At 46.0% G+C, this 71306-nt stretch overlaps 2 protein-coding genes and 1 long non-coding RNA gene across 17 annotated transcripts in view; all 3 read left to right on the forward strand.

Annotated features, from left to right (window-relative positions):
- The first annotated feature begins 899 nt into the window (after positions 1-899).
- Positions 900-9337, forward strand: prdm2b (PR domain containing 2, with ZNF domain b). Of its 3 annotated transcripts, none has more exons than XM_027003123.3 (4): positions 900-999; positions 2937-3050; positions 3206-7776; positions 7886-9337. In XM_027003123.3, exons 2-3 carry the CDS (start codon positions 3032-3034, stop codon positions 7771-7773), a joined length of 4587 nt encoding a protein of 1528 aa, XP_026858924.3. In that variant the 5' UTR covers positions 900-999; positions 2937-3031; the 3' UTR covers positions 7774-7776; positions 7886-9337. The 3 variants fall into 3 exon arrangements, with proteins under 3 accessions (XP_026858924.3, XP_081561754.1, XP_081561755.1); XM_081705628.1 differs by lacking the exon at positions 900-999 and adding an exon at positions 1006-2111; XM_081705629.1 differs by lacking the exon at positions 900-999 and adding an exon at positions 2154-2364.
- An 8991-nt stretch (positions 9338-18328) lies between these two features.
- LOC145643370 (uncharacterized) lies at positions 18329-60217 on the forward strand. 4 transcript variants are annotated; one of them, XR_014119471.1, is made up of 5 exons: positions 18329-18593; positions 18787-19084; positions 45959-46116; positions 59423-59510; positions 59713-60217. It is a non-coding gene; the product is annotated as an uncharacterized LOC145643370 (long non-coding RNA). The 4 variants fall into 4 exon arrangements; XR_014119470.1 differs by having other exon boundaries at positions 59423-60217; XR_014119472.1 differs by lacking the exons at positions 59423-59510; positions 59713-60217 and adding an exon at positions 50720-51086.
- Positions 60218-66875: 6658 nt separating this feature from the next.
- Positions 66876-71306, forward strand: part of kaznb (kazrin, periplakin interacting protein b) — a 72247-nt gene continuing 67816 nt past the window's right edge. For 6 of the 10 annotated variants that reach the window (XR_014119468.1, XR_014119469.1, XM_035520312.2 and 3 more), the window contains exon 1: positions 70306-70489. Coding sequence is in view for 8 of the 10 variants with exons in the window: in XM_035520312.2 (XP_035376205.2) it covers positions 70321-70489 (169 nt within the window). In the remaining 2 variants the exon portion in view is untranslated. Of the gene's footprint in view, positions 67576-67595; positions 67876-67901; positions 68237-68298; positions 70084-70305; positions 70490-71306 lie in introns of those variants that run through there. The other 4 variants (XM_035520316.2, XM_035520314.2, XM_035520317.2 and 1 more) reach the window with 4 other exon arrangements.

The following is a 71306-nucleotide window of genomic DNA, read 5'->3' on the forward strand; positions in this document are numbered from 1 at the left end:
TGATGTTAAGACTTTACCTGTGGCCTGGGATAATAAAACATATAAAAGAAGACTCTCCCCTTATCAACCATCACCACCAAAGGATACAACATCCAACTAGTGTTCTAGAGATATGCAATATCTATTTCATGGCAATAATAATAATAATCTGTTCTTGTAGTTTTTGCCTACCAACCATTTAATACATTTCTTGTTGGTGTTTCCTTTATTTAGTAATCTGCACCAGTGTGTACATATTCCAGCTGCAAAGCCCACTGCCTTGTAACTGTTCAAAAAATGTGATTACCTTTAAGGTATATTTCCCAACCAGAGGATGGATGTGTGTGGATGCCACAGACCCCATGAAGGGAAACTGGTTACGTTATGTGAACTGGGCACGATCTTCCCAAGAGCAGAACCTGTTTCCCTTGGAAATCAACAGAGCTATTTACTACAAAGTGTTGAGGGTAGGATCCCTTAGACTACCTTTATATATTTACTAATACTCTGCATTTTATTTAATGACACATAATGTAATATAGACTGCATTTTAGGAAGTTTAAGAACTAATGAGGGCGTGCTCAGTAAAACTGCAGATATTCATTAAGTTTATACTCGTTGCCTGAAGTTGGTTTATTATAATCTCCAACATGTATTTTACTTTTAAATCTAATTTAGTCACTGCAACTGAAGATGATTGTTTAAAATGTTCAGACGTCTCATAATGTAAAAAGTCAGTAGTGTGTGTGTGTGTGTGTGTGCGCGCGAGGCGGCTAACACAAGCCTTGAATAGTAAATGCATGTCAGTGCGTCAAGGCCTATATAGTATTTCCCTTCACTGACCAATGAGCTGACCTGCGATTGGTCCTTCTCGCAAACGTCGCTCCCCTCAGCCAATCAGGCCCGACGATGAATTGCTGGTGTGGTACAATGGGGAAGACAGCCCCGAGATAGCAGCTGCCTTGGAGGAAGAAAGGACCAGTAACCTGAACAAGAAACATCCACCGAGAGCGAAGCGAGGTAAGCTCTGGTTTACCGCCGACGAAATGAGCCTTTCTGCGCGCCACAGCGCCAACAACACGCCGAAACGGACACGGATCTGTGCACTTGTGCTCCCTTCGCAGCTGAGAAGGCGCTAGCGTCAATAGCCTGGCTAGCCTTGCTAGCCTTGAGCTAACCTGGCGAGCTGGACGAGGAGCTGGACGCGTCCGACGAGGCTCCTGGAGCGAAATTAACTTGTATTTTCTTATGAAAACACAAATTCACAGATTTTTCTGTAAAACAGTTTCGTGCCGACAGGCTAGTCCCTACACGGTTAGCTTATCTTAGTTTAGCTTAGCTGAGATCCTGTCAGAACAGTGACCTTTCTTCGGCAGTCCGGATGAGAAAATAAATCATAAACAAATGATCCCAGTAGCCAGCTAGAGAAATGAGTTACGATGTGCGACAGTCTCTCTCCCTCTCGTCCTTCATTTCGCTCTGTTAAATATGAAAAGGCAGGTGTGGCTGTACTTTTCTCCGCCGTCTGTCCGTTGATGTGATCGTTCGGCTCAAATTTACTTCGGGGGGCTTGAAATCCACAGCTGATTAAATAAATACGCCGAGAATAAGCCCCTGGTTGAGGTACTCTGACAAACGCCACACAAACCCTGGTCTAGTCATGAGGCCCATCTGGACGACCAAAGTCGGCTTTGGTCAAGTTTACAAAGTTGGATACGTGTGTCAAAACGGCGATGGCTAACCGTCAACATGCCAGGAAAAGGACACCCGGTTTACTTTTTATTCCTGGCCATGCACAGTTGAGCATTGGTTGTGGTAATGCCATTCGGTGAGCTAGGTTGGCTGGTTCTCAAAAAGGAGGGCATTTGTAGGCCAGCCGCCACCAGTTGCGTCGTCCTTGCTAAGCGGCTGTGCGCTAAAAGTCACTGAAACGGCTCACATTTGCAGCGTAAGTCGCGCGCGGTGGTCCCAGGGCCGCCCGGGCTGTAAAGGTGGTCGTTCACGTGCCTTATACAGAACAAGACAGGAATATCCTACATCCACGTGTGACTATGCGGATTGCGTCAGGAATGAGAGATTTGGGAGCTATTCACTATTGGCTTTGAATGCCTTTGCTTCAACCCAGGTTGAAGGTTAGTATGATATTGGAGTGTTTTTAAATATGAAAGATTTCTTGTTAATCATATAATGTAACCCTTCATTAGTATAAGTGAATTAAGAGGAGCTGAGAGCTGCAAGCCTGCACCAAATGCATGTTGTATCTAACTGGGTGAATTTTTTCTTCAAGTGGCTACAAAAAAGTATGGCCTAAAGAGAGGCTCATGATCTTCTTACTTGAAGATATAGACAGCACAGTGGATATTTCACAACTGTAGTCAGACTGAGGTGGGAGCTTGCTTCTCTTTTATTAATCAGGCTTTGTATAGGATGCTGACAAATGACCTTGTCATAGTGGCACCAGCTGATAGCAGCAGGCTCTGTTTTCTTGACACATTTTATGAGTGAAAACCTTGAGGCTTATGCCTATATTAAAATGTCCTTGAGCTAGATTATTTTTACAAATGGATCCTTATAGTTAAACAAGTTAAATTTTGAATGGCTAACTCTACTACAAACAAAACAAAACAACTCTATAGGAAGCAAAGATCAGATGTTCATTTCACACTACTGTCACAGCAGTCAGGCGGGTTTTGTTGCCTTGAGGATTTAAAAAAGCAACAGCTTTAAAAAAAAAAAAAAACAAAAAAAAAAAACAGGTTGAAATTCTTTTGTCTGAAGTCTTGCAGGTGTCACAATGCCAGTAACGTGCATCAGTATTCGGGCAGGAGCCTGCTTTGTTTTACCGCCTGTGTTTATTGGTTCAGACGCAGAGTTGGAGGTTTGCTTGGCCTCACAGTGCATAGTGAAAAGAAATAGTTGTTCTTTATTGAAAGTGATTCTAAGTGTTTCCTGTACAGCAAGAAAGAAGCTGTTGGAAAAAGCTCGACGGGCTGGTTTGGGAAGATTATCTGGGCATAAGCCATCGAGTGCAGCTAAACCTACAGTCACTGAGATGAGTGACATAAAGGAAGGTTGGTTAATTTGCAGTCAATTTCTGAAGATGTTTTATTCTTTCTGGACCTTCATTTAGCAAACAAATGCATATTAAAACTGGTGATTTCAGGCACATGCCCTTTGTCATTACAGAGTAAAAGTAAAACTTTTTTTTTCTCTTTCATTCTATAAGGCGCGAGCATAGAGGAAGAGAGACCCTCTGCATCCACACAGCCGGCCCAGGAGAAGTGTGCTTCCTACTCAACCTCCAAAGAGACCAAGGACTCCTCTCCGGTGCCGACAGCAGTGAAGGAGCAGAAGGGTGCAGAGGAGGCAGATCAAGGTGAACTACAGCTGCTCTGCCCACATGACAGCCCAGTACGCCCTGATGAGGCGGAGCTTGAGAACAGCAGTGAACAGCCTCACCCACAGTTGGCTCCCAACAGCCCCGTCAAGGAAAGCTCGGAGAGTATTTTTTGCGAACGCGAGTCCTCGCTAGTGTTTCGTGAGTTAGATGCTGAAGGCGACCCCGATCTTGATGACGATGCCCAGGGTGAAACCCACCCTTGTCAGCACTGTGAACGCCATTTCTCCACCAAACAAGGCTTGGAGCGCCACACTCACATTCACACCATGGCAAACCACCAGACCAACACCTTCAAATGCAGGTACTGCTCCAAGCCCTTTGGCTCTCAGGTAGGCAGGCGAAGGCACGAAAGACGTCACGAGAGTGGGAGCAAAGGCCTGAAAAGGCTGGGGGCGCTGTCAGGAACGGTGCTTCTCCTCAGTCCCTCTGGGTTCAGCAACTCTCCTACCTCTGATGTTGTGACCTCTCCGTGTCCCACCATTATGAGTTCACGCAACGGTCCCCCTCAGCCAGGCTCTGGCGCGTCGACTAAAGATATGGGGGCGGAGTCTGACCCACCTTTTGTTTTAGACGAGATTGAGGAGTCGAAAGAAGTGCACCCTTGCAAATACTGCAACAAGGCCTTCGGCACACATACCAACATGCGCCGGCACCAGCGCAGAATTCACGAGCGCCATCTCATGCCAAAAGGTGTTCGGAGGAAAGGCATTCTCCTGCAGGACGGATCGGCCCAGCAGCTGGAGCAGGGCCGTGCTGGAGCACTTGGGACTACATCTCCGACCTCCAGCCCACCACCCACCTACGTGCCCAGCGTGGACACGGAGGATGAGGGCGAACGAGAGGAAGGCATGGTCGACATCTCCAGGAACATCTCGGAGAACCTCAGCCTTTACATTGATGGGAAGATCCTGTCCACGAGCTCAGACAGCGGCTGTGAAGTGATAGAGGTCGACTCGAACGCTGCCGCACTTTTCGGACTCGATGCAGTCATCTTGAATCCTAACCAAATAAATCAGGTCCTTAAAGTTGAAACACGGCCTAGCCCCGTGAAAGAGCTTTCACTGCCCACTCAGTCAACTTCCAAAAGGAGAACTTCTACCCCACCACTTCTTCCTGCAGTGAAAATGGAATCTGAAACTGTATCATCTACTGCTGCTACCTCCTCTTCCCCTTCACCTTTATTGGGTAGCAGCGTCTTCCCCCAATCCACAGAGACGTTGGCCTTTCAGAAAGAGAAAGCCATTTATCTTTCTCCTAAATTGAAACAGCTTCTGCAGGCCCAGGACAGTCAAAAGTCTTCACTGGCCCTAATAGCAGATAGCCGTAGATTGACTACCCCACTTTCCATAACCTCTTTGCCTGCTGCTCAAGGGAGATTTAAAAGAAGGACTGGCTCTCCTCTCACACCCGTGCAAAGCAGCCCCTCCGAGAGCTCCAACTCTGAAACTGGAGATTCGCTACTTCTCAAGGTGCCGAAGGTTGAAAGCCATAGTGTGATCCAGTCCTGGAGCATATCCAGCAAAGATCAGAGAGACTCCATGAGTCCCCCTGGAAAGGACTGGTCAGCTTCGATAAGTGGAGGCAATTCTTGCAATCAGCAGCCCCTTGACCTTTCCAGCGCTGTTGCTAAAAAAGACAGCGACGTAAGCAAAGGGCCTGGAGAGTCGGTGCTGGATTTGAGCGTGCATCGTAAAGGTGCAGCTGACCATGAGACGAAAGCGAGCATATTGGTACAGGCGCATGTCAAGAGAAAGAAACCCAATACCAGCATGCTGGAGAAAGTCTTAATGAACGAATACACTGGATTGAGTGCCTCTGCAGAGGAGGGCTGTCCTAGCCTCGGAAGCCCAGACGCCTCCTTGTCTCCGGCCAGCGCTGCGAGTGTCTCCCCATCCAGTCCGTGTTCTAATTCAGAGCCGCCTCCCTGTGAATCTGCCTCCCCACCTTCCCTGACCCCTGTGATCATGAATCCTTCCTCCCCGTCCATCTCCAGCCAGGCCTCTTCCACACCCCCACCCCCTGTTCTGCCCTCTGTCCCTTCACCTCCGCCTCTTGCTCCATCTTCAGACTGTTCTTTTCCTAAATTGTCTCCCAAACCTGTCGACCATGTGATGGAGGAAACACCAGGGCCCCCTATTGTAACAGAAACATGCAGTGATTCTTTATCTTTGAATGATGATGACTTGGACCAAACTGCTGAACAGTTAAACCCTACAACCGATGCACTGCCTTCGAGTCCTCAGGATGTAAAAATACGTTGTAAAGCAGATTCCATTTCAGACACCGAAACTGAAACACTACTTAAGGGCTCCACCTCTGATTCTAAGCTTAATATACTAAAAAATGCAAACAATGTGGTTTCTTCCTATGAAAGGAGAATTGACTCCAACACCAGCCAGTTTGATGTAACTTTGCCTCAAGACCTCAATATTAAAGCTGAGGTGGGACAAAACCCACAGTCCTCTCGCTCTCCGGTACATTTGTGTCCTAATGCAAAAACACTCTCTCCCTCTTCTCACAATTTAGTGACAGATTGTCAAACTTCTTATATAGGGCCGTTAGCTGGGAAGGGCACAGGTGTTGATGAACCTGTAACAGTTAAAAAGACGGTTGAAATTCTGCCTAGCGCCAATGGCATATCATCAGCAGCAGCCTTGGCCAGATCTCCAGCAAAGACTCCTGATGTGGCAGACACTTTGGAGCAGGACACCTTTGTCAAGAGCTTTGTGTGTAACGTCTGCGAGGAGCCTTTTAACTCCATTAAGGAACTTAGCAGCCATATTATAGATCATGCAACCGAACGACCTTTCAAGTGCGAGTTCTGCGTGCAGTTATTTGGAAACGCAGCAGCCCTGTTGGAGCACCGTTCCTCTCTCCATGGTGTGGGGAGGATCTATGTTTGCTCTGTCTGTTCCAAAGAGTTTGCTTTCCTCTGCAACCTCCAGCAACACCAGAGCGACCTGCACCCCGGCCAGAGCTGCGATCACACTTCAGTTGAAAATGGCAAACTCCGGCCTCAGAATTACACGGATCCAGCTCAGGCGGAGGTGGAGAAGAGTTCCACGCTTTCAGCTCCTGACATGACTGCCGACCATGCCTCTCTGGATTATTCTGGAGTATGCGATGGCATCGAAGTTAAAAAGGAAGCCGGTGATGATGTCACTGGGCAAGAGGACCCCACGGAAGAGCTGTACACTACAATAAAGATTATGGCCTCTGAGGCTGGAAAACCCAAAGGGCCGGACGTCCGCCTTGGCATCAATCAGCACTACCCCAGCTTCAAGCCTCCCCCCTTCCCTTACCATAACCGAACGCCTGCTGGAGAGATAGTCTCTGCAACTAACTTCACCACCCACAACATCCCTCAGACGTTCAGCACAGCAATCAGGTGCACCAAGTGTGGCAACAGCTTCGACAACATGCCTGAGCTCCACAAACACATTCTGGCCTGTGCCAACGCAAGTGATAAGAGGCGGTACACTCCCAAGAAGAACCCCATTCCTCTCAGGCAGATAGTTAAACCGCCTTTGAATGGCGCCATGCGGCATGCAGCAGTATCGGCTGCTGGCGTAGGACAGAACACCTTCCGTAGGATGGGTCAACCCAAGAGGCTCAACTTCATCCAGGAGATGCCATCCAAGATGAAAATGACTGCCCTGAACAAGAAGAAGAACCAACTTGTGCAGAAGGCAATATCCCAGAAGAACAAGGCCATTGCTGCTTCGGTAAGGAAAACCCCCGCCCAGGTGAAAGACGAGGTGCCGGATGTCCACGTCTGTCCCTACTGTAGTCGAGAATTTACGTACCCGGCCAGCCTCACAAAGCACATCGCATGCAGTTGTCCTCAGAAACCTGTTGCTAAGAAAAAGAAAGGAGTGCTTTCGCCTCAAGACAAAAACATGAAACTCCGTAGTCGAGCCACAGACTCTGAAATCAAACAGGAGCCTGGAACAGGCCAGCCAACGAGGCCACTGGGGAAAACTAGGGCCCGTAGCTCGGAGCCGCTAGAAAGTGATGTCTCGGCAAGCCGGGGTAAAGTGGGGGCTTCTCAGGTGCGCGCCAAGAGACCTGCTTCCAGCGTGGACAGCCCAGTCCACAAAAGCAAGAAAGGCAGAAAGAGCAGCAGGCAATCTCCGGTGCCTTTGGCACCGGTACTCGCGGAGGAGCCGGCAGCAAAGCCTGCTCAGAAACCCCCACGTGCCGGGAAAGATGCAGCTCCAAAGAAGGAGGTGGAGATGAAACCACAGGTGCAGTCCAAGAAGGAGGAACGCTTTTCTGTGAGGGTGCGGGAGAGGGTGGGCGGGCCAGTAACGCGTAGCCTACAAATGGCCAGTTCCATGGGTCCTGGTGGGACTGACGACCCTGCAAACGGTGTTCCTGGACCTGGGGAGTAAACGGTAGGACATCTTACCCAATAGGAGTTGGACAATGCCAATCCCTTTTTAATGCATGTGGTTTAACCTTTTGTGTGCACTTTGTCTGTCTTTTTTTTTTTTTTCCTTCCAGGAATCCCTGTTGAAGCTCACCGGAAGTAGAAAACTCCAAGCCGGAGACCTGGTGAACTTGGTGGATTTATTGGACTAATTAGATACATGTAATAAGATATCAGGAGCTTTACTTCTCCATGTGTGCTTCAGTTTGGCTGACAGAAGCATGTTCTTAATGCACTTTCAGAAATGAGCCTTAGTTGGATGTGCGACCCTCCCAAATGAAAAAAGAAAAGGGGGAAAAAAAAGAAATGTAGATTGATGCCTGTAAATGTATATTAAAACTAATATTACTTGATTTATCAATAATGGCCCTGCAGTTCCGTTAAGAATGATGGCCGATCGTATTGCAAAAAGGCAATCATTTATCAGTTGTTATCGCAACTTTTTTTTTTTCTTTTTTTCTTGCCTTTGCGTTCTGTGAAATCTTTAGAATTCAAGTCTCTTCCTGCATGTGCTATGAATACGGTATGGCAAGACTGACCCTTTTGTGTCAGTCCTCTTGCTGTCTTTCCCCTCTTCTTCATGTAAATGGAGGCGGGGGGGTGTATGGATATTTAATGTGATGCTCCATACGGAATGCGATATTTGTTCAAATGAAGCTCTTGCATTCAGAGGTTTGTGTTGTTTTTTTACTTTTCTTTTGAGCACAGTAATGAAACGAGCTGTTTGATACAGTCATGAGTGGGCAGTAACAGTGTTCTGTGTGAATGTGATCTATCCCTGCCTGACCCAGCCATCCATTAAGCCATTTGTGGTTTTCTCAGTACTTTTTATAATCCATAGCATTTACAGCAGGAATGCTGACCATTAAAACACTAAATATGAATGAGTGAAAACACTGCGCTGGGAATAAGTCTTCTGATACCCTTCATATGTGAGGATAAGCAGTGCCATGATTAAACTCAAGTTATGTAATTGTCTGCTTGACTCATTCTGACCATTTCCCCACATCTGAAAATCTCGGTTTAGCTAATTTTGCATTTAACAAATCCATGAGTAGTTTTGGTTGCAAAAATGGTTTCTGTTCTGTTTTGACAGCTTTTGTAAATGTTTTTTGTTTGTTTGTTTGTTTTTCCCTTCTACCTTTTATCATTTATAGTTGCGCAGCCACAGTGGGGTTTTTTGCTTTTTTTATATTAAGGGTAGATCAATTGCTATAGTGATGCATAAGACCAGTGTGGATACTTTGTTTGTTTCTGAGATGTGAAGACAAATTCCACTGAACATGAGGGGGGTGGTGTCTATATTTACACATTTCTGGGTATGTATGTTCATTTATTCATATTTACATATGCCTGGCCTACAATGGGAAGTGGCATGGTTTTCCAAATATTCAAACTGACCTTGGTATTTAGTTCTTTATCTGCTCATGGGTATTAAATAAGTCATGTATCAACATGGCTTTTGTACATATTTTATATGTACATATGTAAATTTGTCACCAAATAAAATGGTTAAAAGTAACAAATGAGTATTAAGATGTACTGTGTGTGTGAGACAGATAAGGCAGAGGTTGCTCATTGATTGTGCATTGTTCAGAGTTATGGCTGCAATGCTACTTGCTGAAGGCCATAAAGTGGAGTGGATTTTCTCATTTGGTTCTTTATAAGTGCTTTTCTGATACTTGAACACTACTACTTTAATAAAGAAATGTGTGTAGGCTATTCAAATTGCAAAAGCAGTACAAGAGATTGCATCCCCCATGCACAGGTGGTTTTTAGGTGTATATATATTTGTTGTGTGGAAGTTTTTATATGCTGTTCAATAGCTGTTGACTTTGCACCAAAGCAAAATTTACACTACCCTTTGGTTTCAAGATGGATTATATATAACTAGTGTACAGCTTCAGGTTTAAAGTAGTTTCAAATACATAAAATACAGCATTGCTCTCAGTGTACTAGGCAACTAAAATTAATTTAGGTTTCGTTTAAGTAAAAATGATTTAATGTTACTTGGATAAAACATTGTTCAAAATTTGAAAAATGCACTTGATGTAGTTAAAGTTTTTCTTGGTGGGTGAATTTCCATGTCATAGTGTAATCCGGGGGATGGATTTGTCTAAAACAACTGCATTATACTTTCTTATGAAAAGTGTCATTTGAATCATTGGTACGTTCCAGCCCATTTAATTGTAGTGGAGTCAAGGTTCAAATTCTCTATAGCAGTGAAGTACAAATACTCAGAAATGGTACTTCAGTACTGGAGTAATTACACTGTTACTGCTCCCCCCTGAAGTTAATGAGAGCAACAAGGATATGGTTTTAGATATCTCTAGTAAAGGAGTAGTGCTTTCTGTTTTGACATCCAAAAATGTAACCATAAGTGTTGCACAGAGAGCTAGATTTGTTATTGTACTTATAAAATGTGTCCATGTTTCTCAGTTTCAAGTTAATGAAGGGGAAAAATATAATCACGTTTGAAGGAAATTCTGTATTTCCGTGGAAGATCACACATACATGACTTGTTATTGTATCTACCAGGCGAGAAAAGTCAAGGGCGAAATGTCCAGTGTTTTCGTTTGCATGGAGAACATCTAACCTGTTTAGATCTGTGTCCAGCAAATATTTAATCTGACCTCCGTTAACCTTTATTAGAGCTCAGTGGTTCTCCAGCATTTGGATTAAAAATCCCACTCCACACTTGGCAGGCTGTGTCCGACACTGACCCAGACTGTCTATTTGCACACTCATCGCTTTTCGATACGAAGATATTTTCGATATTCCTGCAACTATCGCAATCCTGACGGTCTTGCCGACAGCACTGCCTCACGACTTTGGTAGGACATACGAAGCTGACTGACAGCTGGGTTGTTACTTTAAATAAAAATAAATTTGGTGAGACACGTTAAATATGAAATCAGTTACATTTAACGAGTGATACATTAAATTAGAATACCGTCTGACTCCACGACTGAGTTTGGATAACTTAGCTAGACGCATGTAAGCCTGTTGGCATACAGTAACCGGCAAAAAAATTCAAAATCTGATTCAGAATCAACATTTCAGTTGACTAACTAAAATTAAGCACTAACTGAAATGTAAGACTAACTGAAATGAATGACTAACTGAAATTTACCTTGAAATGTACCCCGAGTTAACACGAAGCTCATCCGTCGTCCACAAGATAACGCTAGCTAGCTAATTGGCTAGGTAGGAAGGTTACGTTATGTATTTAAATTATAGCTATAGATTTTGCGTGAACTAATTAACATTTTAACTACCCTAGCTAATGCTTGACCATATGTGCTTAGCTAATTATAAGCCTATACCACGTCTCTGGGCAAATAATGTGGTAACTAGTTAGCTAGGTAACTAACGACCAAGGGCGTTTTATCTAGTATGCTAACGAGCATTAGCGAAATTAGCTAGCTGTGTCTTAGGCTGGCGATCTTAAACTTTCAGCTATCAAAATTCAGCATTATTAGAATAATTCAGAATATTCGGGTATTAGGTGGGAATCCAGTCAAAAAGTGAATTCCAAGCATAATGAAAATTTATACTTACTCTAGATTAAAACATACAGAGTAAACCCACTGACCACAGTGTACTGGTTGCCAGTGCATAAGGCTTAAGCAAGTATTTCTTTGATTCAGTTGTCACTTGCCAGTGTAGACATGCTCATAATGTAGAATTTCTTTTCTTTTCTCACATAAAAAAATGTAAGTGTAACCCCCCCCCCCTCCCCCCCTCCCTGGAACCACACAACCGCCACCCAGTTTGGTTGAAGAGGCTGCCAGTGCTATTTATAGAAGTACACTCCAAAGAGGACCTCTGACCAAGATGCGATCAAAGACAGAGCATACTTGAATAGGCTTGTTTGTTAAAGGAAAGGAAAAAAGAAAGGTGATACTTGTGTTTACAACTGGTGTTGGTTTACAGTAGCGGTCTTTCACAATGCCTCAAACAATGCTGAACACTATTAATCCCTAAAACCGAAGACCTTGAGGTGATTTAGGATATTAGCATTTGTTTCAGTCGTTGAGAGGCTCTTTCCTAAGGTGTTGAATGTACTGATACCTTGCACATCTATGTTTCTCTACGAGAAACAGGCTTGATGATCGGACACCTCAGTGAGCACAGTATAATTGCACTAGTGTACACAAACATGGCCAGTCAGTTTGATTCTTGCGTGATCCTGTTGGGCATGTTCCTAGGCCTAGTGGGTACGCATGGAATAAGACTGGGCGCCTTCGTGTGATACTGACCGAGATCGTGGTGCAGGCAGGCGGATCAGAGCTGGAACTTGTCCTTTTTCTCTCTTTCCATGTTTTGCAGTTGCGTAGTGGATCGCTGTGATGATTAGAAAGGGTTTGTTCCCAGAGCACCTCCCGGTAGCTCTTACATACACATGCTCTATTTTCTCTGTCTTCACAGACTGTCATTTATGTTTACAACCTGTTGTTAATGATGGTGGATTTGGGTGTGAGGGGGGTGATTTTAAGTCATGTTCATTTCTGATTACCGGTACGGTGCACAAGAAGCGTCAGCCTGCAGTATTGACGTCCCACCACTTGGAGCAAGTTTCCCTCCTTTGGCCCAGCCGGTTTTGCTCACAGAGGGCGTGATAATCCTCCAATGGCTTGATCGAGTGTCCTGAAACATGGGAAAGTGTCCAGTGCTCTGCCGCTGCACCCCTAGAGCACGACAGGCTTGCTGTAAACACTTCACAAGCACCCTGGAGAATGATCAGCAAATAAGCCCCTACAGTAACTCAGACGCACTCAGGCCTGCCTCCGCAAACCACGCAGCACTGTGTGTGTGTGTGTGTGCCTTAACCTACTTCGCTTCTGTCTTGCGCCATAGGGATGTTTCTGACATCAAGAGGAATAAAGCAAAAGCTCATTACATGCCCCCCCTGCCTCATCGATAAGAGTCTCTGTCTGTAGCTGCTAGAAAAACACTCTGCCTGTGGACCTGATTTGTTTGCCATTAATGTTATGGTTTCACGACTTGTGAGAGGGATTAGATCAGCTTTGTGATTTATTAGGGGCTTACTCATGTTTGGATTGCATTCAGTGTTAATTGCCTTTTCAATGTGACCCCAAATCAGGTATAAACACTTTATATTGTTTATGCCAGAGAGTGCTTTAGTAAGAAATGGTGTGCTGCTCTTATAAGAAGATTTAAAGTTACATTTAGGCTGCGTGGTACTGCTGGAACCACTGAGTGATATTTCACTCAGCAATTCGAGCTGAGTGAAAAAATGGAAGAAAAAAAGCATGAAATTGGCAAATTGACTAAAGTGTGTTTGTTTTTTATGATATCATACAGTATAATGATAATACTGTGGATGTGAACTGTGTGCAAACTAGGCCAGCGTGCTTCATAAAGCATGCAGCCGCTGATCTGAAAGGCCATTGCCTGCAGATGGATAGCACTGTACGCAGTTATGGTTATTAATCTGAGACACAAGATGCCATCGTGTTCAGCCTTCTCCCGTTCAGCTGGGACCCTGAAATCCCACTCCTCAGATGAAGCTGAAGCTCGTGTAAGAGAAGATGAGAAATCAAACACCCTGGGTATTCTGAGTGGGCTTCTGTGGCAGTTAGTATCATTTAACTTGAGTATCAGCTTTATGGACTATTATTTTGTTTGAAATTGATTAAATTCCTGATTGCATTTTTTGTTGTTATAGTATCCTCGAGCCATTATTGTTAACGTCTGTCATCAAAGAAATAATGAAAGAAGTTGTGGACCCACTGAGACCTCCATCAGAGTAGAGCAGCCTTTGTGCGAGGCTAGCCAATGGAGATTTCTTTCACTCTCTCCCTCTCTCTCTCTCTGTTATGCCCCAAAACCCAGGTACAAAATCATCATTTAAAGCGTCGTCTTCCTCAGGTAGCGTACTGTATTTGCTGTCTTGCTGTCACATTTCTACCTCAGTAAACTCAAAACCTTTTCCCAGGTGGCCATCCTAAAGTAGACTAACTAGATTTTGTGATTCCTGTGATCAGTATTATCAATGTCATAGGCAGTGAAACAAATGATGTGTGAAAAACAAACTGTATACATAAAAGGATAGATAGATAGATAGATAGATAGATAGATAGATAGATAGATAGATAGATAGATAGATAGATAGATAGATAGATAGATAGATAGATAGATAGATAGATAGATAGATAGATAGATAGATAGATAGATAGATAATTGACATCTGGCATATTGATTTTAGAACGGCATATTGATCACCTCAGGTGTTATTGTTTTATTAAGTGTTATTTCAAGTGTGACTACTGCTGATTCCCTACATGTGTCATAAACTTTGCACTTTCTCAAAACCCCGTGACCCGGCTGAGTTCAGTGGCTGTGCGGCTGCAGGTCCCAGTAGACTGGTGCCTCCTAGTCTGTCCTGAGGAGCCATCACAGAACCCGACATGGAGCTCCTTCACCTCCTCTCAGAAGGAAGCATACAAAGTGAGTTTCTGCCAGCTGTATTGTAGACCTGCAGTCTGATGGCTGTGGCCGTCTGGCAGAGCTGGAGTTTGTGTGACCAAGGTATGAAAAACCCTGGTATGCTCTCTCTCTCTCTCTCTCTCTCTCTCTCGGCAGACCAGTGTTTTACAGAGCCTGTCACAATCTCTCATATAGACATCCAGCAAAATTCCCTCAATATGAATGAATGAATACTGCAGCTCTCAAACCTCTGCCTGCTGTATCTGGAGACAGTATGTAAGCACTGCAGTGATTTGGACTGTCCTGACAACATTCAAATAAAGAATAGAATATTGACATTGGGGGCCGTTGGGATAAGGGAGGTATGTGAGTGAGTGTGTGTGTGTGTGGGGGGGGGGGGGTGTTTGTTGCAGCAGACTGGTCTTTATGCAGAGGGTGTTGTGCGCCGTGTTTATTCCTCCCCCGTGCCATGGTCCTGTTGTTTATGAAGCCTGGGTGGGTCAGTGGCGGTCTTTATGGTTCCTCTGGGCTGTGTGTATGAGCAGGAGGTGTGCGATGCCAGGCCCTGCCTGTCAGTGTGAAATATTACCACATTTAATCCCGACTGTCGTGCAAGGTGCCCCGTTCCTATTAATAAGAATACAATCCCATGGCCCTCAGCTCAGCAATAAATTAGCTTGAAGCACGCAGAAGCACGACCAGAATTTTGCTGACATATGCACAGCACGTACATGTAATCTAGTGCCACAGTTTTTGATAATCTTCCATCTCATATCTGTGTTGATTACGCAGTCAAGTGCTACTAGAAGTTGTGGCTTTACCTGTAGTGTGTTTCTGTTTTGATACAATGTGATGCCCCAGCCATAGTGTCCCGTGCTGATACACCAGTCATATGTATCCGTCAGCATGTCACTGTACAATGGATCGTATGTCTCCAGAAATGTTTCTTGCTTCTGCTATGAATAACTTTAGGGGTCACGGAAATGTTGCTGTTGAGATGCTCGTTATACAGCAGCCCTCAGCTTCTCCGTGGGGGGAAAAAGAGAAAAGGAGAAGAAAAAACCATGAGGACGGCAACACAAGAATCTCTCTTCATCTGAATAGAGAAGGTTCCTCGCTGAATGGGAGGAGTGGCTCTCGCCTGAACAGATGACAGCCTGCTCTCTTCACGTCTCCCTGCTTCATGTTCAAAGAGAATTTGGTTCGCGTGAACTCTCAGCTACAGAGAGGGGAATTAATTCCTGTGGGCTCCAGGTGTCTGACGCTCGTTTTCGCCTGTCAGTTGAAAAGCTGCTAAACTCGCTGTGCTTCATGTCACCACTCCTGACTTGTCAAGAGACTTTTGCTGATACAGAGGGTGAAACAGGAAAAAATAAAGTTGAACCACTTCTGTAACCTTTGAGTGATGATAGATGGCTGTCCTGAGGTGAACCAAAGCCGCTTACTGCCTGCTTCAAAACTCCAGGTGAAGTCAGCGAGAGAGCTTGACATATACTGCAGTTTTGAGCATCAAGTCTTGTGTTCTTCCAGACAGGAGGATGTGGTGTGGACATTCAGGGCCTCCGTAGTCTAGCAGTCACACTGGAGAGGTCAGAAGATTGGTGCAGAGCTGAGAAAGTGCATCCGTTGGAAAGTTCTGATGATGCGGAGGTTGATTGGTAACTGGATTTATATCCCATCCAGGGTCATGGGAGGAATGCAGTAAAGCCTGCTCAGGAAAACAACAAACACCTCTTAATTTACTTAATTTAACAAACACCCATTAATTTACTAAACACCTCTTAATTTACTTAATTTAACAAACACCCATTAATTTACTAAACGCCTCTTAATTTACTTAATTTAACAAACACCCATTGATTTACTAAACACCCCTTAATTTTCCAAGCACCTCTTAATTTACCAAGCACCCTTTAATTTACCAAACAACCCTTCATTTAGCAAGTACCCCTTAATTTACCAAACCCCTCTTAATTTACCAAACACCCTTTAATTTACCAAGCACCTCTTAATTTACCAAACACCCCTTAATTTACCAAGCACCTCTTAATTTACCAAATACCCCTTAATTTACTAAATACCCCTTAATTTACCAAGCACCTCTTTATTTACTAAACACCCCTTAATTTAGTAAACACCCCTTAATTTACCAAGCACCTCTTAATTTACCAAACACCCCTTAATTTACTAAACACCCCTTAATTTACAAAGCACCTCTAAATTTACCAAGCACCCTTTAATTTACCAAACACCCCTCAATTTTCCAAGCACCCCTTAATTTACCAAACCCCTCTTAATTTACCAAACACCCCTTAATTTATCAAGCACCTCAATTTACCAAACACCCCTTAATTTTCCAAACACCCTTTAATTTACCAGACACCTCTTAATTTACCAAGCACCCCTTAATTTAACAAACACCCCTTAATTTACTGAACACCCCTTAATTTTCCAAGCACCTTTTAATTTACCAAGCACCCTTTAATTTACCAAACAACCCTTCATTTAGCAAGCACCCCTTAATTTACCAAACCCCTCTTAATTTACCAAACACCCTTTAATTTACCAAGCACCTCTTAATTTACCAAACACCCCTTAATTTACCAAGCACCCTTTAATTTACCAAACACCCCTCAATTTTCCAAGCACCCCTTAATTTACCAAGCACCTCAATTTACCAAACACCCTTTAATTTACCAGACACCTCTTAATGTACCAAACACCCCTTAATTTACTGAACACCCCTTAATTTTCCAAGCACCTTTTAATTTACCAAGCACCCTTTAATTTACCAAACAACCCTTCATTTAGCAAGTACCCCTTAATTTACCAAACCCCTCTTAATTTACCAAACACCCTTTAATTTACCAAGCACCTCTTAATTTACCAAACACCCCTTAATTTACTAAACACCTCTTAATTTACCAAACACCCCTTAATTTACCAAACACCCTTTAATTTACCAAGCACCTCTTAATTTACCAAACACCCCTTAATTTACCAAGCACCTCTTAATTTACTAAACACCCCTTAATTTACCTAACACCCTTTAATTTACAAAGCACCTCTTAATTTACCAAGCACCCTTTAATTTATCAGACACCCCTTAATTTACCAAACACCCTTTAATTTACCAAGCACCTCTTAATATAACAAACACCCCTTAATTTTCCAAACACCCTTTAATTTACCAGACACCTCTTAATTTAACAAACACCCCTTAATTTACCAAACTTTCTTTAATTTACCAAGCACCTCTTAATTTACTAAACACCCCTTAATTTACCTAACACCCTTTAATTTACAAAGCACCTCTTAATTTACCAAGCACCCTTTAATTTATCAGACACCCCTTAATTTACCAAACACCCTTTAATTTACCAAGCACCTCTTAATATAACAAACACCCCTTAATTTTCCAAACACCCTTTAATTTACCAGACACCTCTTAATTTAACAAACACCCTTTAATTTACCAAACTTTCTTTAATTTACCAAGCACCTCTTAATTTACCAAGCACCCCTTAATTTACCAAACACCCTTTAACTTACCTTCACAAAGTGTAACCACATGTAGGCTCTTCACCCATACGGTCTACCTTGTCTTAAGCATGTCAACATGTAGGTGAAAACACCCTGAGTGCATTATTCTCTAAATTAACAACTAGAAGTTGCTCTGTGATTAGTTCTGGATTAGGCATGGAGTGTTTCTTCATTATTAAGTATAGAATTGAAAATGAGTTTAAAGTATATTGCATTTCAAATGTGCACCCTTTTTGAGCCTGTTCTGGTTAGAGCCTTTGGGTGAGTTTTAGAACTGGCATTTATTTTTTCCCCCACCTCAGCCTCTGCAGGGGAGAAATGGCAGAAGAGCTAGAGTTGCAAAAAATGTTTCCCTGCAGCGATCTCTCCTTTGAGATGGATCATGGAGTTGCTGAGAGAGAGAGAGAGAGAGAGAGAGAGAGAGAGGGAGGGAGGGAGGGGGCTTACTGTTTAACCACAGCAGGGGAAGAGCGAGAGAGAGAGAGAGAGAGAGGGGGGGAAGGGAGGGGTGAGGCAGAGCAGAGGGAGGAGAGAGGAGAGCACTCTTACCAGATCAGAGCATAACAAACGGTGCAGCAGTGTATGAGCACAGCAGCCTGAGCCTGTGGGACTGGAGCTGGCTCTCTCTCAGTGGCAGGACAGCACACTCCACACTGACACCTGCGTGGAGCTCCTGCAACCTCGCGCCCACTTCTGGGAGCCTGGGTGAGACTGCAAAGAGACGAGCCGGCGGTGAGACAGAGCGCTGGATAGAGATGAGCATCTGAAGAGCAGCGGATTTAACAGGCAAGGCGTGTGCACTCGCTCCCTCCATTTCTCTTGCTCTCTCTCCCAAACAAACACACACATATTCTCACATCTGTTATGGCACACACACACACACACACACACACACACACACACACACACCCTCACTATGTTGTGCATGCATGCCTCTGTGTGTGTGTGTGTGTGTGTGTCCTCATGTTCTGATCAGCAGACGCTGGGTGGCTCTTCCTCGACAGCTGCAGAGGTGGACGCAGCAGCTGTAACGTCCCCGTGGTGGGCAGCTATCAGGCTGTCAGAGGACCCGCCTCCTTCATCCGCTGCACCTCGTGTTCTCAGCTCAGCGGAGGTTTAAGGGCAGCGCCCCTCTCCGTCCACCCCCCACCAGGCTGAGCTCCGGCAGCTGCTCGCTCTCTCCCTGTGGGACAGCCCTGCCATGGAAGACACACTCACCTGCAGCCCCGCCACCTTCTCGCAGGTGTTCGGCCGCCAGGGACAGCTGATGCAAGCCAGTGAGTACCTCCGACCCACGGCGCTGACACCCGCAGACATAACGCCACACACTGCTGTAAGTTGCTGGGTAATCTGGCTGCGCTCATTTGACATTTCCTCTTATCAACGCTACCCGGTGAGTCCTGGCAGCATTTGCGAGGTTGATTAAGCAGGTTGTCAGAGCCTTGTCCTCTTGGCTGTGGGAGATCAATGCATTTCCATTTACATCGATAGCTCAATCTGAATCTGTGCCTCAAAACTGTGTTCTGGCGAGAGGTATGCTGATGAGCCTCCGGTCTAGTGTGAACGCTGACCTCAACGCAGCCTGGCAGAACTGCCGCTCCTCACATGCTCAGGCGGGCTGATGGGTCTCCCTCGTTCCCCATGCAGGCGAGAGCTAGCCCTCGTGGGTACGCCGTTGCATGACTGAAGACTGTAACTGGGAGATGACTGGGGCAGTTGCCTTGCAAACACTATAACCGCCTCTCTCACACCCCAGCCAGCGGGGCAAGGGCATGAATCTACAGACGCAAACAAGCACCTCACTGCTTGCGTTTAATTAAAGTTTCAAAGATTCCCTACGAGATTAACAAGGCCCTACTGACCTCTTAAGCACTGTCTGATTATACATACATTAGACAGAGATGGTCTATTGTAGTCCAGCGAGATGTATTAGCAAATCACCCCCAACTTCATCTGGCAGATGGCGTTTTCGCTTGTGCTGTCTGTCGTACATGCTATGCACAGGGGAGCCGTTCTTGAAAACGATCTGAAATAGTCCTGCAGTTTTGCTCTCCTAAGCCGGAGTCCCGGCCGAGGCAAACCCGAACACCTCCACGCGGAGCAATTAGAGCTTATATCAGCATGACCACAACTTGATCTGAAATGACGCAGTGCACAAACAATGAGCGGGATTATGTCTCCCATAAAGCACAAACACCCCATCAGTATTTTAATTTGCTACTTTAGCGATGAATTCTAGTCGGGATAGTTTGCTAATGGAGCAGGAACTAATCTGATGGCCTCTCCATTCATTTTTATTTATTACAGTAATTCATTATCATAACAGAAAATGCCAAGATTTTTTCCCAGTTATCTACTGGAATGAGTCTCTCTCACATCCACCATTTTCAGCTGCAGTCACCTGCTTGAAGACGTATAGCTGAGGTAGAAGTAAAGCCACTCCAGAAATAACCAGCAACTGCTGAACGTGGATGGGTCGTGAGGGAGGCTTTGGTGCGGTTCTGGGGCGGGCCGGGTCTGGGAGATTCCAGCCTATTCTCTTTTAAATCTAAACACCACCAGAGTGCAACTCCTCTGAAATCAAGCAGCACGCTAAAGAGCTTATCTGTACAAAGAGAGTCCCATTTACTACACGGCACACCAGCTCTCGACTCACACACACTCTTCTCACACACACTCGTCTCACACACACTGTCCCCCATAGTCCTGACTGCGGCATTTGGCTTGTTTTGTCAGCAAAACCAGCCGGCGGTGTTTATTAGAGCATCTTGGACGTTCAAGTTTTTCTCTTCTGTATCTCAGTATTTGACTTCTGCCAAAGGAACTCCTGTATCCAAGTGCAGAGATGCATTTCTGGAGAGGCCGGGTCTGGGATCGATGAAAACGGCTCTGCCCTCTGCCTCCACTGGCAGGGGCAGCGGGGGCTTTTATAAATGACTCCCTGTGCTTTGCCCATATCTCTGAACTCATTATCTTAGCCCCACTGCTCGGAATGCAGGAATGTTTTAGCGTGTGTGCGTTGTGCTTAATATTCGGCACGTGGCTTTGGAGTGCCGAAAGCCTCTTTACTAAAAGCAAGTGTGTTTTGAAGTGAAGGAGACGCGACGTCTCCGCAGCGGCAGAGCCCGCGTACTTCTCTGTCTCGGCTGTGCTGAAATATGCATTAGCGGGAGAAGAGCCACACTGCCACGACTTCCTGCCATGCACAGCCATTATGAATCATCCGTAATGATGTTATATTATGGAAACGTTTTGATCTGTCATTCACTCCGAACACTGACATTTTTTAACCCTGAAACGTACTGTTCTACTGTTACAAAGACACAAGTCATCTAGCCACCCTCCCCATTTTTCATTTATGCATTTGTTTACTGATTTTCTACATTTCTGTCCTAAAATAAGAGCTCTTCTCTTCTCTAATGTGTATGCAAGACGTCCAGTGGTTTACTGTTTAACCTGTAAATTTTTGCCGTCCTTGATTTTCATGTTCAATACTAATCAAAGCTTCCAGCAAGGGCTGCCAGCGAGCCTTTAAAAATGTTTCAAAAAATCATGCTCCAGAACCATCAAGTAAACCGATAAACAAATAAACAGACGGCCACAGAGAGATATTAGTGTGTTTCGGAGGTGATGCTTTTATGTCTCTCGATCTTGTGCTTATATGCATGAGAGTGGATTAGATCCATAGGGCCGCATTTCTGCAACTGGCGTACTCTCACTGTTTATGTTTGTTTGTGGTGCTTATCAATGTGCGTGTGTGCGTGTGTGTGTTTGTGCATGCAGCTACAGATGTCGCTGATAACACAGGACACTGTCTGCACTGTCGGTTCTGATTGGGGCCCGCGGGTTCTGACTCCGTTGTGCGCCCCACATCTGTGATGCCCTCTTTTGCTCACTGCGTGAGCCAAGTTGCCTGACTGAGCAGAACTGTGAAAATAAGGGGCTCTCTGGAAATAAGTTTGGGAACTTCTGCAGGCACACAGGCACACTTACATCTGCATATGCATGTCAAATATTAACACTCCCATTCAACAAACCAAAATTGTATCACGCTGATGCTAGCACCTTGGCCTTTTTTCATTTAACAACTTCAACTAGTATTACTGAAAAAATGAGATGAGTGTTAGGATATATTTGTTTTCCCAACATTGCCACTCAGTGTGTACCACATCATCCCCAACACTCCACCTCCATGCACATCTCTTCCTAAGAGAGCTTGCAAATTAAACCACAAACACTTTTCGAGGATTAGAGTGTATCTTCCTAATTTGTCTAACCCTTCTTACAGATACCAGTGACCTATTCTAACTTAAATATTTTTGAATGGCTTCTGGTAAGGTTGGGGGATCTCTGTAAACTGTGTAGTTTTGCTCCCTGAGTGATTTCTTTTAGTGATGGTAGTCTCTGCCACAAACGACCTGATGGTAACATGCATTTAAGGAATTTTAGAAGCCTGAAGCATCTTGGGTGGTAGTGTATGGGTAAAATGCCTTAGGTCGTCGTCAAGAAGGTCAGAAGGCTTCTGTTAATGATCACAGGCCTACATGTGTCCTTCTTAGCTGTTCTGCAACGTGATTGAGTGTTTCTAATTTAAGCTGTAGAGGCAGGTAGAGCATTTGGTCACAGAACCTCTTTGAAAGTATGCTGCATTATTCCCTCAGCTCTCAATCCTTGCCTCATTAATACCGGGGAGTCGGAACTGTGTCAGCACCGTAGCCCTCGGGAGTCTGACCAACCTGCTACACCAACACCAAATATTCTACAGCCAACACCAAAACTGGAATGTTTCTAAACTCGACTGCCAGTGCAGTGGCACACAGACAAACACAAATGGACAAAACTGGAGACCTGCGTCTAGAAGACATGGGGAATGATGATAACTGGTACGCTGTGTTAAGGTCAGAGCACGTTTGGTTGAATATCTTGAGCTGTGCCCTTAGCAATACCATTTTCTTCTTCACATCAGTATTTATAAACATCCACATCTTAGTTAGACCTAACAACCTAAATGACCTAGACAAAGATAGGATACAGAAAATCAAGCAGCATGCAATTTTACATTTCCATAAAAACTGAATATGCAAATGGGATTATATTGAGGCAACAGGTTCGCTAATAACTCTGACTGATAGACGCTGCCCAGTTTCCAAGCTGGTAATAGTCAATTTCTGAGCGACCATTTCCATTGCATTCGTTAGCTGTTCTGATTAGAAAACTGCTGACATGAAACATCACTTCGCTCTCTACTTCCTTTCCACATATAAGTCAAGAGGTCCTCACTTTCCATGATCCAAAAGATGCCGGTTAGCTGGCTGGCCATATTAATCGGATGTCAGCAGAGTTTCTGTACATACCCTGCTGCTCTGGGGAATGGGCTGTATTCGAAGTGGCATACCATTTGTGTACTGACTCTCTCTCTCTCTCTCTCTATATATATATATATATATATATATATATATATATATATATATATATATATATATATATATAAAATAAAACCAAAGGGAATTTCTCCAATATGCTAAAGATTCTAGACTGGCCAAATTTCCAATGTGCGGGCATGGTTTACTGCATCCCTCACTTCAACATGGCGAGTTCCCAAATCCCTTCTAACAACCACAAAAGGTGGATAAACTAGCAGCCTGTGCTACTGACTCCACATACAAATGCTGCACGAACATTACAGACTTAAATATAGCTGGAATTATTGCTACCGCGACAGTCAAGACAAAACAAGCTAAATAGCTGCGACTAACAAGCAATTAATAAGATAAAACCCAGTCAGGTCAATCATGGCGGGTTATAGCAACTTTGAACGACTGGAGAAGTCAGTACATTTTCTGTATACCGAGAATTATTGTTATTGGTTTTCAAAAAAAGCTCAGTATAAACCAAGCAGTCTACTTCTGGCTCCCTCAGCCAGAACTGGCTGTATCTAACATAGGTTTACACAAGTGCTTGTCAGTTTGCTTTCAGATCCTTATTGAGTGTATTTGCTGAGTTTCCCTCTATGGGACCTCTGATCACGCTATCGGGATGAGTGGGAGACCGATGTTACAGCTTTGCTGTGCTGCAGCACCCGCTGTTGGATTTCATCACCATCAGATCGTCGGCTTTGTTTTCTAACAGAGATTATTAAGCCTGTTTTCTCTGTCACTTCATTCTTAGAGCCCAGGGCTTCGGTTGTTATTTACAGCATGTTGGAAAGCAGTCGATCTGTCCACTGAGGACTGACTGACCGTAGATGTCTGATATTAGTGCCACTACTGTCGCTAGTGTTCCGTGCCGAAAAGAATTAAAGACGTCTAATCCTAATCGGTAGAAACTCCACTTCAGTGGCTAAGCAGTCGTATATGCTGACATACTCTGGCTTAAGGGCAGAATATCTGGATTGGACAATTTCAATGAATTTTAAGGGGTTGTGGAGGATTGCGTTTAAATTTCTGTTTTGCATTGGAGTACGTGTCAGACCCGAAGTGCTCTGTTGGTAATGCATGATGGAGTAGATGATGTAAGGTCCTCTTCATGAACCAGGGACAGCACACACACACACACACACCACTCCCCACTGCAGAGCCACACTGGGGATTTTATTCAAGCAGGATTTGCAGTTCATCCCCTCTGTAAAATACGCTACCCTGAGAGTATTTGCCAAATGATGTTTACCCTGAGCAGAACTGCCCATGTTTCTGATAAGAGCGGAGTGAAACTCCCTACATTGCTTATGTCGAGGTAGACAGTTACTTTATTAAGTTGGAAATTAGTTTTGGATATCTGCGCTCACGTACCCGTGTTGCGCGCGCACTCTTCCTTCCTAATGCTGACACGTGCGACAGCTGGCAGCATTGTGGCGGGGCACGGACGAGGGCTTCCTTCCTGCAAGTTTGTTGGCATCAAAAACAACCAACCAAAAAAACCCAGACAAACCTGCGTTTTTGCAAACTTCGTCTTCACCTTCACTACCTTTGAAATAATTACATTGGATCACTCTTTGGAATGTTGCTTAGATATAAAAATATCTATAGATATTTTTAAATTCCAAGGCTTATTAATATTTAATTAAGGCTAATCCAGAATTAGCTTTGGAGGTCTGTTGCATGGCCTTGGTGCACGGTCAAACTTGTTATCCCGGCACTTCAGAGGAAGAGAGAGTTCATTTCTGTTACCACAGTGTAATGTTCTTGTTGCAAAGTGCACCATAACACACACGATGGGCCTTTGATCGCCGCCATGTAGTCCTGGCGTAAGAATTTACTTCCTAAAACAACCCAGACTGAAATAGCACTGGATCAGAACGCCACTGTGGTTGGATCCCTGAAAGTGAGAGATTCACAATCAGTGAAGCAAATTTGCACTTTATTTATCAAAGCTCTTCTTTTTGCACATACACACACACACACACACACACACACACACACACTCTAAATCTCTCTTAAAACTTGTTACAACAGCACCAATTTCACACCCCTCTGAATTTCTGCAAATGAATGTGATTGCAATTTGTTACTCTTCTTACTACAAAACATCTCGCAGTGTATTGTTATTATGGAGAGCTTGCAGTCAGACAGCCTGTGCGTTTCCAGATTAGGTTTCGCTCATGCTTTGGCTCCCGAGCAAGCCTCCGTAACATCTGATCTGGGTGCCTGCGCTGATCTCTCCCCGTACAGAGTATTTTTACACTTTTTTACTCAGTACACTTCTAGGCTCTGCACCTTTAGAACTCACCCGTCAAGATACATCTGCCATCATCTTCATCATACAGTCAGTGTTATGTACCTGATATAATCAATGCTATATATAGGCCTACTTAATATGCTCAATAATATATGTGCTCCGTCTGTATATGGGATGTGGATAAAGCACTGCTGATGCAGTGGATGGGAAATCTGTATTTAACGACTTTCCATGTTGAATTATATATGGGCCTACCTCAGGCTTGCATCATAAAACTGTAACACCACAGCAACTCTATAGTTATGCTATATTTGGAGTTAACCTTCTAAAACGGCGCGCTAGCTGACTCTTTCTGCCGTGGCTTGGGCTGTTTGTTGGTTAAGAGAACCATACGCCTCAGCTAAATAAACATGCGTTACCATTGTTTCTAAATTCTTCTGTTTCCACGCAAAGACAATTCTCGATTGAGACAACCATCAGAATCCGTCATTGTGAGTCGTGCATTGCAATCCCATCTGGGCTCTGTGTCTGTGGCATGAATATTAAAAACGCTGCACGTTTGTAGAGCCGTAATGGCATGTTGCCAGCCGCCGTCTAGAGTCAGAGGCGCCTTTGTGTTCAGCACAAACAGCTCACATACCCTGGAAGAACCCGGGTGAATTGGGGACGTGAGGTTAAGTTAAGATAACTTTTTTTTGTCCCCGGTGGGGACATTGGCTTGTGCTTCCAACTAATAAACTCTGGAATGAAGTAGTTCATTAATGTTTCAAGTGAGTGTTTTGTCAGTCTAAGCTCCAAGGTACTTATAGGAAGTTATGGATTTATTAAAATTACCACAGGCCTTCGATCACTAATCGTACTGGGATTAAAAATCATCTCATTCTTTGCCAAATTCATAAGAAGATGGATTCTGTCCATTCCACAAACAGCTCTAGTTCTCAGTAATTAGTGATGATTTTCTAGTCCTAAGAAGTGGGCTTATAACCACAGTGCCATGAGAAAATCTAAGGCTGTAATGATCAGGGATTAATCACAGGAATGTGAATATAATACTCCTAATTTTGGATACCTCTGTGTATGGAGCTGTTGTTTGCATGCGTTGTGTGTGGTTCGTTAGGAAGGAATAGCACCACTTAATAAAAGACTTGCGTTCATTTCAGTTAACCTCATACTCTACGGATGAGGCTGTTATGTGTTGGAAGCTGTTGAATATGTGCATATGACTCAGAATCCTCCAGATGTTTAAGACGCACCAGGACCAGGAATGGCATCGTTTGTGCCTCATTTGAACCTGCATATGCACACTGAACAGGATCTGACAGGATCTTACAGGATCTGATAGGGTCTGATATGTACCTGGTCCTCCTAAGACATTTGATCACAAATGGAGTCAGAGCAGTCAGTGTATTAGTGCTATTTTCTCTGGAGTCAAAGCAGTCATTGGGTTAGTGCTGTTTTCAATGGATTCAAAACATTCGGCGTATTAGTGCTGTTTTTTCTGGATTTAATGCAGTCAGTGTGTTAGTGCTGTTTTCTCCGGGGTCAAAGCAGTCATGTGTTAGTGCTTTTTTATCTGGAGTCAAAGCAGTCAGTGTGTTAGTGCTGTTTTCTCTGGAGTCAATGCAGTCAGTGCGTTAGTGCCCTTTTATCTGGAGTCAAAACAGTCAGTGTGTTAGTGCCGTTTTCCTTGGAGTCAAAGCAGTCAGTGTGCTCGTGCTGTTTTCTCTGGAGTCAAAGCAGTCCGTGTGTTAGTGCTGTTTTTTTCTGCAGCAGGAATGTTTAGGAATTGGTATTAGAACGGCTCTTTTCCAAATAGCCTGACAAATATGTGAATTCCGAGACTTCTGGAAAAACAGATGCCAGACTGCTGCTCGCTCCTCATACGTTTTAAAAGAAAGCACAAACGTTATATAACCTCCCCGTCTCCCCTAGCCTCCGTCCTCTGCTTTAGGTGGAGACTTTGTCTTCTGCCAGCGCAATGGCAGAGATCAGCAAACAGTTCTGGCACGGCTGTTGCGGGATTGGCTGCGGTGACAAAAGACAAGTTTATTTTAGGTAAGATTAAGCAGAACGAGGACACCGCTAGGCGTGAGCGCAGATGCGTGATGTCAGGCGGACACTTATCGGGCATAGCTTGATGGAGAGACTTGGTGGCACGGCGCAGAGCAAAGCTGATTAGTGATCAGTCACACTTTGGAGCGCTTCCAGGCGGCGCTGCGCTTGGAAACGGAAGGCAAGGCCCGAGCCAACTTTTCCCGCCGATTTGAAGGGGGTTTTGCTGCCAAGGCAGGTAGCTCGGAGAGCAGAGGATTACACGCAGCAGTCTCGCGCCGCTGCGAGTCTTTACCACGCACTTACGGCACGGGTTTTCCCACGTTAAAGCGCAGTGCGCTCCTCACAGGCCGTGAAGGAGTCTCTGGTATTCCTCCGTCCTTTACTGACTGTAGTTAATGCCACGGCGCCCCTGGAGAAGAGATGGCCATGTCAGTAGATGAGAGGCAATCAAACTGTCAGCGAGTTTGTCACCGTGTTTTTAATTAATCACGTCACGACATGGTTGAGGGCAAATGCAGTATGACTCCACTGTCGTTTCATAGCTTGTCACAGCATTGTTTACGTTACAAGGGTACTGGAGGAAAACAACACTTTCCCCGCAGTGTCGGTGTGTGTCGACGATTACTACGCTTAACTGATGACACGACCTAGCAGATGCTTGGGGCCACTTTTTAAATTCAATTATCACTTAAAATGTTGTGATGTAGTGACTCAACAACACTGATACCACTGTGTCATCAAAGACAAAGTAATGAAACAATTTTCAATTTTTATTATTAATAGCACTGACGCAGAATGCATAACAATTGGCCAGGTGAGTCCTATATAGCAGAGAAGATTACAAACGAACTGATTCAAGTTAATCCATGACCGTCTCCGGCTTTGTTTGACGAGTCTGATATTGAGTTAACTGCCCTTGAGTTATAGCTTCGCTGTCCGCCACACCATCCCCTTCATCACCCTGAGAGACAGACGAAGAGTCACGCTGAGCGCAGGATGATGTAGAGAGAATGAGCGAGAGGTGAAGAGATGAATGATGTCTGCGCTGGCTCTGTGTGTGCTGATGAGTGATGCATCGCGCGGCGGAGAGGCAGTCCCTCAGCACTGCTGCGGTGGCGGGCGTCTGAAGGTCTGGCGCACATGACAGTACTGATTCTGCTGGCACACAGAGGAAACTTTGACACAAGCGTATCAACATATCGCTCCATTCTTATTCCCAGTCTCTCGCTCTCTGTTTCAAAACAACGATGAGGACGCCAGAGAACGGGCGGCACCCCCAGGCTGGTTACGAGACTGCGCCCATCGTGCGGGACTGCGCAACAGTTATGCGGTTTTGACGTTGCGGGACTGTAACGGTTACAGAACTGTGCGATAATTGCAGTAATTGCGGGACTTTGAAGGAATTGCTTTAGTAATTACAGGACTGTGCAAAAATAATAGATCTGTGCAATAAGTTGGATGATAGATATTATGCAAATGTGCAGTAGTTGTTGGACTGTGCAGTAATTATGAGGGTGTTATAAATGTGGAGATGACTCTTTTTGTACACTGGTAGGCTGTGGAACATTGTTGTTTTTAACTAAACGATGCCATTTTTAAGTAAATGATGACACTTTACTGTATATGGGAAGTATGTAAATTAATTTTCGATTGAGTATATTCTGCATCTTAAGTCATAGAAAAATTCCCCCGAGTAGGACAATATCGTTACGTCACATTATACGGAGGTTAGACTCCTCACATTCACTCATGCTAAATCACATGGACCCTGTACTTGCTACCTTATCTTTACTGGTGTTAGGGTTTTATTTTCTTGCTCCATCTTTTGGTGTTTGTTTTTGGTAACATTTGAATTTTCCAGGTGTGAACTGTTTCGAGGTGTGAACAGTCCTTCGTGGAATGACATCATTTGTTTTGACAGGTCCGTTTTGCCGCAAAATGCTTTTTAGCATAACAACGTGCAGCCTGAACCGCCAATTAGGAGTTCGATTTCAGCCCCAAAGTGAACACCGGTTCCATCCTCCCCTCGCTCTCATTTGTCAGCGGCACAAAGTCGGGAAGCCGTCTTCTCTTTATGGAGGCGTTAGAATCGCTGACCCACTTTCGTCCGCTGAATGTGACAGGCACTGCTGTCTGCACACAAACAACTCTAATTGCCTCAAACCTCGTCAAGGTTCTCCCTGTTGTGCGGCTTCTCCAAAGGCACATCATCGAAGCATTAAAAACCAGCGCACGCTGTGTCAGTCGCGAAGAGCCCCCGGGACGTCTCTAACGAGCCGTGCGTACGCTCGGCCCCTGCGTGGAAAAAGACCTCTCCTGTCCTGGCTGTCTCTCGTCAGGCAGACGGCCTCTGGTGGATGTGCGGCTTTCCGAACACAGGCGAAGCCCACGCCTTCGTAAAATGAGGGTGCATTGTCGCAAAGCGTGGGTCACTCCAAAATCTTGGACTGGGGGAACCGAACCTTGGGGCTTCATAATCAAGATCGCCGTTACACTCGGCGAGAAGGCTTGCCTTCCCCAGCGCAATATTAAAAATAACAGAATATTCTGTGAAATATTCTCAGTTGTTGAACAATGGAGAAGCGCACATTAAATGAGTGAGTTTGCAAGGATCGTTAGGTTGTGCTGACATAAAGAAGCTTTAGTCTGCATAATGAAGTCATTAATCACGTGCACTGGGTCGGGGAGTTATACTCCATTAAGATGAAGCCGTGAACACTGTAAAACGATCAGACACCAGCCAGACACTAGCTGCGTGCTCCTCTGTCTAGTCTACTTTTTCCACGTCGGTCAAGCTTTGCTGGTGGTGCACAGTGACGAGTCGGTGAGCTGCAACGGGCGTTAGAGCTGGTAAACCACTGATCCGTGCGGCGGCGAGTCTCCTTCGGAACAGCATACGTCTCCGGGCGGTCCGAAACAGCGGCTCACGGAACCGCGGCCACTTCAGACGCCAACCGCTCGGCGTTTAGCTGTGGGGGCGGCCGCACGTGCTTGGGAAAGGCTCGGCCCGCAGGTGTCAGGCGTCCGCGAGCAGCGTGGATCATTACGCCCGCCGCCTGTACAAGATGCCTGCCCGCGTCCTCATTACATGCCTCACGGCGCACGCCGCACCGATCCCCTCCACTGCACACTGTTTAATGTCAATTATCTAGACACTCCCGAGGCCCCCGACTGCTGGTGCCTGCGAGGGGCGGGTCTGCGAACGACACAGTTCAAAGCCTTTCAGGCAATCTGCTGCAATGCCCGGGGCGGCGTACCCCCGAATCTGAAGAGACGTTCGACTTGAAATCTGTTCTCCCCCCCCCCGCCACAAAAAAAAAAAAAAGAGTATGAGGGCGCTGGGAGTTGCAGGGCGTGACGTCTCACTCAGTGGCAGAGCGATCGGTGAGCTTACCTGTAGAGGGAGCTGTTTTGAAACGCCCGCGGTCTCCACAGCGCGCCGGTTCTTAACTCTGTCTCCGTGTGCTAAAGAACCAGCAAGAACCAGATCGCGCCAAGTACACGACGCTAAATGAAATCTGTACGGTGTAATACAGCATGAACTGACCAAGTTGTTGTCTGTGGGTCAACTTAAAGATGTGTGCATAATCAGTATGTATATACGTACAATATGTCTGTGTTCCATATTGGAACTTGTGCTTGTTTTACTTGTCAAGTGCTCATGCAAGTGAGTGGCTTCTTGCATATTATTACAGCATGCAGTTTGCTAAGGTCAAATTTTCAATATTCTAACTGTGGATTAACACAACTTCACTCACTCATGTGCAATACTATGCAATAAGCTGCAGGAACGGAGCCACCGAGAGCCACAGACAAATGCCTTGTGTGTATTTACATAGGCAGCCAGTAAAACGGATTCGGATTCTGATTCTGAAACGTTTGTGTGCTGCAGAAGCAGCAGGGGGCAGTGTTGGTTCTTTGGAAAAGCCTGGCCGAATTCTTGCACAGTAATTCTGCGCCTTTTAACCACATGCTTTTGGCTCTGTTAGTATTATTCATGTTGAATACTCGAGTGCTTAATATGGGAAAGTGCAGGGGCAAAAAAAAAAAAAAAAAAACCTGGAAAAATCATGCAGTTTTTACAGAGAATTTATCTGCCGTGTTCTCTCCCCTGCCATGGTTTGCTCAGTTGGTCGTGTTAATGCTATTAGCACTCATCTCCTCTGATGAGTGTGGAGTGGAAGTGATGAAACGGGGGGAACTATCTGAGCTTGAAGGAAAAATATTGATTAGGGTGTAAAGCCAGGAGACAAGAAGTCCAAAACCGTTTTTATTGGGGATTATGTGTTTAAACTGAGCACTGTGTCTTGGGCTATGTGTGCGTATGCCGTGCAGATCTGCAACTCTGAGCAGTGCTGTACAAAAGGCACTGTTTCCTCAGTGCAGGGTTCCTCCCATTCCTCTCATTCTTTCTTTGAAGTTCGCACACGAGGTGCGGAGAGGTGATCCAGAACATTCTCCAGGATACTGTTACTAACCAGTCTCAAAGTCTCCAGCAGAAGGCGACTATCATCGTGTCCTGCCAAAACCAACTAACTGAAAGACTCTTCGCTCATTCCTGCACGTCCGTTGTTTGGGCTCAGTTACATATTAGATGATATCCCTTTCAGGATAAATATTGCACGTCAAATTTCCCCTGAACAGTCGAGCCAATCTGAGCCCAACGCCTTGTATTACATGTAAGAGTAAACTCAGAAAAGACTAATTCAGATTGTTCAGTGGGGTTAATCTACTTTAAAGAGCAGGTCAATGAAAAAAAAACAAACAAACTTCTAGCAAAATTTGCTATATACTCGTCCAAACCTTAAGACTGGATTTGACATGTTAGATGTTATTTTTTGCGGTCCTGATTCTCCTGTTTCACGACGACTTGACCTGCTTGAATTCCAGGTCTGCTGAGGTGAATGGCTGACATTTGCTAAATGTTACTTCATTAGTGCAACTCTGTCTGACTCATACCTCATTAGCGCACCTCTTCCTCCTCATTTTCCCTACCATATAATGTCATTTTTTCCACCACATTAAAAACATTATTAATGTGTAGACGAGACCAATTTGAATATTTGATGGTGGTCAGAATGTGTTCGTAGTGTTACACAGGAACCTTGTTGGAAGTGTAAGCCTGGTTACCTGAGATCCCCTGTTTCACCTGTCGTTGTGTACGATGTTAGAAATGTTTGGGGCCACGGATGCTTTGGTCTCTGGTCGATGCTTTTAACAGCCACCTGCCCCAATTACTCCACCTGGGTGAGATATAACAAGGCAGAAACGTTAAAGCATTTCATCACTGTTTACAGCTGCCGGCTGTACAGTAGGAAAAACTCTTGTAGTAATAAGAAGAAAGCCTTCTCTGACACAATCCCAGATCACGGAGCAAAGGAGCCCTCGTTCATTGCCATGGAAACTGGCTCCGAGCTGTTCTTGGGTAAAAACTTTTCATTTCTTGATGTAGGGACTTTCCCCCCTTCTCCCCTCATTTGAATTTTGATTAAGCCTGTCGAAATACTTTGAATTCTGCAGGGGAGACGAAACGAACTTGCCTCCATATCTCTCTTTCATTGTTGATAGCAGGGGGGGCGGCCAGGTCCTCAGAAGCCTTATCAAAAATGGATGTTGTTATAACTGAATAATTATCAATGCAATTACGAGCAGCCACGAGGGAGGGTGGAGAGGCATTCTGAGTAGAGATGGAACTGTAAAGCCCAGACACTTACCACAGCAGGGCCTTGCCGAAATCTAAAAAAGCAGTGCTGTGTGACATCGCTAGCTTGGGCTTGTAGCGTGTTCGTACCAGGGTTTTTTCAATCACAGTGGCTTTTGTGGCAGTTAATTATGGCCTAATTTAAAGACAGATCCAAAATAAAATGCAGTTGTGTAAAAAGGTTGATGAACCCTTTGGAATTATGAGATGATATGATGCGATACGATATGATATGATATTATAAGGTGCGACCTTTATTGTCAGGTTCCTTTGAAATTTCTCTTGTGTCCTACAACAGCTTCTTATATTAATTTACACACTCCACAAAACACTGTTACACATAATTAAAAGATCACTTACACAACCACTCTACTCCACAGAGCACTGTTACACATAAACACAACAGCACACGTACACACTCCTATAACACCTTTACACATAATTACATCACACATACACACTCCTATAACACCTTTACATATAAATGCATCACACGTACACACACCTATAACACCTTTACACATAAATACATCACACGTACACACTCCTAGAACACTTTTACACATAATTACATCACACGTACACACTCCTAGAACACCTTTACACATAATTACATCACACATACACACTCCTGGAACACCTTTACACATAATTACATCACACGTACACACTCCTAGAACACCTTTACACATAATTACATCACACATACACACTCCTGGAACACCTTTAAACATAATTACATCACACGTACACACTCCCAGAACTCCTTTACCCACACTTATATGATCTTTCTACCCCAAAATTCATAAAATTGCATTTCTTCCAGTGTTTCATATTAGAAATATTACTGCCTACTGTCTAAAGTCCTACTTTTATTAAGTAAAATAATTAATTGAGGTATAAAAGAGTTCTTAAATCTATTTAGTACTATCTATCTGAAGGCAGAACTCTGTATTCACTACATAATATGTGATGGATCTGACTTTTACTTGTCTAAACATTTTTCTTCTTAACTTCTCTGAAAAACACTTATACCATGATGTAACACAGTATACAATAACACTCTATTTTACAGAAGAGTAAACTAATTAGAACTATTATGCATGAATAGATTAAAAATGTGATCAGCTCTTTGTTTAAGTCATAATAAATAAAGACAGGCTTTTTCAGCAAAAACACATTTTAAATGTGCCATGTGGTTTTTGGACAAATGGCAACAAATTTGTTCTGGGAAAAAACCTACACACTTTAGCAGTCATTGATGTAGAAATCCGTATAATTTAATAATATAATAAAGCCATATAACGTTGATAGGACTAACAAACATATTCCCCACAGTTGTGTTCCATCTGTGTTTGGATGCTGAGCAAATCAGTGGTCGGTATGAGTGAAAGGAGAAGCTTATCTGTTTTTACTTTCTGGAAAGAGCAAATTCTGTTTCAAAGGAGGCACCCAAGCTTAGGCAGAAATCATTTAATGAGCTTATGTAAATACAGAATTAGGATGTGGTCAGTGAGACAGGACTGGCAGTCTATGGATGACCGAGGTAGTGCTTTTAATAGCACTGAGTTAACGGACGGGTGACACCACCTGATCGATATATCTGGTGGTGATTATAAAAACAAGGCAAACTCATTTTTAAGTTATTGGTGTACATCTTCAGGACACAATTCAAAAGCTCCAGGATAAGGTCAGAATTTATGCTCTGTGGCATTTTTTTTAAACATTTGCTCTGTTGAAGTTTTGGATTTGTCTTCGCGTGTCACTGGATCACTCATCTGTTGGAATTGGTGTCAAGTGAATTTTGGATCTTGACACTGATGGGTTTTGAGTTCTTACTGCACCGTTTTGCTGAGCTTGGCTTTCCTGTTCATACCACATCATGCAAAACACTGAAACCTATGTTTGAGTCAGTCAGTCCACGTCTGCAGACTTGAGCCGAGTCTCACCTGTCTCACCCTCCAGTTTGTCTCACCCTCCAGTCCAGCAGTGCCATTATGTCCGGCCTGGAGACACTTCAAGTTATGGATTGGCATCTGCCTTCCTCTTACATCATTTCTAAGGATTCAGAACCATATGATCAGATTAGACTTACTGTAGGTCCATGGGTTCGTATTTTGCATTCTGGTTTAGTCTGACCTCACTCGGCCCTTGTTTGACTAGCCTCCATCAAGGCCACTTGGCTAGTGACCAAAGGTTCACACTCGTAAAACTGTTGACAAAAAACCAAATGTTCGTAATGCGATGGACAGGTTTCTAGTTACAGTGATCCCGCGTAAACTTTAAAGAACAGGCAAATGCCTTCTGGACAAAGGGATTCATCACCTTTACATTACACCTCCCAAACACGTTTTGGATATTAGAACTGAGCCTTGCAATTGTTTGCGACGTGAAAGCGTGACGCATGCGTCAACAGTCCCAGGGAAAGGAGCACATTTCTCTGTCCCGGGGTCTCATCAAGACAACCCGCCTTCCAAGAGTGCATGCAATCACCAACACTCTCAAGGAATGAATCGGGCACTGTGGCAGATAGCCTTATATTATTGTAATATAAACAACAAAATTGCAGGCTTCACAATGAAAGAACAGAGTGGAATTTTATTTTTGTTTTATATATATATATTAAGAAGAAAATAGAATAAAGAAAACAACGTGATTATCTTTACTGTTCCTCTCAGGTCAGCAAGTTTGTTTGTGAAAGCTACGTCGTTTCACGGCTGAAAGAGAAAAGATCAGGTTGCACCCTTGAAGGGGTTCCAGGCAGCCTTTCTGTGTTTCCACCGCGATTTGGTTACATCCGTGGTCGCCGTAATGGGGTGAAGCTGAAAGCTTCCTCACACCCCAAGGAGCACAGCGGCGTTCATCCTCCCTGAATGGGCTTGAAGTGTGAGGGCCTCAGTCACACCTTTCGCTCACCCAGCAGCTCCACTGGAGTCGAAGTGTTTGTCAGATCCGCCCCGCTCATGTAACAGCCTGACACCCAGAGAAGGGGCTCAGATAAGCTGGCAAAATCATTTCAGACATGGACTTGAATTTGCAAGTAATTAAAATTACGTTTGACTACGACGCTGCATAAAATTAGTCTTAGGAACTAATGAATACTAGTGGATTTTAAGAATTAGAATGAATTTGGCCTGTTTGGGATAACTGTCAAAACGCACTTTTTGCAAATGGCCCTAAAATGTCTACAGTCATTATACTTTATGGTTTCTTTCTTTTGTCTGGTGTACTGTTATTACGCTACTCAGCAGCGCAAGTCTATAAAATGCAGAATAAGCTAGAATTGCACTTTTAATTAATTAAATAAACATATTTAATCAAATGGCATTTCATTTCCTATTAAGTAGTTTCAGGAATTTAAATGTTTTCTGTATTGTTCAGTAGTTTTAAGGATGTTGTGTTGTGTTATTTGGTTCTTCTTATACTAAACTGAAAAAAACGACCACAGAAATATCATTTTTTTCATCTGGATCACTTAAAGTGAACTTCTTACTGAGAAAGGCACTATGGAAATGTTTACAAGCGCCAAACTTGTGAAATCTGAAACAGGTCAAAACTCTGATCAGAACTATGCCTGATCAGAACTTTACTGTGTCGTCCTTTTCATCTGAGCTTCAAAGTCTTTCAGCTGCTTGTCACTCACGAAGGCTTCCAAAACTTTTTTGCATTTCCTCTTACATAGGAGTGTTTCATCCAGGGCTTGGCTGTGTGTGAAAGAGGGGAGGCTGTGTAGTCATTTGCATGGTAATGTGTTCCAGGAGCCTTGTCAGGAACAGGGGACACGTGGGCGGTCCTTCCTTCAGCATCCTCTTCCTCTCATCAGACAGACAGCGATAGACAGAGGGAGAGACACATCAGACAGCGATAGACAGAGGGAGAGACACATCAGACAGACAGTTAGACACAGAGCAAGAGACGCATCAGGCAGCGATAGACAGAGGGAGAGATGCATCAGACAGACAGCGATAGACGGGGGAGAGACGCATCAGACAGACAGTTAGAGACAGAGCGAGAGACGCATCAGACAGACAGTTAGAGACAGAGCAAGAGACGCATCAGGCAGCGATAGACAGAGGGAGAGATGCATCAGACAGACAGCGATAGACGGGGGAGAGACGCATCAGACAGACAGTTAGAGACAGCAAGAAACGCATCAGGCAGCGATAGACAGAGGGAGAGATGCATCAGACAGACAGCGATAGACGGGGAGAGATGCATCAGACAGACAGTTAGAGACAGAGCGAGAGACACATCAGACAGCGATAGACAGGGAGAGACAGAGCGAGAGACGCATCAGACAGCGATAGACAGAGGGAGAGACACATCAGACAGACAGTTAGAGACAGAGCGAGAGACGCATCAGACAGCGATAGACAGAGGGAGAGATGCATCAGACAGACAGTTAGAGACAGAGCAAGAGACGCATCAGGCAGCGATAGACAGAGGGAGAGATGCATCAGACAGACAGCGATAGATGGGGGAGAGACGCATCAGACAGACAGTTAGAGACAGAGCGAGAGACGCATCAGACAGCGATAGACAGTGGGAGAGACACATCAGACAGACAGTTAGAGACAGAGCGAGAGACGCATCAGACAGCGATAGACAGAGGGAGAGACATCAGACAGACAGTTAGAGACAGAGCGAGAGATGCATCAGACAGCGATAGACAGAGGGAGAGATGCATCAGACAGACAGCGATAGATGGGGGAGAGACGCATCAGACAGACAGTTAGAGACAGAGCAAGAGACGCATCAGGCAGCGATAGACAGAGGGAGAGATGCATCAGACAGACAGCGATAGACGGGGGAGAGACGCATCAGACAGACAGTTAGAGACAGAGCAAGAAACGCATCAGGCAGCGATAGACAGAGGGAGAGATGCATCAGACAGACAGCGATAGACGGGGAGAGATGCATCAGACAGACAGTTAGAGACAGAGCGAGAGACACATCAGACAGCGATAGACAGGGAGAGACAGAGCGAGAGACGCATCAGACAGCGATAGACAGAGGGAGAGACACATCAGACAGACAGTTAGAGACAGAGCGAGAGACGCATCAGACAGCGATAGACAGAGGGAGAGATGCATCAGACAGACAGTTAGAGACAGAGCAAGAGACGCATCAGGCAGCGATAGACAGAGGGAGAGATGCATCAGACAGACAGCGATAGATGGGGGAGAGACGCATCAGACAGACAGTTAGAGACAGAGCGAGAGACGCATCAGACAGCGATAGACAGTGGGAGAGACACATCAGACAGACAGTTAGAGACAGAGCGAGAGACGCATCAGACAGCGATAGACAGAGGGAGAGACATCAGACAGACAGTTAGAGACAGAGCAAGAGATGCATCAGACAGCGATAGACAGAGGGAGAGACGCATCAGACAGATAGTTAGAGACAGAGCGAGAGACGCATCAGACAGCGATAGACAGAGGGAGAGATGCATCAGACAGAGCGATAGACGGGGGAGAGACGCATCAGACAGACAGACGGAGAGACGCATGAGACAGACAGCAATAGACAAATGGAGAGTCGCATCAGACAGACAGTTAGAGACAGGGAGAGACGCCTCAGACAGACAGCGATAGACAGAGAGAGAGAGAGAGAGAGAGACGCATCAGACAGACAACGATAGACAGAGAGAGAGACGCATCAGGCGTCACCTGAGAGTCAAATTAGAGAGATGGCATTGCTTCTATCACTACTGTTTTCTCATTCTCTCAATCTCTCATTCTCTCAAGCTTTGTTCCCACCATTTCACCCTCTCTCTCTCTCTCACTCAGTCTGTCTGTCTCTCGCTCTCTCTCTCTCACCTTCTCTTTGATGGAATGTGCAGACAGATCAAGCTGTTTGAGGGGAGACTACAGTATGATGCAATTATGGCCCTCTCTGAATAAACAGTATGAACTCCCCTTCCCCATTGATCTCACTAGAAAAGAAATATGCACAGTAACAAAGCCATAATATGCTCTGACAAATCCACATTATTTTTGTATCATTTCTCTGTCACATATTGGCAAAAATTGGCTTGGCGGTACATTTTCTAAAATGTGTTAGACCCAAATCAGTTACTTCCAACGAAAACCTCTGCACGCTATGCGAGCAGATTTGTTTCCCACTGGCTCATTTACCAAACCTTGTGTCGCGGCACTTAAACCACCCATCACCAGACCTGTCGCGCTTGACGTGTGTGTGACTGTGGGCTGACTGAATAACCACCGTGGAATAGAGCTGTGCTGTTTGTTTGTTTTTTTAACATAGCCATTGCCCCACAGCAGCAGTGCCCTGCATGGGCACGTGGAGTCCGGGCTGTTATTGGACCATGCGCAGACGCTTGTATGGCTAAGGAGCGTCATCTATGACAAAACCTGTGTGAGGAAGTGTGAGCAAATGAAAATGCGTGCGAGTGAGTGAAAGTATAACTGAGCATGTGCATTTCAGTGTCTGAATATGTAAGTAATCTTGGTTTTGGACTTCTGTAATGGTGAGCGGTAAGGAGGCGGACGCATGTGCGGAGAAGAGCGAGATTTATTAAGGGCGAATCCAGAGTCGCAGTCTTAAGGGTAGTCCAGGGTCATAGAGCCAACACAGAGAGCACGAGGGTACATGATAAACAAAACAAGGGCTGGGATAACGAAGGCTAGGAAACACAAACCAAATCAACATGAAGGCAAACAGGGGAAGCAAACTGTAAGAAAGACACCAAGAAGAACTCAGAGAAACATACATACATACATACATACATACATACATACATACATACATACATACACACACACATACATACACACATACACACATACACACATACATACATACACACATACACACATACACACATACACACATACACACATACATGCAGATACAGGTTTACAGGGAGTCGGAGATACGTTCAACGAACGGCCAAGACACAGGGCACCAGACAGGGTTTAAATGTCTGAACTAATTAACACAAAACCAGACACAGCTGAAAGGAATAACAGGCGTGGAAAAACAGACGAGGGGGCGGAGAAAACCAAACCAAGGAACGGAACAACCAGGAAGCAGAGGAAAACGACACGACAGGGAAACCACGGAAACAATCGTGGCCAATCGTGACATCGTTATTTAAGTCTGAAATTTTAAAAGTTAATGTTGTGTTCCGCTCACATGAACAGGGGTTACCGACATTAGCATTTTTTGCTAGCGGAAAATATGCTTTACATCCATCTGAGATTTGGCAATCAAATGAAACTTAGTAAAATTTACTTACTAAAAGATGGCTCAATTTTCGAGGGAAATTTAAGAATTTTTAAAAAAATATTTAAAAAATCTATTATACTAAATTAGCATGTTTTTATTTGGCCGTTTAGCATCAGCATACTGTAACAGCTGAGGTAATAGATGTAATTTTTCTAAAAGGTCATTGGTATTTCATGCTGCATTAACACTATTAGTTTGTTAACTAATGTCTGTAAGGTGAACTTCATCTTATCAACACATGAATAACGTGAAAGTAAAAGTTACAGTCAGAGTTACAGTGTGAGTTTAGCGACATTACTGCGTTGTGTTTGGGGTAAATGTGCCTTATGTCCACCTGTAATTGCTTTGTAGTGTGTAGATATCTATCTATATATATATATATATATATATATATATATATATATATATATATATATATATATGTAACAGCTACAGTGAGCAGAGAGCTGACCACAGGACCTGACATTGTTCAAACATATATGGTTGCACAGCTATGTTTGTTTGCAGCGCTCATATTTCTCCCAGGGCTGATAATCAACAGTTGCCATGGGAGCTCGGAGCAGAACTCATGTCAGTGCGCCTTGCGGAAGAAGGGGGTGGGGTTAGGAGCGATCATTATCATTTAAAGGAGCAGGCACTCAAAGTGGCTAATCGGAAAGCTGGGTACTTGATCCTTGAGGTATTCTGACGAACGTATTCCAAAGGCATTTCATTAATGACCCAGGGAACTGTGTTAACTTGTCTGAAGGGGGTATAATAGGTCCCGTTTAACCTTACACAACTGTGCTAGAGTTATTTGTGCATAATTTGGGTCAATAGATCAACACTAGTCAACATACATTGTCAAATTGTTACTTCATATTCTGGTATGTAGTTGCCAACCACCAGAATAACAGCTAACTTTTACCACGTTTACATTTACTCATTCCCAGTATGGGTAATGTTACAAATCATGTGAGTAGACATTCATAGATTTATTGTTTAACAGTATAAAACAATAATACAGCAAAGAATCTATGTACAAAACTAATAACAAATAATAATGTAAATAAACAATAATGTAAATAATAATAATAATATAAATAAAATAACAAATGAAAAAAATGCCATAAACATGTCTGTCTGAAATATGGGGGAAATGTGTTGACATTTGCATTGAACATGGACTGGGAATTTATAGTACTAATCTGCTTACATTCTTTGCTTTGGGGTTCATTTTGCTGTTTGTGCTGGTAACGCCAGAGCTACAAGTGTGGTTTTTGTGACCACGTGATTGTAAGGGTATGTTTCTGATTACTCGCTCCTCTGCACATTCACTCTCACGCGCATTTTCATCCCACAGCTTTTGTCATATTTGGTGCTCCATATGGCGATGGCGCGCGCTGGCGTGTCTAGCCCCGTGCATGACAGCCGGGTCCCTTTCAGCGCAGCCGCTCTGTTGTCCTCTGCGCCGTGTCCCCTGGTGTCCTCTTCGGGGCGATAGCTCATAAATGCCGACTGTGAAATTAGAAACCGTTTGTCAAAGCGCCGTCGTAAACGTTTTATTTGGCGACAGATTTCATCGCAAGATGCGGTGCAGCGTCTCCGGGGACGGCGCTGTTGTAAATCTCACACACGTAGAAATGTCTTCGCTCGTAAAGAAGCACAGCGGTTTCCCTGAGAGTGACCTTGGTGTTCTCAGCAGAGGACACCACTTGGGGTACGACCTTTGTCCCGATGCGCTCTCCATGGGTCTGTAACGGAGCTGCTGTCTGCCCCTCGGGCCACCGTGAATCTGGGGCCTCCGGTAATGTTGGCATGTGTGGGTCACATTTACCGTTTGTAGTGTTACAGCAACTAAACTTTGACTGTGTGGAGATGGGCGGACCGGCACAAGGGCCTTCTGCGCTCTTCCCTGCTATGTGATATCATACCGAGCATGTGCTGAATTTTTCACAGATAAAGCCACGTTTTAACCTTCACTTCTGGGTGAATTTTTGTAACACCACGACCTCAACTTACCTCGTGATGGTGAGACAAACTTCACACCCACATCGGTATTTTATGGACAGAAACAGGATTCCCAGAGCAAGCACTCCGAGGTCGGAGGATAATAAGGAAGTGATTCCGTTCCAGAATTGTTTTATGCTTCTGTCAGCACCGGCCTCCAGATTCTGCTATTTCCTGTAAAGTGATATTCCAGTATCTCCTCTCATATGACTGGCGAAAAAAACCCCTGTTTCTCCTTGGAAAATTTAAAGGAAAAAAACCCTCAAAAGAAACAGCCTTGCTTATTAGAGCATGCCTTGTTTTTACTTAACTTTACTGCCTTTATTTATGGACACATCTCGGAATCATAAATGACCCCTGCAATAGTGTAACCGACTGCCACAGATCTTTGCGCCGTGTCTAAGTGTGGGTGGAGAACGGGAAGGCTTCTGAACGCCTTGGTGCTGTTGTCTTCCTGTTTGGGAGCTTGCAGAGTTAACGAACGTTTCGTTAAAACAGTGTTATGTGAAACGGCTGTCACATCATCCCTCAAAATACCGTTCTCTTGAATACCGCTGCGCGTCAGGCCGGTCTGAAGCACACCGAGCTGACTCTAATCCCAGATATCTGCAATGCAGAAGGGTGGATGGCACCTAGAGAGCACTCCCTCATGGACCCCTGCCACCTCTGTGAGCGGCAGCTGCGGGCACGTGGCGGCTCGTTAAGTGGACTGGTTACCGGACCTGATAGACCGAACCTGTACAACCGCAGAGAGAGGCACACTCTTCTCCCCTATAGCCCCTTCCTCCCAGTCTCGTTCTTTCTGCCTCGTTTTCTTAGCTTTCTGTCATTCCCTGTTTCTCTCTCTCCCTCCATCTCCTTCCGTCGTATCCCCCCCTCCACTCCCCCTTTCCCACCGCCACGCAGCACAGCCGGCCTGCTCGTGGCCTGCCGAGCGAAGCAAAAAACTGTAATTATCGAACGTGTATTTCAGCATTAGTTTTCCTCTCGACTGCTCTCGGCTGAAGGAGCTGAGTGTTGATGCGGAGGAGCGGGGGGTGGGCCCCGGGGGAGGGGGCGGGACCCGGGAAAGGGGCGGGGCGGAGGGTTCCTCGTCTTTTGGTGCCCTGGACCCGCTGATGCACTGATTGATAGAGGCAAACAAGGCTCAGCCCTGATTGCTGTGACTTATGAATAAATGCATTCAAATCGGGATGAATGCGAGATTTCTACCGTGGCAGCGCTCTCACGCTAATTCCAGCAGCCTCGGCTAAGTGAGGAGGATTAATGATAAATGGGGGCTAGTGGAGGGAGCAGCTCGGAGCCCGCGGGAGCCGGATCAGAGCCGGGCCCAATCGTCTGGAGGGAAGGGACAGCGGCACAGTGCAAGGCTGACCGCACACGCCCTGACCACACACGCCGCTACACACACCCACGCCCTGACCGCACATGCCCTGACTGCACACTCCCTGACCACACACGCACACACTGACCGCACACACACACTCTGACCACACACGCCCTGACCGCACACACCCTGACCGCACACGCCGATACATACACGCCCTGACCGCACACTCCCTGACTGCACACGCCCTGACCACATACGCTCTGCACACACACGCCCTGACCGCACACTCCCTGACCACACACGCCCTGACCGCACACGCCGCTACACACACACATGCCCTGACCGCACACGCTCTGACTGCACACACGTCCTGACCGCATGCGCCGCTACGCACACACACACACCCTGACCGCACACACCGCTACACACACACACACACATGCCTTCACCTAACACACCGCTGCACACACACGCCCTGACCATGCACAGCGCTACATACACACACACACACACACACACACACCCTGTCTGCATACACTGTTACACACACACCCTGACCGCACACATCAATATGCATACACGCCTTCACCTCACACACATACACACCCAGACCGCTCACACCGCTGCACACGCACCCTTACCGCACACAACACTACACACACCCTGATTGCACATACCGCTGCACACACACGCCCTGACCGCACACACTGCTACACACATGCCCTGATCACACATGCTGCTACAATTACACTCTGCCACACACACACACACACACACTGCTACACACACAGGCCCTGAATGAACACGTCGCTACACACGCGCACCACTACAAACACACGTCACTACACATACTCCCTGACTGCACACAATGCTACATACACACACCCACCCACACACACACACACACACACACGCCCTGCCTACATACACCCCTACACACCCTGCTACACACACACACGCCACTACACACACACCCTGACCACACACACTGCTAGACATACACGCTGTCACACACATCAGCCTGCACACACACTTGACCAACTTGGTGGAGACGCGGCAGAGAGACCACCGGCTGCTTTCAGACAGAAGAATTATGACCGCGTAAAAAGTAACAGCAACAGTCGTCTTTGTGTTCCCGTCACCGGCCCGGCGGTTGTGCTTAAACGGCCTGTGATGAACTGCCAGCACTGGGCTTTAGTTACTCTGGGCCATTTCTACAGCTACGCCTCGTTTTTGCCCAGAATGATAGCGTGGGATAGCTTTCCTAACGCGCAATGCCCAAGTTCATCCTTTATAGATGGGAGACATTACCGCATCATTATCGCTGGTCCAGTGCCTCTATATGGCTGGTTATTAACAAACATTAGAAAGCCGAAAATCTTAAAGTAGACGTGTTAAGTCTGGGTAATAAACCGTGCCATTTGCTATGCCAAACCGTATCCTGTCGACTGCAAGCTACACAGAGACCTGTCAATCAGAGATTCATCTTAGGTTGTACTTTTTTGTGGTTGAACGATGTCAGTTTGAATTTGAACCAGTCATATCTCATCTTAACAACACTTCCTGTGGATAATTGGCATCGTGGCATTTACAGCATGGCGGCAGTTGTATCAGTGAACAGGCAGACTAAACCCAAGCGAAAACATGTCCGCCTGCACAGCCTCTCACATGCACATTTTAATTAGGGGGAGATTCAGTGAGAGACAGAGAGACAGAGAAAGAGAGAGAGAGAGAGAGAGAGAGAGAGAGAGAGAGACAGTCAGAGAGAGTTTAATCCTAATTTTCTTTTCACAAACTATAACGTTTAATCTATTTTTTTTTTTACTGTATTATTATCATTGCATTATTATTGTATTATTATTGTATTGTTGTTCTTTGATACATTCATACTCTGTAAACCAAACTTTGGCGATACAAATGCAACATTATTTCTCATACCAGTAATTATTGAATTGAATTGGCAAAGTCAGAGAGAGAGAGAGAGAGAGAGAGAGAGAGATTGCGAGAAAGGGGGATAAGAGAGAAAGCGAGAAAGCCTTTATACTGCACCCTCAGCATCTGTCATGCTAGTTAAATAAAATGAGCCATTTGGTGTTTAACACTGCACTGTTTTGTCCCGTTCTTTCCCGTTTTGTCCTGGCCTTGCAGCGGTGCAGTCTCTGAACAGTCTGAACGACCAGATCGCCCACTTCATGGTGACCGGGCCCAAGACACTGAGCCGCGAAGAGAACGCCTTTTTGCCCAGCGAGAGGGACACCCTGAGCCAGTCCATGGCCCTGATGAGACACCTGCTCCTGGATGCCCAGGTACAGGCACAACCCGCGCACTTCAGCCATGCTGTATGTTCATGTTACACAAACCTGAACACATTTTGGAGGGTTAAAGGTTTTCGGTCACTTTTGGAATCATTTCACAGTTGCACAGCAGGAGCAGAACATTTTAATAGGGTGCTGTCAGATTCTCATTTTGAAGGTGTGTGTGTGTGTGTGTGTGTGTGTGTGTGTGTGTGTGTGTGTGTGTGTGTGTGTGTGTGTGTGTGTGTGTGTGTGCGCGCTCGCGAGCTACACAGGCCGTTCTGCATTCTGCAGTAGCACACACCTCATTGTCATTCATTCACACGGGCTGATGAGCAGATCAGAATATGATGACTCATTCCTAATGATTTGCTGTGGGCAGGACCCTCACAAGACCTCAGGCCGTGCAGGTCCACCCCCCCCCCCCATCTCATCCCTTAATCACGCCGCTCGGGGTTCCACTGCCATTGTGAGAAGCTCCTTGGATGGCCCAAGGGCCCAGATGTTAGGAGTCAGAATTATAATCTTTCGGCTCCCACGGGGCTTGGAGGTCAGAGGTCAACGGGTACGCGAGTGTCTTTACGCGTTGTGATTTGAATAATTGAATGTCACGTCCTTCAAAAGAGACGTATGAATGATTTGACTGAGCTGTTAATAAAGCCGTCGGATACGCTGCATTGCTGTTTGGGAGGGGTATGGCCTTGGGTCCAGCCATCCAAGTTCTGTAGCTGAACAAAGCAGCGAGCGCACTACTGCAGGACATTCCACAGGAAACGGCCCACTGCCGGCGTAGGGGCGGAGTCGCTGTGTTGCTTCGTGCTGATTGGCTGAATCATCCCCTACCCCAGGATGCGAGCGAACGGAAAACATTTGTCGGCCGTACAATAGCAGCCGCCGGCCCTTTCCTGGCTATGTCAGGCTCCCTGCCATCTAAATGGGCTGTTTATGTGCAGAAGGACCAGGCCACTGCAGCGCAGAGCAGTGCTCAGCCAGGAGGGGGTGCCAGAGCTCCCTCAGGTCACATTGCTGGGGTCTTTCTTTCATGAACACCCATCTTCCTATTGTGGTTTTTTTTTTTGGGGGGGGGGGGTGTTTTTTGTTCGGCCACGGAGCACAGTGATGTATCGGCCTAATCAATTAGACACATCACGGACTTCCCGTGATTGATCGCCGATGCCTTTGTCTCTGTTTTTCCAGGAGCTCTTTTCCTGACTCGCACTGTCATTGATTAAAGGCAGAGTAATTGAGAGAAAGGCTGCCACCTCCCTGCTACGAAGCCACAGCCAGCTGCGCGCCCGCCACGCGGCCGGGTCATTAGCCTGCAGTCACTCTCCCTTCTCCGAAAGTGCACGTCCGGATGACGTCCGGACGAGGGGGGGAATTTAGGAATAAGCACGGGAGATCAGATGTGCGGAATGTGCCAAACTCCTGAGATGAGCGCGGAAAACATCCGTAATAAAAATGCGCTTCGTTGACCAAGTCTGTGTCATTGACTCCTGCTGGATATGCCAAGACTCCTGATGAATATCCTGGCCATGGGGGACAAGAAAGCTATTGAGTTCATGTTTTTTGCTTCTTTTATTAATGACCACTGCATGCCATATTGTATTACAGATGTTGAGTTATATGGCTGAAATGGCTATTTTTACTCTATGGCTAAAAAGGCTTAGAAAAAAAAGTTTGAACTCATTCTGCGTATAGTTCTCATATGTTCCAGGGTCTGATAAAGGAAAGAAATCCAGTAACACTTGTGTTTTAACAAAAGAAAAACGGGGTCATTTTTTTTGTCCAATTCATATAGAGTTATTACGAGAAAAATGGACAATTCAGAGTCCATCCTTGTGGCAGCAGCTGCGGTGATGTTCTCTTCTGTCTTTACTTTGGACGATGAGGACGTAATGTCCATCTGGGCTTGGACCTGAGTCCCCCACACCATCACTACCAGCAACACACACGCGCATACACACATGCACACAGGAGACCCCAACACTTGGAGACCTGGGGGGGGCTGGGTGATTGGCTAGAGGTGTAAACACACACATACACACAGGCACACATACACATACATTCACACACACGCACATACACGCACACACATACACACGCACACAGACAGGCGCGCTGTGGTCACAAAGAACGTCACCCTATCACCATTACACTCCTCTACAGGCTAGTCTCAGAACGTCCCCCTTCCTCAGGCTTGACCTGCGTGCCCCTTGACTCTCTCCTGTGGGCCTTATTGTGCCTTGTCATAGCAGTATGTTGGAAAGCAGAACCTATTTTCCCAACCTTCAGAAATATGAATGTTCTTGCCTTTAAATCTGTGCACAGTGTTGCATGTTCAGAGACCCGTGTGACGCGTTGTTCTTTTTGGTGCCAAATCTGATTTTCCGCCTCTAAGTCATTCTGCCATTAAGTAATTTTTCTGCTAAGCCATTTTGAATTTTTCAGTCAATTAGGGTGCAAATGTGGAGGCAAAGTGCCCCTGTGTCTTCTGCTTTTGTTCCTTAATTGCACTTCCTGACACCATCGACAGCCTTTTAGAACAGGAGCCAACGGAGTTCCTTACCAATGCACAGAAATCCTGGCAGGCGTGGTATTACACGCAAACCTGCACGTACATAACGAAATGCAGGCGTGTGTGCGCGCCCGCTTTTACTCCTGCAAATGTGGGAATTTACAGCCTATAAAATTGCCCATTTTCCGTGTCACAGTATATAGACGTGTGTCACAGGAGAGTTCAAAATGTGAAGTTTCATGTAACATTCCCTGTAAACGACTTTACGACAGTGAATGAATAAAAAACTCATCTTTCTCCAGATTTCTTTAAAAAAAAGATCTTCTAGAATATTTGACCATCCAACAAATCAAACATGAAAACTTCTCATATGTAACAGACATAAAATAAAGGTACTAATGTGCCTGTTTTTTTCCATCGTTGCACATTTCTTCTCCATTTTTAATATGGTCTTTGTTATGTGCAAACTATTATCAACATCACACAGCAACATGTTTCGAAAACCTTCTCTAATATTTAGAAACCATTTCTCAACATTGCGAAAAAGAATCAGGAAGCTTTTGACATGCCGATTTTTCCAGCCAGAGACTGGAAATCTTGAAAATTAATTGGGATCGATCTTTCCATGCTTTTCTTTGAGCGAGAGCCAAAAATTGATTGATTTGTCATTTACAGATGAATTATGTATGTATTTCTTTCTAGGAGACGGGATAAATCAAATGTGTTTATGTGAAGAAGGGTGTATATATGTATTCCTCCATATCTGTGTGTGTGTGTGTGTGTGTGTGTGTGTGTGCGCACACGCGTATCTGTATTAGTGTGATTGTGAGTGCGTTTGAGAGTCTCTGCATCTGTGTGTGCATATCTGTATGCGCACTCGTGTGTGTGTGTGAGTGTGCGTATTTGTATATGTGTGTGTGTGTGTGCATACTATGTATATGTGTGTGTATATGTGTTTTTGTGTGTGTGTGTGTGTGTTTGTTTGTGTATATGTGTCTGTCTGTGTGTGTGTGTCTGTGTGTGTGAGTGTGTGTATGTATGAATGTATGTCTGTGTGTGTATGTATGTGTCTGTGTGTGCACACTGTGTGTGTGTGTGTGTGTGTGTGAGCGTGTGTGTGTGTGAGCGTGTGTCTCTATTGTATCTAAGGGCTCTTCTGTGCTTATGAAGCTGGGAGCCCTCATAGCGTAATGTGACCAGTATGGTACAGCTCTGCTTATTGGCTGTGACAGGCCAGTCTGGCCCCACCCTTCATTTACATAAGCACTTTGATCTTTTATTAAACATGCCCTTAGTCATCACACAGTAAAAAAAAAAAAAAGGCTACATTACCCTTGCTTAAAAGCATAGCATAACTCTGTGCAGTCTTTTAAAGTAAATTCTTAACAACTAAGTCTGCTGTGTTTTTATTCCAGTTTTACATGATAATTGGACGAACTAGCACTTATTAAGATGTCCTTAAATTAATCCAAACACTGGACTCACCTCACTAGCTACAAAGCAGAACACTCGGTAGGTGCTGGAGAATTTGGCTCCTGACCCACTTTGCTTCCATCTGTGGGTTCCTCAAGCATCACTCCACTACCACCATAGGCCACAAGCTCCTGGTACATAGAGGAGAAGCAGCCCTGCGCCCTCAGTAGTAGACCTTCAAAGACTTTGAGACGATACTTTAGAGACAATGAATGGTGAGAATTCAGAGCTTAAGTCCTTGATGATCAAATATTGCCCAGCGGGAACAAATTATTTAAGAAAGAAACGGACGTTTTTTTTAATGCTGGGAAATGCTTTAGTCTCACAGGATAGATGCTCTCAGCCCTCAGGTGTCATGCAAATACTGTAGTAGAAGTTTTTATATATATATTCTGATTTAATCATCTACTTTTTCATATATAATCTGCCTCCTACTACTAATTCAGAAGCACTTTGCTTGCACAGCTGATGAAGGACCTCTGTCTGAAACTTTGTCTGTACTTTGACTACCTTTATATATATATATATATGTGTGTGTGTGTGTGTGTGTGTGTGTGTGTGTGTGTGTGTGTGTGTGTGTGTGTGTGTGTGTGTGTGTGTGTGTGTGTGTTGCTGGTGTCACAGCTCACAGTGCTTCAGTAAGGACACAGAAGTCACAGAGGAGGGGAACCCCAGTGCACAGGACCCTCACTGACCAGCAGGGGGCATGGAAGAGCAAACACATGACACGAGGAAACACTGAACCCCAATTTTTATGTATTTTTTGAGTGAGGATGAGGTATTATTGGTCTACTGAAGTCGATTATATTTTGTGTGCTAGGAAATATAGTTTCATAGAGTCCGAGTCATGCTAATTTATTCCATTATATTATGGAGTTTTGGCAGAATTGCTTCGTTAATTAATTATTGACCAATCAGGATTGAATGGGGCGCGGGTAAGCCAAGCGCCTGTGATTAAATGGACTGTAAGGTTGGACTATTGATTCAGTGGGGCTTGAATTTCATCTGGACTGTATGTAGGTTGTATGTGGCGTATCCTGGCCAGGAGGTGCCTTTTTCCTGAGTGAGCCCACACAGTGTGAAGCACGTACGAGGCTACACCTGCTTGAAGTTGGGCGGGGTCTTGCCTAAATGGACCTTTGTTGCACAGCAGTTGGATTTCATCTTAATTTAATTTGTAATCTGAGTCCTTAGTTCTTATCAGACAGAGCATAATCCCTTTCAAGTTTTGTTGTAGTGGTGTTATTCTTACTGAGGTGTCATTTCAGACCAGGTCGTGTTACATGGCGTTTCCATCAGACGCACAGAGCATTTTCTCATGTATAAACACCAGCAGGTGTGTCCAGTTCACACTGACATGCAGCTGTGGGTAAGAGCTTGGCACTTAAAAATTGTTTGGCAGAGACTGGAAAATCCAGCAAGTCTCGAGACTTCTGAAACAACTCAAATCAGTTCTTCTGTGGAGATTAGAAATGTGCCAGACAATATAGATTGTTCATCGTTTATCTAATCACACTGAGGGAGTAACGATACAGTAATTAACATTTTAAGAAGGTGCAGATAATCATGGCAGAGAGGAAGCCTCCAGGCAAGGCAGGCAACTGCTTGGGGGCCCCAGGACAGTCTGGGGCCCCCGAGGGCAGTGGGGGGCCCCCGAGGGCAGTGGCAATGTGCAGTTTGCAATGACAGTGTGAAACCTGAATTCCCCAAGGGAGCTTCGTCTGACTCCACTCACTCCCAGTGCAAGTAGTGTGCAGGATTGTTTAATAGTGACATTGTTTATAACGTGATGGTGAGGAGCACTGGTTGGAGGGGCCGCTGTGAGCTTTTGCCTGGGGCCTCCAACATACACTAGAATGGCCAGTGAGTGTAGTTTCAGATTATGGTTTCTGCATTCTTATTGCAACCACACGAGATGCACTTTAAAGGTGCAGACATAGTTCATATCATTATAACAATCTCATGTTATCACGCAGAACTAAAGAAACATTGCCTTTATCTTGTAAGGTTTGCATAACATTCAAGTAATGGCACACATTAGCAGGAGTGTTGTCGAGTGTCCTGGTTTCAAACAGTGAAACTATTCAAGATTACAGATAAAGGCAGGGCCTCGTATTCGAGCGTCTACCTTGGAACGGCACCGGTAATTACACTAGTGTCAGGGAAGACCAAGAGCCAAGGCACTGGTGGATTTTTCATACGTGCACACTTTTGCTGTGCTGTTCACCTCAATTTTACAGAGTTCGCGGATACTTAAAGGCATATATCTCCCCACTCGTCTGTCTGAACCGCTGTGCAGTAACCCAAGGTTGAAGCTTAAATGGTTTGTAACAGATTGTTTACAACCCCCCCCAAAAAAAGTGAAGCTCTGGACCAACTGTGTCCACTGCCCTGTTTAGTGATAATTGCTTTTGTTGGGCTTCAGATAACAGACTTCATCTTCAGCACTTTTTAACTGAATGAAACGCTTTGCATTTATTTGCAAACATCTTGGTTCGCTGTATTGTTCACTCCACAGGAATCTGATGTTAATCGTTAACGAAGACTATCTCCTTCGGCCTTTCTAACATGTCTCACTCAGAAATGCTCATTGCAGTGAAATCTTTCCTCTTTAACTGGATCTGTTGTCCTTCCCTTCCTCCACGTCTTTTTCCAGCTGCCTAGGCGTCAGTCCGAGCGGGAGACCGCGGGAAACCGCGGGAGACCGTGGGTTCCTGCCATCTCTTTCCAAAAGCGAAACACATGTTTAATCAGCACCAGGCCGTGCCGCTCTCGTGACCCCCGTAGTAAAATCCAGGCGTTGCGCGCTGTCCATTTTTTCTCCAGGAGCGCGCGGGGTGGGGGTGGGGGGGTTGCGGGGCCATATTCCCCGCCATCTGATTCCCGCCAGATGCAATCTGTTCCGAGGACCCATGCGGGCGGCGCCTCTCACCTGGCCTGGAAGCTACGCGCAGAGGATGGCTAGAGGATTGGCAGCGGTTATGATCCGACGCTCTGCTTTTTCACCGAAAACTGGGGACAGGAGAGAATGTATGAAACTTTTAACACTAAATTGAATGCAAGGAGACTTTGAACTGCATGGGATTTGCATGGCTAATTAATGATATGCAGGTCCCGAGCTTTGAAGCCACACGATGCGGAGAGGTGTTAGATAACTAGATCATGCTAATAGGCTTCCTGCTGCATTAGAGCACTCAGAATTCCCCTGTCCGCTGGGAGAGTCACCCGTGAGGTGGACATCGTTAAACTCATCCTCACACACTACAGCGGGTATCGACTCTGGCACGGAGAGATTTAGGGATTCGTCACCTGGACGTTTTCCCCCCTTCCCTGGTTTAGCCAACCAGTTGTAACTTCTTGGGCGGTGTAATGGCTGAGCTGTGACACTGCACTACGAACCCATTAAACATTCCAGATTGCCGCGGTCGTATAGACTGATTTGTAAGTTCAGGCTTCCATTTTTCCATTTCATATTCATCAGGCGCTCTGTTTTGGTCTATCTTTTCATTCTTTCATCTGTTTTGTAGCGCGGAGGCTGGCCATAGCGCAGCGCACCCACCAACGCGGGCCTGCGGCTTTTCCCCCATTGCTTCAGGTGACGGTACGTCAGCAGTGATTGAACCCGACTGTGACTATGACTCGGTGCCCTACTGCAGAGCACCTGACCCGCGGTGACGCTTTTCCGCTGGGTTATGGCGAACCGCTTTGGCCCAAAGCGACCGATAAACCACTGACAAACTCCGTTTGAGAAATGCACTAATAACGTCCATCACCCTCGGCCTATGGCTCCTCGTAGGCTCCCATCGTGGACGACTGTGGGCCGCGGGGAGGCACAGAGCAGAGCTGTGTTAAGTGTAATGGGCACCAGCAGCAGGTAGTCGCCCCTCCGGGCTCTGCTCACGCTGCTCTCTTTCGTCTTCTCTCTGCTGCGCGTCGGAGCTGAGACGATGAGTGGGATATGGCTGATGTGTTTGGTCATTTCAGACGCTTGGGCAAGGATGAGGAATGTCATTTTAAAAAACTGCCCTGCTAAAAAGTCAGACTTGCGGACGTTTTCCAGGGCCAGCGAGGGGATCGATGTTCCCGCGATCAGCCGTGCTGTGGTCTGAGAAGAGCTGGTATCCTGGGCTGAGGCTGTTGGGTGAGTCTGCCTTCCCTTTCTCTGCTCATGTGGGAGCAGGTTATCCAGAATATGCGTTAGATCTCAGGATTTGGCTGCACGGGTTCCCTGCGGGTATATATCAGGATGTAGACAGGCATCCTACCAGTCCGCCGTACAGTTTCTTCATACACGTCGGAATCCGTTGGCACAGCCCCAGGCAGTAAAGCAAGGCCACGCTGTTACATTCCTCTTGTCCTGCTTCGCTGTTGCGATGCCCTTCCAGTGTTTGGAAATGTGCAGTATTCCATATGCGCCATCCCTAAACAAGGCTCTCCGCAAATCCAACCGATCTTTCGACTCCTTTCTCATGCATGGATCATTCGTTGGTCTCGCGGTGACGCAGAACTTCCGGCTTGCCTCTACTCTGTGCTCCGAGTTTTGATTAGGGTACTTTCCCAAGACCGGATATGGTCAGGGGCGCCTGCAGAGTCGTGCTGCTCACCTTCGCCATCCCTGCTCAGGGTTCTGAAGCCGTGCACATGCGCTTATCTTTGTGGGACACCCGCTCCCAGGCATTTATATTTATATTCACAGCGGTTGGCAGAGACTCTTACCCACAACGAATTAGAGGAGTGCCCTGTTGTGTCCTTGGACAGCTAATCCGTTTGCTAGTGCAAATATGCCAGAGTTTAAGGATGGCATCACCCCAAAGTCCTGTCAGAGACCGGAACCCAGAAACACACGGAGAGCGCAGATGTCTAACACAAATATGTAACACAAATGTGTAACATTCCTGCAGGAAACCAGTAAGCCAGTGTAGCGTCAGTGCTGACAGACAAGCATGTGGCCATTCTCATTTTCTTTAAAAGTATTTCTTTCCTTTAGAAGTGGTGTTTTCTTCACTGTAACATTCACATTCGCTCTCTAACGGAGTGAAACCCCCACTGGCATTATGGCTGGTGTGTTGCCGTTGGTCAAATAAACGGAGCCCCCCCCCCCCCCCCCCCAGTTCTTGTAGATATGGACCCTATAAACCGAATCAATTGTTAACTTGTGCTCCACAGCGCTCCCCTGTGGATGCACAGTGAGATTCCTTTTATGGCACAGAGAACCTGTCTAGACTCCTCACGCCCCTCTCATTAAATGAATATATAATGAAAACCGCATATGCAGTAATCCAATTACCCTCCGTAAGTCCAAGGACACGGGATCCTGGGTACAAGGACCCGCGCTCCCAAGACCACCAATAACACAAATGTGTTATTATTTTAAATTAATGAATCTTGACTGTTTTGGAAATTATTGATTTTCTGACTGGGTTTACGCAATCTCATTGCACTTGACCTTCTGTCCTGCAGAGACTAATGTCTCTGAGAAAATGAAATCAGACAGATGCTTACCTTAAGACTGGCTTGAGATAAAGCAGACTCCTAAATTCCAACTAAAACACGGGCACAGACGGAACACACAGCAGGTGTCACAGCGGAGTGGTTAATGCAAGCAGCTGCGTAGATGTGTGAGAAGTCTGGTCAGGTTCCTTCACTGTGGCTCAATTAGTATTTGAAATCCCACCTCTAGTGCAAGGGAAGGAATCATCACTGTGGGAAGATGACCCCCGAGACACTCATCCTCCACATTCACATCTACTCTCTGTTCACACTCATCATCCACATTCACATCTACTCTCTGTTCACACTCATACTACACATTCACATCTACTCTCTGTTCACACTCATCCTCCACATTCACATCTACTCTGTTCACACTCATCCTCCACATTCACATATACTCTGTTCACACTCATCCTAGACATTCACATCTACTCTCTGTTCACACTCATCCTACACATTCACATCTACTCTCTGTTCACAGTCATCCTCCACATTCACATCTACTCTCTGTTCACACTCATCCTACACATTCACATCTACTCTCTGTTCACACTCATCCTACACATTCACATCTACTCTCTGTTCATACTCATCCTCCACATTCACATCTACTCTCTGTTCACACTCATCCTCCACATTCACATATACTCTCTGTTCACACTCATCCTCCACATTCACATCTACTCTCTGTTCACACTCATCCTACACATTCACATCTACTCTCTGTTCACACTCATCCTACACATTCACATCTACTCTCTGTTCACACTCATCCTCCACATTCACATATACTCTCTGTTCACACTCATCCTCCACATTCACATCTACTCTCTGTTCACACTCATCCTACACATTCACATCTACTCTCTGTTCACACTCATCCTCCACATTCACATCTACTCTCTGTTCACACTCATCCTCCACATTCACATATACTCTCTGTTCACACTCATCCTCCACATTCACATATACTCTCTGTTCACACTCATCCTCCACATTCACATCTACTCTGTTCACACTCATCCTCCACATTCACATCTACTCTCTGTTCACACTCATCCTACACATTCACATCTACTCTCTGTTCACACTCATCCTCCACATTCACATATACTCTCTGTTCACACTCATCCTCCACATTCACATCTACTCTCTGTTCACACGCATCCTCCACATTCACATCTACTCTCTGTTCACACTCATCCTCCACATTCACATCTACTCTCTGTTCACACTCATCCTACACATTCACATCTACTCTCTGTTCACACTCATCCTAGACATTCACATCTACTCTCTCTCTGTTCACACTCATCCTCCACATTCACATATACTCTCTGTTCACACTCATCCTCCACATTCACATCTACTCTCTGTTCACACTCATCCTCCACATTCACATCTACTCTCTGTTCACACTCATCCTACACATTCACATCTACTCTCTGTTCACACTCATCCTCCACATTCACATATACTCTCTGTTCACACTCATCCTCCACATTCACATCTACTCTCTGTTCACACTCATCCTCCACATTCACATCTACTCTCTGTTCACACTCATCCTACACATTCACATCTACTCTCTGTTCACACTCATCCTCCACATTCACATATACTCTCTGTTCACACTCATCCTCCACATTCACATCTACTCTCTGTTCACACTCATCCTCCACATTCACATATACTCTCTGTTCACACTCATCCTCCACATTCACATCTACTCTCTGTTCACACTCATCCTCCACATTCACATCTACTCTCTGTTCACACTCATCCTACACATTCACATCTACTCTCTGTTCACACTCATCCTCCACATTCACATATACTCTCTGTTCACACTCATCCTCCACATTCACATCTACTCTCTGTTCACACTCATCCTCCACATTCACATCTACTCTCTGTTCACACTCATCCTACACATTCACATCTACTCTCTGTTCACACCCATCCTCCACATCTCCCTCTCTGTTCACACCCATCCGTGCACCGTTTTCCAGATTACGCTGTCAGCTGTCATGCTTGGTGGGATGTCCTGAAGCACTGAGGATGCGTTTCTACTTCTGCAGATGGCACCAAGGACTGCACACATGTCCCCGTCAAAACTGGCTTGAAAATGCCATGGATTTATTGTGCTATTCTGATATTTACATTTACTTCTCAACTTGAGTAGTGTTGTGAGCACCTGTGAGCCTTTATTCAGAGCTCTGCAGAGACCATGACATCGTTACATTTCCTGGTCACCTTTTTTCTTAATTTCACTGTAGATGATCGGATGTTAGGTCATCTTGAGAAATGTGATGGGATCTGTTTGATGGTCGTGCATGTCATCAGTCTGTTTTTATTTACCAACTTCTTTCCACACAAGCTGCTTTGAGACACACTTGCTTATCTGATAAATAAGCAATGGATTGTTATAAATCAAGTAAGCAGGTGTCCTGGCGACGGCCTTTAGATGGATCGCTTCTGGAGAACGCGGATGCAGCGCCGCGCCAGTCGCTTCCCATTAAGGGAAAAGAAGGGGGATTATGGCTAATATCCTGCCAGATCCAGTGCTAAATAATTGGCATTCATCATCCCCTCTGAGCTCTGGCAGGTGTATTCGGTGATCTCGGCTTCTAAACATCACATACAGGCGGCCTCAGACGAACAGGAGGGCGAAGGGAAACGAGGGGGCCGTCGTTCTGAGCCGTTACGGCGAGTGACTGTTCGAGGCAACAGCTGGACACATGGGCCTCCTCTGTGAGAGCACAGGCCTCCGTTTTTGTGCCAATCTGTAATTAGTTTCGCTTTTCACTCCGTACCTTTCCATGTGCCAAAAGCAAAAAAAAAAGCTGTCATTCAGTACCAGGCCGCTGCTAAACACATCACTCAGAATCTGCTTGGCAACTTAGGATTTTTCGGCGTGTGGAAGACCTCAGTCCTCCAGATCTGTAATGCGCGACACCTGCCGTCAATGCGCCACTTTGCACTGCCACGGGTTTGTTGGCTCGGTCGTGTGTGCAGGGTAGAGTCAGCAAAGACTGCAGAGCCAGACCGTGAGATTCTTCTTTGGTCGTACGTCTGCAGACGAACATATCACACATCAGGAGAGCTCCTCACAGAACATAGTCCATTACACAATAGTAATGACTTTGCTCATAACATTCTGGAAAATGTAATCACTCATTAATTAGTTTACTGTTAATTTGGTTAAGTAGTTCTCTGTGGGCCGTTCTAAGGAAGAAGCAGCCACTCACCGTAAATACCGTAAGTAGTTCTCTCTGGGCCGTTCTAAGACTCACCGTAAATACCGTAAACCATCTGATTAGATGTTCTGACAGATTGCTGACTGAGTTTACAACAGTGGAAAGTGTTTTCAGTGCCTGTATTCAGCTCATGCTTCACTCCTCGCATACACATTTCTCACACTCTCATGCACTGGTCACATGCCCAATTCAAACATATCAGTAAAGCAACTAATGGCATGCTAATTAAGTTAGATGTGATTAAAAGAAGTGTAACTGTAATGCATTATTCTAGTGGTAAGTTTCTCAGCACTAAATCTATTGCGAATTCTTTTGTGTAGTATATGATTTTAAATATTTGGGAAAAACACGTTTGAGTTTGTGTGTATGTTGAAAACTTTAATCTTTAATTGCTTATGTAGAAAACCCACCTAAGTGTGGTGCTGCTTTATCAGGAAGGGATGTGTGTGTGTGTGTGTGTGTGTGTGTGTGTGTGTGTGTGTGTGTGTGTGTGTGTGTGTGTGTGTGTGTGTGCGCATACATGCGTGCGTGCACGACCACGCACATCACTCCGGTGTCCTCTGGATCTGATCAGTATTCCGAGCTACACTGAACATGGACACTGAGAGGAAAGGACGTCAGTAAGTGGCTCATCACCCCTGCCACTCTCACACTCTCAACAGGTAACTGGCCGGGGCTGTGGGCGGGGCTTTCCAGATAGCTTTAGTGCTCTGGCTGTGCCGTAGACACCTTGTAGCCAAAGCAAGCCAACTACACGTGGCATGTGTTTTCTGAGCACTCCCGACCCCAGCCCGGCATGTACCTGTGCACTGGGTGTTAATTGCTTACACTGGCACTCTTTTCAATCTAATCATGTCTCGCCAGCAGGGTGTTACAACACTACTGCAGTGTCTCTTTCATAAGTGCTACCGTTCAAAGGAGGCCAAACAAAGAGAACCGTGAGGAAATCAATTAAACATCACAGGCTGAACTGAGTGGGAGACCGAGCGAACACGGCGCGTCAACATCCTCGTACCGCACGTACCGTCCACGACACGGGGTCGCCAATCAACAGGAACTCTGCACAGGGATCCTTACCAGCGGCACAAGGCGCCTTAAACATGGCTGTAGGCGGACACTACTGCCTGACACGGTGAGCTACGATTGGACTTGGCAGTTACGCTGAGCGGCCAGTGGGAGGCAGTAGCGAGAGAGAGGAGGCGTGACTGAAGAACAGGCAATGTGCAGCGGTGCAGCTGTAGGCCTGCAGCCAGCTGCACCGCCTAGCCGCCCATCCACACAAAAATGACTCCAACGCCCCCACCCTGAAGGGGCCACTCTGAAAAGGTCACCTCTACAGGCAAAAATGGCTGAACTGGTTTTTACCAGCCAAACCAGTAAGTAATATGCGTAGTAAGAAGTACCTCTACACCTCAGACAAGCAGAGCTGCATTTTCATCTGTGTTATTTAATTATTAATGGGCCCGAGTTTCTGTCTATAAATTGTGAGATTTTGAAGTCAGCCACTTGTTCATTAAACATATATGTTACCTGCCTTAACTTTGCTCTATCCCATAATGTCACTGTCTTCACCCTCTCTAAATCACAGATTTTTATTTCATTATATGATCATGTATCATTTATATATCATATATCATCATTTCCTTGTTGACGTTTAAAGTTATTCACAATCTATACGTACAGTTATTATTATTAAGCTCACCTCACACACAAAGCTTGGTCTGTTTTCAGCAAAATATAGTACATGTTTTCTGTCTTTAGAAGGCTCTCTTAAACATACCAGACAAAGCTCTGTTCCACTGAATAAACTTTCATATTTTTGTGGTTAAAGAGCTGTCACTAGAGTTCGTTTTAGTTCCACCGGCAGTCTTTCTCTCTACGATTTGCTCTCTCTCCGGTTAGCGCTACCGTCTCATTCATTCCTCTCAGCTGAATCCTGCTTCACTTCTGCTTCTTTGATTCCTGTTTGATCTGTTTCTGTCTAGGTGAATTTAATTGCGACGGAGGCATGGCCTCCTTAACGAGGAACACTCACCTCCGTGTCTGTAAAGTTTAAACGTGGTGTTGGCCGTCTCCTTCGGAATCGCGTTCCTGGAGTACTTCGCTCCTGCTTTCATTTCCAGTGTTGACCAGGCAACCTGAGCCACCCAGAGCGGAGCCGTGCTCTGTGAGACTCGCACCTGTTATCACCACATCAGTTTGTCCATGATGATAAACGTTCTTCTTTCGTTGAAGCTTTGAGCAAGATTTAACCTAATAGAACGTATTATCTATTGGAACATAAAAGGGCTGAAGTACTGAAAATATCCAACCCACAGGACGTCTTCTCTGTCTCCAGCACATGCTGGAACGTTTTGTAATATCTGTATCCAAGTTTACCGTGGAGCTTCTGGAAAACTGCTTACATCAACTTGGTGTTGACGAACTTCGATTCTTTACTGAAACTGGCAGCACATCTGCGCCCTCAGACGAGAGTATTATGTGTAGTGAGTTCTTGGGCACCTGCAGTTCATGGATGGATGCGGGTTGAGACACTCCATCTATTTTATTAATACTTCCCTAAAGTATTATGGGGTGTTAAGACCACTATTACCATCACTATCATCACATTTAGCAAGTGGAGACTCTTTAGTTCATTATAGTCAAAGGTGCTAGACTGAAGGGTAAATGTGAAACTACAGTGTGGAACAGAATGTTGTGTAGTTTGAGGAGGATCTGATTTGTGTTAGAAATACACACACAAGTGGGAAGGTTTGATCAGTCTGGTTCTGCTGAAGGCTGTTAATCTTCTGGACTATCAGAGTGCTGATTTAAACCTCTCCCAGATCTGTTAAGCGTGCTTCATGTCTGATGTCTGACCATCCCTTCCACTCTGAACCCTCATGCTTTATGTCCACGTTGTAGCGCAGCAGGCCTCAGACTGTTAGAGTTCATGTTTGTAGAGTTCAACATTCATGAGCTCCACCTGTCCAAGGTTCTCGGTCATCACCATCACCGACACCAACATTGACACAATCACCAACACTATCAGCAACACTGACACAATCACCAACACTATCAGCAACACTATCACCAACACCAACATTATCACCAACACCATCACCAACACTATCAGCAACACCAGCACACCATTACTATCACCAACACCAACGCAATCACCAACACTCTCAGAAACACCATCACTAACAGCATCAGCAACACCATCACAAACACCATCACCAACACCAACACAATCACCAGTACCATCACCGACCCTAACACCAGCACCAACACTATCAGCAACATCACCATAACAAACACCATCACCATCACAAACACCATCACCAAGCAAAATCTGAACTTTGAATAACCAACAGTTCCCTGACACCTTGTAGGTAGACATAGAACAGTTAGTGTTAGCTTATGTACATGCAGTAGGTATTTCAGAGGACTGCTCTTTTGCAGATTCAGTTGAATTCAGTGGACATCTTGTCGCACTTATGATATTGAAGAGAATATATTTTGAGAAATGTATTCACTATATAAATTAAACATAAAAACATATGACTCCTGGATTCCTAAAGCCTCAGTTCAGTTTTCTTGGTAGCAAGTAGATTTGACAGTTTGACCAAATGTGCCAAATGTGAGGGAATAAAGAGTAAAGAATGATAAAGAAGTCATCTGTATGTATAGAAGGTAGGACTCAGATTAGATTTATTCTAAAAACATAATTAATATGAATTAATCATTTTTGGCTAGCATTTATATTGTTTGCACTGGTCCTTATGTGTGTATGCATATACATGCTGGTCATGTTCATACACTCTTGTCACCCCATCATGTCATGCACACACAATCTAGTCACCCTGTCACCCCATCAGGTCATGCACACACAATCTAGTCACCCTGTTACCCATCAGGTCATGCACACACAATCTAGTCACCCTGTCACCCATCAGATCATGTTCACACACTTTAGTCAACCCGTCACCCATCAGGTCATGCACACATAATGTAGTCACCCCGTCACCCATCAGGTCATGTTCACACACTCTAGTCACCCCGTCACCCATCAGGTCATGTTCACACACTCTAGTCACCCTGTCACCCATCAGGTCAAATTCACACACTCTAGTCACCCATCAGGTCAAGTTCACACACTCTAGTCACCCCATCACCCATCAGGTCATGTTCACAGACTCTAGTCACCCATCAGGTCAAATTCACACACTCTAGTCACCCATCAGGTCAAGTTCACACACTCTAGTCACCCATCAGGTCAAATTCACACACTCTAGTCACCCCGTCACCCATCAGGTCAAATTCACACACTCTAGTCACCCATCAGGTCATGTTCACAGACTCTAGTCACCCCATCACCCATCAGGTCATGCTCACACACTCTCAGTCCTGTTTAGCACATTGATTTCCCCCCCGACACACAGTTTACTATTAGACAAGGGAGAGAGTAATGGAGCTATTTATCCTCAAGGGCCAATCGGAAAAGCATCAGACGTGCTCGTCATTAGATAATAATCAGGACATTAGACCCTCTGTCTGGTCTACAGATCTGTGGGGCCCAAAGCATGATAACACTCCACAGCCCATGCAGGCTTGGTGATCAGGTCTCAGGTCAAACCCATTTTGAATCATTAAGAAGATGAGCTCAGATTGGGTTTCATCAAGACCTGTGTCGCCTCACTCCAGCTCTCCATCTATTGGCTCCTTCTGGCCAAACTCATTCAGCTCTGGACAAACCCAATCTGGAAGAGCGGAGTGCCTTGTTCACCCTCGGTGTCAGAAGAGGCCAATTACTTCCGTCACTGGCAGTAATGGCCCTCTGTTCCTGGGTGGACCTGGCGGAAGATAAGAACGGAGCATCTGTCCTCTTCAGCTCCCCCTAACCAGCTCCCAGCCCGTCATGCCATACCTGTCATCTGCATTCTGCCTCACACCAGCTGCCTGCTGCCGCCTTGCTCTTACCAAATGACTCAGGATTATTTATGTGGCGTGACACCTGACTGAGCGTCCGGCTTTGGACGGACGTGCGGAGCAAAGGGTCTTGCAGAATGGTGCTCCCGTGTTCGAGTCGTTTGTTAACTGGCACGTTGCTGGTGAAGCGTTTCACCTGACATGGACTGCCCGGCGCTCATGAACAAAATAGCCGAGCGCGAGTGTGAAGGCGGGCGGTTGCCGCCTGTAGATATGCAGTCGGAATATAAATACTTCATCGGATTTGATCCAGTTAGTATTCTGCCAGTGCCGTGGCGTGATGCTTCAAAGTGGCCACGCATTTTGGGGTGGGAGTTGGGGGGGGGGGGGGGGGGGGGTGTGGGCTTCGTGCACTGCATTATCTCAGTCCTCGTCGAATCCCATGGCGTCACGGCCTGCAATAGTGCATGTGCGAGCGTGTTATCAGTCAGGCCTGTGTAAGTACATGGGGGATCTTAGATCATTTAAACTGCGCAAGCCATCGCTGGAGAGAGTAACAGGGAGGAACGGGGAGAGGAGGCTCCTCTAGTGGGAAGAAATATCTCTCTCTCTCTCTCTCTCTCTCTCTCTCTCTCTCTCTCTCTCTCTCTGTGCATAAGATTGCCTCCTTCATGTTGGCCTTATCTGTTGTTGTGTTCCAGCTTCCTGGCCAAGCCAGCAGGGCTGCATGCAGTCAGCACCGAAACCTGAGCGATGTTGTTTGCTTGGTATAAGAATGAGTGGCTTTGCTGAAAAGCACTGCGTGATCCGTAACAAGCCATGAGTGAAATGACATGTGCTCGCCGTTTACAGGTCTGCAGTGCGTGCAGCGCATACCCAGACCTGCAGGGGAACATCGTTTAACCTGTTTGTTCTAGCGCTTCTCATTAGCTCTCAGAACACGCCAAGAAGAGTTTCAGAGCATGCGTCTGAAGCGTTTCTTCCTGCGAGTCTCTCATTGGCCTCACGAGTAGGTGTGTTTGCTCTCTTCATCGCTCGGGCGATCACTCCACATATCGCCATGGTGATGTGGAGTAGTGGCAGTGAGGATGAGGAGAGAGCAGTGCGGTTTTCACTTTCTCCAAGATCACGCGGGCTTTCACTCTGTCAGGCCGCAGGGCTGCTGGTCTCCTCTCCGCCACAGTCAGGACTCACAGTCCCCAGCTCTGCGTTGCAGTGCCTCATGCACACCACCATACCTGTCTGGTAGAAGTGCGGGAGGGAGGGATAGGGCGGAGCTTCTTCTCTTTTCCTGTTTTTTGACTTTAGGAGCCATTGAGTTTATTCAGCCAAGTGAGAAATGAAAAATGAGGGGCCAGTTCCACTCTAATAAAGCAACACGGCATCTCCGTCACTCTTGTAATAAGAGTGTTGTGGTGTTATTGTTGCTGTGTTACAGTGGTGCTGTGATATAGTGTTGTAGTGTTACAGAGTTAATGCTGATGCATTGCTGTGTTACAGAGTTGCAGCATAGTAATAAAACTACGCTGCAACACTGTGACACGACATCACCGCAACACTGTAACATGGCATCACCGCAACACGCCATCACCGCCACACCGTAACACAGCATTACTTCAACAGTGTAACACGGCATTGCTGAAATACTGTAACACGCCATCACCGTAACGCTGTAACATGGCATCACCACAACACCGTAACACAGCATCACTTCAGCAGTGTAACACAGCATCACTGCAACACTGTAGCATGGCATCACCGCAACACCGTAACACAGCATCATGGCAACAACGTAACATGGCATCACCGCAACACTATAACACAGCATCGCAGCAACACTGTAACACTGCATCACCGCCACATGGCATCGCAACAACACTGTAACATGGCATCACTGCAACACTGTAACACAGCAATGCATCAGCATTAACTCTGTAACACTGCAACACTATATCACAGCACCACTGTAACACAGCAACAATAACACAGCATCACCGCAATACAGAAATGCAGCAAAACTAACATTGTAACAGCACAACAGGATATCACTGCAACACTGTAACACAGCAGTGCAACAGCACAGTAACCCAGTAACACTACAACACTGTGACACGGGACGCTGTAACAGTCGTGCACTGCCAGGGGTCAGTGTCATCACAGGCTCACAGTAGTTACAAGAGTCAAACACACACACACTCATTTCTGTCGTGATGTTACATGCCCCCGTGGTTACATGGCAACACATTATACACGCAGGCAATCTGCAGAGTGTGTGGCTTGCAGTTGTATTTTATATGATGAATTCTGGGGCACATTTCTGCTCAGACTAGGCCTGAGTTTGAGGGTGAAAAAGGCTTTTCCAGGGAGTTGTAGCATTGGAAATCTTCATTCTTCCAAGACAACATTTGCTAGGAATCAAAGTAACCAAACAAACAGCAACAAAAAAAAACAAGTTGTGATCTTAGCTCGTGCTGTCCTCAGAGATTTTCTGGAGTATCTATGCATTTATCACACGTCACGTTTTATGACTCTCGGTCTCAGACTCCAGAACAGTGTTGCCTAAATCTCTGATCAGTCTAAATTCAGCCATTGTGTGAAACATCATTCACATATATGCAGAATACTGTCTGTCTTGGTCCTAGAAAAATGTTGACAAAACAGCTGATCGAATGTTCCGTAAAACGACTGAGGATTGAGAGCTCCCAGTACTCCCACTGCAACGCCAGCCCAGCTCCTGAGTTTTGGTGCTTGTTTTTGGTTCGAGTGTCTGTCTTTTTTAAAAGAGAGCAAAGTGGCAAATTGCCCAGGACTGTTCTTCATCACGCAATCAAACAGAGGAACTGACGCTGCTCTTCCGGTCCGTCTGGCCGCTGCAGGGAGTGGAGTGTTGTAGGAAAGGCTGGAAAACAGTCCTTGACCCCTGCACAGGCCCATGACCTCTCTCTCTCTCTCTCTCTCTCTCTCTCTCCCTCCCTCTCTCTCTCTTTCTCTCTCTCTCTCTCTCCCTCTCCCTCTCTCTCTCTCTCTCTCCCTCTCTCTCGCTCTCTCTCCCCCTCTCATACACAAACACGCACACCACAGATACGCGCTGCGTCTGACCTGCGAAGAAGCCAAGTTGGCCGCCGGAGAGTTTTCTCACAGTTCACAGATAAAACTCTTATAAATAGTCCGTTGTTCCTGCTTCACCCAGGGGTTCGACGGTGAAACGCAGTACAGATTCCAGTTCACCGTGGATGAGTCGATATTCAATTACCCCATTCGGCCGGTCATAGTGACTGTTTATCAATACAGCGTTTTTAAGTGCGCATTTGGAACCCTCTTAATTACAGTCTCCTTGTACTGTGAGCTAGAACAAACAAACAACCGTAATTGGGAAAGCTTTTCCACACAACACTACAGGAAGGCACCCAGGACGTTTTCTCATCTGGTGATAAATTGCCTTTTTAGTTTTGTAATCGGAAGCAAAGTATATTTGTTATTTTGAATGAATGTTACTGCTCTGCTCAGATCCTCAAAGATGCTCCTTTACTAAGTTGTCATAAGGAAATCAGCAAAACATCGAGACACTATCCCTGATTCCGGATTTCCCGAATTCATCAACGGCATCTGGACTCAGTACAGTTTCATGCCTGGACCTAGTGCAGTGAGTCTGATTCGCAGTGGTTTTATCGTGGATGCTGGAAAGAGGTCCCGATGAGTGCAGTGACGGGTCAGACAGGAGCTTCTGGTCCCGGACGAGCCCGTTCAGGCACGCCGGATCCAGTCAGGACAGTTTCACGCATCTCCTGCCTGCGGATGGAGCCTCTCTGATGCTGTGTAAGTCGGGAGTCTGCGTGCCACGGCCGAGCCACTGCAGTCGATCACGCGCAGAATACAGGTCACGGGCCCAAACATGCTCTCCCTCCATCTCTCCCTCCATCTCTCCGCCTGCCCGTAGCACTCCTTTGTCGTCTCCTCCTGTCCTTTCCTTGTCTTTGAGCTCAACCCCACCGCCTGTGCGGTGCTGTCTCGCTGATGGCGGCAGTGACATCCGTCTCCTTCCTACAGGACAGAATGCCAAGCGCTTTGTACCAAGCAGCCGTAACAGGGAAACCCGGTGTCTTCCTGGAAGATGGAGTAAGATGGTTTTTTTTTTTTATGCGCACTGCTACAGTAAACAAAGACATCGTTTACTTCTTTCCTTCCTTTCCCTCCGTGTTGGAGGAATTTGCAGCGCCCGTTGGAGAATACCTCTGCTCCACCCTCGTGTGAAGCTCACGTCGTGCTCTGATAAACCCCGGAGAAGAGAGGGCGTCCTTACACCGCTTGCGCTGGGTTTCAAACTGTGCCAGTCAGCCGAGAGGACAAAATCGTTGTTCTGTGCCGCCGTCGTACCGCGTCGGTGACGTGTCGCTTGAGAGCCGAACTTGCCCGTGTTGAGCGGGCTAATGTCAGTCAGCGGTTACAGCCGTTACAGTAATGCCAGCTCCATGGACTGGTGAGGGCTTCTGCCACTGGTATATTTGGCTGTTAAATGATAAACAGCATAATTGGTGTTGAATGGAAACACTATGGCTTTGTTTCTCCATATTGTTCTAGTTAGTGTTAAACCTTAAAAACATATTTTATTGAGCACTGAGAGTCATTTAAAATGTTTTAGGTTTTTTTGTGCTATTTGATCAAATGCTTGGTTTTAAAGTTACACACAAGGCCTAAAATTACCTCCCATTGGCTTCTACAGGGCATAATTCCAAGGCATAATTCCAGGGCATAATTCCAGGGCTGGTAGCAGGATGGGAGACAGGGGACCTTCATTTTAAGTCAGTGAAAGAGATTATTGTTTATTTTTGGTGATTGTTTTCCAGTAACACTGAACAGATTTTGGTTTGGGATTTAACCATGATGAAATATGTGCTAAATTGCAGTTCATCACAGAAATGTTGTGGTAATACACACACACACACACATTTTTCCATAATTCAGTTAGCGTGGAATGTGAAGAAACACTTGACACGGGATCCGTTGTGACGTCCGTGTTAAGAGCGATGGGGCGTGGGCGGCGGCTCTGTGTCCTCCGTGTTCCGCCGTGGCTCGCCTGGGCCTGACGCTCCCACCAGGGAATACCGATCAGGAAACAGCAGGGGAATGCCGGTCTGCTTCCCTCTCCTTTAGAGTGACGGCGCTAGTAATTTGTCCACCTTCCTCCGTTCGTGAGGGACACACAGCCCCTCTGCTGCCTTTTCCAGACTTGTAGAGTGTTTATAAGCGCTCGCGCCGGCCCACGGCGACCGTAGCCGTGCGACTGCGTGTGTGGGGGAATTTTCTGGATGACCTCATGGTTTGAAAAGCAACAGAGCGTTGCTTCACCAAACAGCCTAGCCGGAGCACAGCCCTTTCTCTCTGCCGCTAACGCAGACAGGCTCGCTCTCGGACGCCGGCGGATATGTGATGGAAGCTGGAAACGGCAGCCTCTCCGCAGACGGAGAGTGTGCTGCGGCGGAACTGTCTGAACTTCCTGTCTGTAGAGGGCGGTGCGAACGGGCAGCTGCTGTGTCCACTGCAGAAGTAGCGTGCTTCCTCCCTCCCTCTCTCCCTCTCTCTCTCTCTCTCTCTCTCTCTCTCCATTCCTCACTCCACCCCCCTGTGCTGTTTCTCTCTGACCCACCCCCATCCCTAGTCCTCCAGAGTGGGGGAGAATTTGTCAGAGACAAAAGAATGAATATGTAATGAAGAATGAGGGAAAGCGGAGGGAGAGAAGGGTGTGTGTGTGTGTGTGTGTGTGTGTGTGTGTGTGTGTGTGTGTGTGTGTGTGTGTGTGTGTGTGTGTGTGTGTGTGTGTGTGTGCGTGTGTGTGAGAACATGAGAAAGAAGAAAGAGATCAGTTGTAGCAGGCTTGACTGCAGTTTAGCTCGGATAAGCTCCTGGATCAGAACAGGAGTGGCTATAATAGGAGCGCCTGCCTCATTCTCTCCCAGCAGCGCAGACAAGCATGTTACTCAGTCCCAACAAACTGCAGCAGGACTCTGGGATCTGGAAGGCAGAGGCTGTAGTTCGAGGAGTTTGCAGGAGCACTGCACTTTAACTCCCTCCCCTTCCCTCCTCCTTCATCCCCCCCTCCTCCCCCCGAGTTCTGGAGCACATGGTATGTTCCGTTTAAAAGCGAGCGTGTCATCTCTCGGTGCACTGGGTCCCCTCCAGAAGCAGCTGCTGGAGAGAGCAGCGTTTCACACTCGCTTCTACACCACTGCTGCTCTCATTCTTTCACACACACACACGCACGCACACACACACACACACGCGCGCGCGCGTGCGCACACCACACGCACGCACGCAGTCGGACAACAGGTAGCAGCCGGCTCTTTTCAGCCTCGGCGGGGCGGGCAGGGGCAGACGTAGCTCTCCGCTGGGATCGCTTCCCTCCGTGGGCCGCGAGGCGGCGGGCGGTGCGCGCGCACTCCAACCGGCGGGGGAGGTGGAGGCGGAGAGGCACGGAGGCTTGCGACAGCGTCGTGCCCCCCCCCGCGGCGCGTCTGACACCATGCTCCTCTGTGTGGACTCACTCCGCAGGGCAAGATCCTGAAGATGATGGAGGATAACAAACAGCTGGCCCAGCGCATCGATGGGGCCATCCAGTCGGCCAGCCAGGAGGTGACCAACCTGCGCTCGGAGCTGTCGGCCACCAGCCGCCGGCTGGCCGAGCTGGGGGCGTGCAGCCCTCCCAGTGTGGAGAACAGCCCGCGCAGCACGCACGGTAAGAGCACGCCGCCCGCCCGTAACTTCCCCGACGTGGCGCCGCTCAAAAGTTTGCCCGCTCCGGACCTGAGCTGAACGCCGGCGCCGTTTCTCGGGAAACTGTTTTTGAAGTGTGGGATCGTGCATGGCTGAGAGGGAGGGAGGGAGGGAGAGAGGGAGAGAGGGAGAGAGAGGGAGGTGGGGAGGGGTGGGGGCTTTTTGTTAAGGGGAAAGAGAAGAAAGGGAGGAGGGCGAGGATTGTCTGTTTTTCACAGAGGCCAGTGGGATAGCTATTGTATGCAGCCATGCCCGAGGAGAGAGAGAGAGAGAGAGAGAGAGAGAGAGAGAGAGATGAGAGAGAGGAAGGGAGAGAGAGGAGAGAGAGGAGGAAAGAGAGAGAGAGAGAGAGAGGGAGGAGAGAGAGAGAGAGAGAGAGAGAGAGAGAGAGAGGGAGGGAGGGAGGGAGAGAGAGGAGGGAGAACGAAGGAGGGAGAGAGAGAGAGGGAGGGAGGAGAAAGAAGGAGGGAGAGAGAGAGAGGGAGGGAGAAGAAGGAGGGAGAGAGAGAGGGAGGGAGAGAGAGAGAGAGAATGAGGGAGGGAGAGAGGAAGGAGAGAGGGAGAGAGAGGAAGGGAGAAGAGAGAGAGAGAGGAAGGGAGAGAGAGGGAGGAGGGAGGGAGAGAGAGAGGGAGGGAGGGAGAGAGAGGAGAGAGAGGAAGGGAGAAGAGGGAGGGAGAGGAGGGGAGAGGAGGAGGAGAGAGGGAGAGAGAGAGAGGGAGGGAGAGAGAGAGAAGCGATCCTCAGTTAAGCTGGGTTGTGGAGAGCTGTCCTCACACTA

This window comes from Electrophorus electricus, chromosome 22 (genome assembly GCF_041902795.1).
Source record: "Electrophorus electricus isolate QZ-2024a chromosome 22, ASM4190279v1, whole genome shotgun sequence".
Classification (NCBI taxonomy): domain Eukaryota; kingdom Metazoa; phylum Chordata; class Actinopteri; order Gymnotiformes; family Gymnotidae; genus Electrophorus; species Electrophorus electricus.